We start from the raw sequence: 72,089 nt of genomic DNA on the forward strand, positions 1-72,089 counted from the left end.
TATGGCAGTCAAAAGAGCAAAAAAAAGAAAAAAAGAAAAAAAGGTTAAAATTTTTGTGATTTTGCATGTTCGTGCGAACATGGCGTTCGCGCGAACACGTTTACCATGTTCGCATGAACCTATGTTCGCGCGAACATGCAAATCATGTTTTCATGAACATATATATCACATATGTTCGCGCGAACATACGAAATATGTTCACGCGAACATGATTGGTAAACTCAATTTCTCATCTTGAAATTTTTTTCATTTTTGTTCGTCCCACTAAAGTGGAACCCATTATTGTGGGTTCACCCTCTTGGAAAGCATGTCATCAAAAATGTTCATCATGACCTTTTTTGCTTCTAAAATTTTTTGCATGGAGCCTTCACACACCTAGTGCTCACAAATTTCTACTTAAGAATGTATGTGAACCTGCAATGCACTGCTATGTGGTGAAATATGTAGAAAATCATATAATCCTTCATCACACAAGTTCTTTCACTTGGTGTGCTCATTCATTAATTTAAGCACCCAAGTTTACATTTCAAATCATGATTTATCTATTTCGGGCTTAAGAATTGTACAACAACCTAGAAAGAGTACCTAAGAAGAGATGGATCGCACATTCATTCATTAATACAATATAGAATTCATTCATTATTACATGAAGTAAAAAAAAATTATGGTCATCCATAAAATAATCTCATAATGTGCAAAGCTAACATCTAACATTAGTTCATCCTTTAACATTCATTAACAGTAGCACATAAATACATAACATTCAATAACATGTGAAATAAAGTATTTAAACATGCCTCAACCAATTATGATTTAATTTTGGATCACCTACCTGATTAGTTTGGAATTTTATTCTCACCAAAAATCATAAAATGTAAGAGCAAATGTGTCAAAAAGAGCATAAAAAGATGATTATCGTGCAACAATCATGTTTTTTAGGTCTTTTGGCACAATCGTTCTTACAATTTTTTTGGCTCAATCTCCAACAGGTCATTATGTGTTTTGAAAAATTATTGTTCGATTGTGAGTTAGGAAAATAAGAAATATCAAAATTAAAAAAGATGTACATAAATGCAATTAATTTTTAAACTTCAATTTTATAAACTTACAAAGAGAACCATAGAATTATAAGAAACTATTTTTGTATATATATAAATGCATACATGAAAACAACAATGCACTTTCTAAGAGTTTACAATTGTTCAACAAAATTAATGTTTTACAAGAAAATGCATCTGAAGGACTGTTAGCTCATAAGCAAGAACATGGTGTTGAAATAGTACAAAAAGTGTTTGACATGAGAGGTCTACAAGTAAGGGTGTTGACCGATCTTGAAAACTTGAATGCTAAAATGAAAGCTATCGATGATCAAACACCTATGTCAGAGTTACAACACACTATGAAGTTGATTTTAGATAAGGTAGAGGCAGATATTCAGAAGTTTGATAATCAAGATTTAAGGCACAAGAGCAAAGGAGAAGAAGCAACTTTAGAAAGAGAACAAGAAGGAGCGGCTTTACAAAGAGAATGCATGTGCATGGCAAAAATAATAGCTGCACAACATAGAGGATATTATGGGAGCCACTAGATAGAATCCAAGAAAGTGTTGAGGTAGTTACTATGACATTGGAATCTCTTGCAAGTGTCTTTGAGAATTTACAATCCAAATATCAAATGCTTATAAGAGTGTTTCAAGTATTGACACAGTCTCCCTGCAATGATCCCAAGTATCAAATGCTTATAAGAGTGTTTCAAGGTTGGGAACCACTTCAACATCCTTTGCATAGTTTAGAGGTAATGTAATTGTGGTAGAGGCTTCGACAAGGGAATCAGCCTCATGATTATGGCATTTACACAGAAGCAGAACTTGCTTCTTCAACTCCTTACACTCAAATCTTCACTGAAGTTATTCTTCAATTCCTTGCATATGCTATTTTATCACTTTGGAAAACTATATGTGATCCTGCTAGCTAGGAATAGTTAATTGTTCATTTTATTATACCTAATCTAATGATAGTTCTAAAGAAATTTGTAATCAACCTAGCTAATCAGCAAACTAGATCCATTTAACTGGTTATGCCTAATTTCTTTCTAAAAATATCTGCTATGATATGTTTTCATAGAATTTCTCGTGAACTCTAACCATTTTTCTTGGTCTACATTATTTTTGTGGAGGATCTTGAGGTAATTCACTTATCACATGTTGAGTGAGGTTTTTTTTTTTTTTAATTTAAATTCTGGAATATGTATGCAGCTAGATCAATTTTTTAGTTGTGTAGCTAAGATGTAATAAGCACCTTTAAAAAGATCTCTAAATATACATGTCCAAAAGGAGATATAAAGAGATACATGTTCAGAAGGAAAAGAAACCAACATTTACATACCCTTGAAGAAATTTGTAGATCTAGGGCATGGCAACGAAGTCACAGAGCAAGGACATAACATGGCAATGAAATCCCAAAGTAAGGGCACGGCATGGCAACAAAATCGCAAAGCAAGGGCACGACATCGAAATCACAGAGCAAGGACATGGCAACAAAACATAGAGATCACAAGGGCATGGAAACCAAATCACAGAGCAAGGGCACGCTAACAAAATGTAGAGATATATCACAGGAACGAAATGCACCAAGCACATATGCATAATCACGAGGCTCATTCCCGTACAAAAGCCATAACATAGTTAAATATATGTATATATCAACCCAGCTAATCAACAACTAGACCCATTTAACTGGTTATGGCTTGTTTCTTTCTAAAAATATCTGCTATGATACATTTTTGTAAAACTTCTTTCAAACTCGTCCCATTTTTTGTGGTCTGCATTATTTTTGTGTAGGATCTTGAGGTAAGTTACTTAGCACGGGTTAAGTGAGTTTCATTGTTTTATTATTTGGATTTTGGAATATGTAAGCAGCTAGATCATATATGTAATAAGCGCCTTGAATAAGATCTCTCTGAATATATAAAGAGATACATGTTTAGAAGGAAATATAAAGACATACGTATTTACAAGGAAAAGAAGAAGAAAAATTTACATATGTACCTCTTCTTGCCCTTGAATAAATCACAGAGCTAGGGCACATAGATCACAAGGGCATGGCACGACAATGAAATCGCAGAGCAAGGGCACATCATGACAATGAAATCGCAAAGTAAGGGCATGGCATGACAATGAAATCATAGAGCAAGGTCATGGAAATGAAATGCAGAGATCATGAGGGCACAGCAACCAAATACACCAATCACAAGGGCCATGACATCATTCACAGCTCTCCACCCTCATTTGTAGATCTCCACCTCTTTCAAGTGCATCTCTCCAAAATCAAAACAAATGGAAAATGATTGTCATGTTTTCTTTTTTTATTTTATACTCACGAGGGTGTCACAATTACAACTCTGATGTCAGTATTGCAATGGCATCGGGGACAATTGCAAAAAAAATATGAAAATAACCACAAATTACACCATTTTCGCAAATTGTTGTCCCAATATGACCCCAAATGTTGTAGTGATGTTATGGAAATAAATCTTGGTCATGCCTCCCGAGAGAAAGTATAAGAAGAATTTGATGACTCTACTCAAGCTTTGAAGGATAGACTGAAGCGGGTGGAAGAAGGGTACGAAAAAAATAAAAGAGAAATTAGAGTCTTCTATCAATACATCAATGGCTTGCCTCACCCAGTAAGAGAAAAAGGTCTAGAATTCATCCCTCTAAAGGTGTCTCCACTGAAGAGGTAGATGACATTGACAAGATCAAGTGGACTGCTCAAAGTGCAAAGGTTGGGTCAAAGGAATTCAAGAGCAAGCCTTTAAAAATGCAGAAGATTAGTGCAAGTACATAGTAGGGCATTAGTTGCACTCTTCAGTATCTAGTGCATGGAGGAATCATGGGAGGATGAGCATATTTACCAAGATGAAATTATTTTCAACATTTAGAATCTAATGGAGACCACAAAGCAAGCATTGATCGATGGTCAAGTTATTAGCGAGGGGGATATCTATGATTTTCTTCAATAGTATAGTGCAGTGATCATAGCTAAAGAAATGTTTGAGAGCTTCACCAAGGAGTCCACTTGATGGAAAAATTTGGTTGACAACATCAAACAAGGGGTATCCAATACAGTCGCATCCTTGTTGTCACAAAGATTGGTGGAAGATGAAATGACTATTGATAATTTGAAATTCAATTTAGAGGAATTCGTTCAACTAAATGTCTATGAAAGAGATTATTTTGAGAAATTTTTCATCTTCTTGAATACGATGCACACCACTCAAAACTTACTACCAAATTGGGAGGAAAGCTTGGGAAAAGCAAAAAGAGCAATTGTAGTTCTAGAATTCAAGCAAGAATTAGCACCAAGCATCAATATAAAGGAGTTGGAGATAGTGTTGGATCGATTCCATGCATTCAAGAGAGGGAATCAATGGTAGGTGCATTTAATGTATAGTGGGTATTCTTAAGTGGCCATTTATTGTACCCCACTTCCTTCCCAGATAAGCATGCATAGTGGGCATTTATTACCCACTATAGTAGTGGATTCATTATTGCATTAATGTAGATTCATTTTCTTTTCCCTAACCCTAATTAGGGTTGATATGGCACAATCTTGGCCATCGATTATTCTGATCATTTGGGCCACCCGTTGTCATCAAGGACCTATATAAAGGCCTCACTTCTCTATTAGAATATATAGTCCATTGGTATAATTGAGAGCGGGGGTGACTTAGTTATCCAACTATTATCACAATTATCAACCTTAAACAAACTTAACCATATGAGCAATATAAACTGAAACCATAACAAGATACTCATACACAATAACACCAGATATGTTGACTAGAGAAACCCTTGATTAGAGGGAAAACCCTGGTGGCTATGATACCCACAAGATGATGTACTATTATAAATATTCCTTGTTAGAGGATGGACCCTGTTAGGAGTCTATGAATACATTCAATACATGTGAGTCCCTATTAGGAGAATTTGAATCCCTGTTAAGAGATTCCAACCTTGTTAGGAGTTGTGGAAGATAGCTAGACCCACTTCCCAAACAACTTCAAGGGCAAGATCGATGAACCCACTGTCCAAATGATATTTGTATTATTCCATACAGAATAATAGAAATGAAATGTACTTCCTTCCTCTTCTTTTGTCTTGTCAACCAGACCTCTGCTCCTTCTGATCTTGTAACCAGATCACAACACTCGCATCTAATAGTCTCTTGGATCGCTTACATGCATTCAATAAGCACTTTGCTCCTTTTCGCACTTCGCACTTCAATTGATTTTCCACACACACACTTTACAAACAAGGGAAACATCTTTCCTTTTACCATATCTTCATAATAATTCCTTGAGTCGGCCTTGATTAATTCTAATAAGATAATTAATTAATTATAATTACAATATTTTCAATCCACAGTCTATACAAAACTTCACGTGTGATACTAGAGCTTGTGCACTTGCTGACATCATCAATAGACTGTCCTCTGTCACTTCCTGACTACGCATCTTCTTTTTGCATCTCAAATGTAATGTAGCTAGCAAACATCAGGAACTATTTTTTCAATATTTTGTTTCTGAACTGCTCTTTGTAAATTAGGTACAACTTATGTGCGTCTTCAACTTAAACTCTATGCACTTAACCACACATCAAGAAACTATGCCAAACATGTCCATAACTGCACATCACCAGACAACCAAACTATTGTTTGTATCATTAAGATCTATGTTTGCTACTCAGCCAGTCTTTATAGAAACCATGCTATGTTGACATCAATGACAAACATAGTCATGAATGCAACATGTCAATACTCTCCAATGCTTAGGATACTCCCCCAAAGTAGTATCATCATCATGCATGCTAACAATCTCTCCTTTTGGCATTGATGGAAACATAGATGAAAAAATTATCTAAGTTCTAAGAATACCAAATAGTGTTATGTTGTTGTTGTTGACCAGCATCAATTGTCCACCTGCTAAAAAGTCTCAACCACAATAGGTGCATACTCCTGCTTCTTAGACATCAATTGTTTACTTCACACTAAACAATTCACAATACATCAAGTGCATATTCCTGCTTCCTTTCATGAATCTTTCTAAATCTCTCTAAAGAGATATCTCTTCTTCATGCCTCGTGCATATTCTCTCCCCTATACTTAGGAGTTGTTCTCTTCCCCATACGTTAGGAGATTTTGTTCATGCATACTCTCCCCCATTGACATCAATGTCGAAGGCATCAATCTCAGTGTTACAGCATACTAATTTTTAAATACCAATTGCTAATATGTTGCTATGAATCTTCAACCAGCTCGAGTGTTCAAAGACACTATTCAAAACCAAATACCAAGACTCGTGAATAACTCTTCTCATCACAAATACTCCCTCATACAGCAAGCATCAGCATTCGGCCCAAGCAAACAATAGTGCTCTGTACCATTCGACCGATGCACTCTCTACATCATCTACTCAGAAGTAGGCAGGGCCATAACCCCAAGCATACCTCTCAAGTACTCAAATGTATCTTTAGGCAAAGGCTTCGTAAAGATATCTACAATCCAATCTTTAGTACTCGCATACTCCAATCTGATCTCCTTTTATGTTGCTTTCTCTCTCAGAACATGATACTTAATAGATATATGCTTAGTCTTAGAATGCAATACAGGATTCTTATACATACTCATTGTACTTCTGTTATCACAGTAAATGATAATAAGTTCTTCAAACTTAATTTTGATATCCTTCAACACCTGCTTCATCCACATAACTTGATTACATTTATTTGTTGCTGCAACATACTCTACCTCAGCTATACTCTGAGAAATGCAATTGTGCTTCTTGCTTAGCCAAGAAACCAATCTTCCTCCAAGAAAGAATGCTCCACCATTGGTGTTCTTTTTGTCATCCATACTGTCTACCCAATCCACATTAGTATATGCACATAGAGTGAAATCACTTGATTTATCATACCAAATTCCAAAGTTAGATGTCCCTTTCAAATATCTAAATATTCTCTTTACTATTGCAAAATGATTCTCCTTAGGATCAGCTTGAAATCTAGCTACAATCCCAATTGCATTTTTTATATTTGGGCTGGTGTAAGTCAGATACTGCAAACCTCCAATCATGGATATGTACTTTTTCTGCTCTATTGTAAGTGTCTCATCTTTGCTGGATAACTTGTAACTAGTTATCATAGGTGTACCAACAAGGGTACAACTTTCTAAACCAAACATTTTCAACAAGTCATTCAAGTATTTAGCTTCTGAAATGAAAATACCGTTATTGTTCTGTACAATCTACAATCCTAGGAAAAACTCAATTTCTCCTATCATGCTCATTTCAAACTCATGCTTCATCTCTTCGAAAAACTTATCACTTGTTTCATCATAACCTCCAAAAATGATGTCATCAACAAATATTACTATTATCAACAAGTCATTCTCAACTTCTTTCAAATACAAGTTACTATCTATCGTACCTTTAGCAAATCCAAGCTTTGCCAAATAACTATCCAACCTTGCGTACCAGGTTCTACGTGTTAGCTTTAGACCATATAAAGCTTTCTTTAGTCTAAATACCATGTCTTTGTCTTCTGATAAAGGAAAACCTTCAAGCTGCTCAATACATACCTCTTCTTCAAGTTCTCCATTTAGGAAGGTTGATTTGACATTCATCTAATAAACCTTGAACTTCTTATTTGTTGTGTAAGCCAAGAACATCCTTACTGCTTCCATTTTGGCTACAGGTGCATATGTCTCCTCATAGTCTAAGCCTTCTTACTATGAATATCCCTTGCATACAAGTCTAGCCTTGTTCCTCACAACTTCACCTTACTCATTCATCTTGTTTCTGAATACCCATTTTGTTCCTATCACATTCTTGTCTTTAGGTCTAGGAACTAACTCTCATGTATCATTCTTTACAATCTAATCTAATTCTTCCTTCATTGCTTGAATATAATGATCATCTTTGCATGCTTCATATGTGCTCTTAGGTTTAACTTGAGATATCAAACATATCTCTGCATTTACTATGTTTCTTGTCATCACACCTTTGTCTTTGCTTCCAATTATTTGCTCAGGAGGGTGATTCTTTGTCAAATTCATGTTAGAGGTAGGAGTTGACATCTCAACTCTTTTATCTTCTCTAGGTTTAGATCTTTGGTCTCCTCTTTTCTCAACAATTAGCACATCATTCTGCAAATCATTGTTAGTCTTAAAGAAACCTTCAATATTTTGTCTAACAATTCCAAAATCATCTTCTTCATCTAACTTGTAATCTACCATCTTTTCCTTAGTTCCAAACTTTTCATCAACCCTTACATTTGTGCATTTAACTATTGTCTTAGTTCTATAGTTAAAACATATGTATGCCTTATTTTTTAATGAATAATCAAGAAACATACATTCAACCCTTATTGCATCAAACTTACCAATGTCATCATCTCTCTTAATGCAACATTTGCTCCCAAATATTCTGAATTACTTAACTGATGGTGAATGGCGAAACCATAGTTCATAAGGTGTCTTGTTCATACCTTTTCTAATCTGTACTCTGTTTAGAGTGTACACTGCTATATTGATTGCTTCTCTCCAAAATGTCTTAGAAACATCATTCTCAAACAACATCGCTCATGTTGCTTCTGCTACTAACTTATTCCTTTTTTTAGTAATCTCATTCTGCTCAAGTGTTCTAGGTGAAGATAGTTGTCTTTTGATTCCATTCTCTTCACAAAATATGTTAAACTCTCTAGACATGAGTTCTCCTCTATCTAATCTCAAACACTTTATCTTAACACTAAATTCATTCTCAACTTTATTCTTAAATATCTTAAACTTCTCAAAAGCTTCATATTTCTCTTTAAGAAATGCTACCCACATCATTCTAGTGAAATCATCAACAAAAATCATAGAGTACCTTTCACCATAGAATTCTCTTCTTCTAGAAGGACCACTCACATCTATGTGAACAATCTCCAACATCTCTATGGTAGTGAACTTATTGCTAGGAAATGGTATTTTCTTTTGTTTAGCCAAAATATATTATTTACACACAACATTAGTAGGCTTTGCAATCTTGGGCAAGTCTTTAACTGCAAATGTGTTGCTAACCTTCACAATATTATCAAAGTTTATGTGACAGAATCTTCTATGCCACAACCAACGGTTGTCCACTTTAGCTACCAAACATGTCATTTCAGTAGGATTCAACTGAGATACATTACCTCTGGATCTTGTGCCTATTCCAATTAGCTTACCATCTCTGCCTTTAATAATGCAAGTCTTCTCAGTGAATTGCAACTGATAACCCTTGTCCACCAATTGTCCAACACTCAACAATTTATGCTTCAATCCATCAACAAAATAAACATCATCAGTGCTAGTTTTACCATCAAGAGTAATGGATCCAATTCTTGTTATATGATAGGTTACATTGGTACCAACTCTAACAACACCTCCATCATGATTCTTGAACTTAACAAACTTATTCATATCACCAGTCATATGATGTCAACAACCATTGTCAATTATCCAATTGGATTTCTTTTCCATTTGGAAAATTAGAGCTCTTTCTTCTCTAATCTCTCTATCAAGATCATCTTCCTTGATAGCCACAAATCCCAATTCATCATCACTTTCACTTTGACCTTTCTCATCAAATTATTCATCTTCATTTGCATACAAACAATTTCTATCTGTATCTCTTCTAGGCTTACACTTTCCTTTATATTTTTTCTCTCTTTTAGGACATTTAAATGCATAATGACCAAATTCATCACTAGTCCAACATTTAAATATTTTCTTAGCATCTTCTTCTCACAAGAAGGGCTATTCCTTCCTCAATCTTCTTGTCTTCATCAAATCTGATGCTACCAGCAAAATCTCCATGTGTGCTTGCACTCCTTGTTAGATTAGGTCCAATGTTCAGACCATTGAAAGTTGTTTCAACTCTAGCTAGATCTCCAGACTGTCTCAGATCTACTTCTACATATTATAATCTTCAAAGCAACATTTCCTTTGTGAAATCTTTAATGTAGGGCATTACTAGCTAAATCATCTAAGCTACTTGCTTGAAAGGTGGTGTCAAACTTTTCAAGATCTTCCATATTACTTCATCTTCTTCCTTGGTTCCACCATGAGACTATGACACTAAATTCGTGCAACAATTCTTGATATTCTACCAATATAACTTCTTACATATTCATCTTCCATCATCTTAGCATCTTGAAATGTACATAACCAATTTTGTAGTCTCATTCTCTTTGCATGTGTATCACCTTCAAAAGTAGATTCTAATGCTTTCCAAATTTCATAAGATGTTTCAAGTGACTTTACCTAACTGTATTCATTCTCTGGAAGAGCTTATAGTAGAGCTTCTCTAACTCTCATGTTACACATGAATAAATATCTCGTCTTCACTGCATCTTTCAAGTTTTTCTTCTTCAACGATTTTCGTCTTACACTTTGTCAAGATCCAATAACTTGGACCCATGCACAACAGATGAGTCTTCATCTTCTCCTTGCAATTGTCGTAGTTGGCCCTATCAAATCTAGGACTATCCTTTCTGAAAAGATTTTCCATTGATCTCCCAAAGTCGTTAAGCTTATCCTTCAAGGATTTGATGCTATGATACCAATTGTTAGAATATATAGTCCATTGGTATAACTGGGAGGGCGGGGGGTGAGGGGTGAATCAGTTATCCAACTATTATCACAATTATCAACCTTAAACAAACTTAACTATATGAGCAATATAAATTGAAACTGCAACAAGATAGTCATACATACACAATGACACCAAATATGTTAACTAGGGAAACCTTTGATCAGAGGGAAAACCTCGGTGAGGATGGTACCCACAAGATGATGTATTAATATAAATATTTCTTGTTAGAGGATGGACCCTATTAGGAGTCTGTGAATATATTCAATACATATGAATTCCCTATTAGGAGACTTTGAATCTTTGTTAAGAGATTTCAACCCTATTAGGAGTTGTGTCATCCCTGTTAGAAGTTGTGGAAGACAGTTGGACCTACTACCCAAATAGCTTCAAGGCCAAGACCAATGAACCCATTGTCCAAATGATCTCTGTATTATTCCTTGCAGAATAATAGAAATGAAATGTACTTCCTTCCTCTTCTTATGTCCTGTCAACCAAACCTCTGGTCCTTCTGATCTTGTAACCAGATCACAACACTCGCATCCAATAATCTCTTGAATCGCTTACACGCATTCAGTAAGCACTCTGCTCCTGTTCGCACTTCACACTTCGCACTTCAACTGATTTTTCACACACACACTTTACAAACAAGGAAAACATCTTTCCTTTATACCATATCTTCATAATAATTCCTTGAGTAGGAATTGAGGCTTTCGCAATTAATTATAATAAGATAATTAATTAATTACAATCACAATAGCACTGTCGGCTCATAGTCTATAAAAAACTTCACACATGAGATACTAAAGCTTGCACACTTGCTGACATCATCAACAAACTGTCCTATGTTACTGCCCAACTGCGCATCTTCTTACTACATGTCAGATGTAGTGTAGCGAACAAACATTAGGAATTGTTTTCCTAATACTCTGTCTCTGAACTACTCTCTGTAAATCAAGTACAACTTTTGTATGTCTTCGACTTAGACTCTGTGCACTAAACCACATCATCAGAACACTATGTCGAACATGTCCATAACTACGCATCACCAGACAATCAAACCATTATTTGTACCATTAAGATCTATGTCTGCTACTCAGCCAATCTTTACAGAAACCATGCTACATTGACATCAACGACGAACAAAGTCATGAATGCAACATGTCAATACTCTCCAATGCTTAGGATACTCCCCCAAAGTAGTATCATCAACATTCATGCTAACATTCTCATTTGTAAAAGAGGTTTTTTTTAGATTGTTGCTATGAGCTATTGAGATAATAGAGTTTTCATTGAAGTTTGGTGAATACTTGATGTGTCTTGATGCTTGTTTGTTCTCTTAAATTCCCTCATTTAGATTAAGTTTAGTTTAGTTAAAGTGTTGTGATTGCAATGGAGAATGTAATGGTGTATTGATGAATTCCTTTGGTTCATATTCTTGTCATTTTAGTGATTCTAAATCATTGTGCAAAGTTAGCCTAAACCCCTTCCATGTATATATTGCACTCCTATCTTTTATATATATATTGTTCTTTATGCAAAGGTATGTGGTAGAAAGAAAATCTTTTGCATAACCCTTGAAGATTGCACCAGTTCACACGTAGTTGTAATATAACTTGGCGAAGCGGAGCTTGGTGAATTGACGAATTTGTCCACCAAAGTACTATCTATTGTCATCACTTCCCTTAGGAATAAATTAGTAGAATCTCTAAACCCTATCCCATTTTATTTCCACATACTTTGTGAAAACCCAAAAAAGTACTTCATTGCAAAACCTTTAGATGGTTCCCAAGTCTAGTATGGTTTGAAATGAATCAAAGTAAACACATGTAAGGCCTTTTATAATCATTAGCAAATCAAATCAACCATCGAGCTTATCCACAGTCAATACCTAACATTGAAGGAACCTTGGAGCCATTGTATGATCCTTTACCAATCTTAGCATACATGAAACTTTGTTCAAGAGAGGATAAGGTATTTTGATATTTTGTTCTACTGTTTGGTGGGTCATAAAACACACATCAACCGAAAATGGTGCTAGAAGGAGGGCCTTAACTAAAGATTTTACAGAAGTTTCGCATACTGGAGCACATTAATTCATCCCCACCTAAGGTACATCGAAGATCCTTGGGATTCACTCCAGTAACACACGAGCTACAAGAGTTGAATTTTGATCCAAAGCCTAGGTGAGGAAATAAAAAAGTATCTACAAGTTAGAATTCACCAAGTGTAGCCGATCTCACAAAGATATTCCAAACTCCACTACGTCAATATCAAGCACAAGGATCAACCAAAGGAGGAGTTCCACAAGGAGCTACACATTCAACAATTATTTGTGCAAATACCTATACAAGTTGTTACACCCGCAACTGTCTAGCAACAAGTTCCAACAATGGCCTAGCAATAGCTTCCGCAGAATGCATCACCTCTTGCAACATTTGTTGCCTACAACAATATGCAAAAGAATCTTGAACACTTTTGTTCTAATATCTTTGTGAATGATGTCAATTGCACTGCTGATGAGCACATTACGTATTTTGAGGATGTCCTCCAAAATAGAAATGTGCAAGAAGAGGATGTTGCTTGCAAATTGTTCCCTTATTCATTGGGAGAGGAGGCATTCTACTGGTATATCAACCTACCTTTGAATTCAATACAAGACCTAACATCATATGACCTTTTAGCAATCTTAGCATACATGAGACTTTGTTCAAGAGAGGATAAGGTATTTTAGTATTTTGTTCTATTGTTTGGTGGGTCATAAAACATGCATCAACAGGTACCTTGTCCTTGCCTGCGTTGGGAAGTTACAATTATGATTGTTAAGGATTCATATCTTCATTTTGGCATCTCTAATTCAGAAGATGCATACCTACACTTGTTTGGAATGAGATGAGATACATTCCCATTTGATTTTTCTAGCATGTTGAAATTTAAGCAATAATTATTTTGCAAGGTATTGGAGCTCAAATTAACGAGACTGAGGAATGTGCATAGAATAGTGTTTTGAGTTGAGATGTTTACATGCTTGCATGTGATTTTGTAGGGTGGGGTTGTTGATTTTGCAAAGGAAAACATTGCAGAAGTTTTCCAAGCACTATACAAGAGTTGTTGCATATTATACTATGGAATGGGGTTGATTGTTGGGATTCATTTTATGTGGGCACATATCAGCAACTGTAGTATTGTGTCTTTGCATGGTTAATGAGTTTGTTGGTTGGAATGCTTTTTATGTAAGAAACTTTGACGTAAAGCTTTTCCTTTATGGATTGTAATTTTCAGAAGTTTGGCTTCAAAAATCAGAAATTGTATGGCTTTTTTCTTATACAAAATTCCACGAATGAATTCAATTACATGTTGTTCAAATTTAGATTGTGTGTGAAGCTGTAAATTCTTGCCATAGAGAGAAGGCAGGCTAACCTTTCATAGGGTATCCTCTCCTTGACTGCATATGCTAGACTTGCAACAGATTCAACTTCAAATTATAGATTTCATCTCATATTAGATTCAAAACCATCTTGTTAGTTCTACATGCCCCCATACATTCCAAATACGCACATAGCTAGCCAGATGTTTGAGCCTAGTTGATCTTAACTGTGATTTTTGTATGATATCTGTAGTGTACATGATATCGGTATCATGATACTGGCTATCGTACAGGAAGGATATGAAAATTATTTACATGCAAGCTGGCAAACAAAGAGGCATGGTTCAGCTACTTCCATCAAGGTATCAACCATGACTAGTAAAATTGTTTACTGCATTGCAACTGCTGATACGTACAATTACATAAAATCTTATTCAATACATCTAGTAGAAAATAAATGGTCACAAATTTGCATATAGCATTTGAAATTTGGAACAAGTACCATTCAATAATCAATTTCAGTCAAGAAACTTTATGAATTCCTTGACAATGAATATTAATTACATGTTAAAATCTACTAACTTGAGAAAACTCTTAGATCTCTTTTACTAACCTGCAAGATTTTGCACAAAAGAAAAAAAATGTGTAAAACATACAGGTAATATGATAACTACATTATATGTTGTAAATATTTTACGAAATCGTATCAAGTACCACCAAATCTACATGGTCTGATACAGCTTGCAGCCCAGATATTGGAATAATGACTTTTCATACTCCTGAGTCCTAATATGGGATTACGTGTGCACATAAAAATATAATTAATTTATTGCATAGCTCTAATGTTTTTTTAAGTGGGGGATAAGTAATTGAGTAGGGATGCAATAAATAATACATGGAGGGATCAGGAGTTCAAACTTTGTACTGGAAGAAAATAGAAACGCACACAAATTAGCTGCCAAGTTAGAATTGTGTAAATAATAGTTTTCCTATCACTACCCTTGGCTTATGCCAAAAATTAAAGAACTTCGGAGTGGTAAATTGTATGGAAGCATTTTACAGTAAACAAAATCAGAAAGCAAAACCCAAACAGAATTTTAGAATTTGTAAACAAGCACCGATTATATAAAATCCTGGGAGATCATCCTGCAGAGACTCAATGGATGCACTATCCATAAATGAAACTCTTACACAGCATGAACAGGCCAGGAAGAGACATAAGAGCAATCAATTATATCTGCCAAAAGTTTGATTGTCAGAAATCAAAACCACCACTCACTCACTAACAGCAACCATTTCACCCTCAGAAACAGGTTTTGCACTACCAAGGTATCAAACAAAAAGCACCCCGCATCAAGTTCAAGTACATTGTTAATGCATCAATCTGCTGTTCCCCTTATTTTTATTATTAACATTCAAAACCAAATCTTATTTGATACACTCAAAGAAATAGTTCCAACAATCTCTAAACAGGAACCAAACTGAATTCTTCAAATTCGCATGGACAACTGCTCAAAACAATTTTCAGTTAAGGAAAATAACCAGAGAACATATCCCTGACAAAGAAACTGATCTCAGTCCCAAACAAGAAATGCTTACTCAAGATACAAGAACTGGGACATTTCTGCAACTCTTTCAAGTTCATCCTTCTCCAACATATGCTAGCCGAATTCAATATTAAAGAATAATTAGCATCTTGTAGGCAAAACCCATAATCCATTAACTGTGACCAGAACACATCCATTTCACTATCAACTTAGAGCAAGCTAGCTTCACAAAAAATGTGACAAGTGAAGCAACAACTTGAAGGCAGAGAAACTAAGGTACAAGAAGCCATTCTGCCTTGAGAATAGGGCTTTGAAGTTTGGAGCCTTAAATTACAACTATAAACAAGAATGCACATGCTTGTCCAAAGATTACTTGTTTGACCACTGGAATTCAATTTCTAGACTTCGTGAACCTGACTTACTCTTATCTGGTAGAAGGGTATACTCGCCAGCAATCGCTCCTAACATGACAACACGATCAATCTGAATACTGACCTTCCCAAATGAGCCCTGAAATGATACCAAATACAATCAACTGATGTGATAAGCAACGATTCTTCACAATTCTAGTTGATAGGAAAAATCAGAAACTATTCATAAAGAACACGGTCTAGCCAACAAGAATGCATATCCTAGATAATCTGAGAATCAAAGACAAGAAAAAAAAGGATTTTTTAATGCAAATGAATGTGTCTAAACATTAATGGTTATACCGTATCCATACCTTTCCAAAGGAACTTTTGTTCTTGCAAGATATGTGAAGCTTTTGACCTTTTGGTGGACTATCAAAGGCCCAAGCAAAACCTTCATCCCATTCAGGCGATGAACCCGTTGAAACAACCTGAGATAGATAGCATAGACAAGTCAGGCCTCTCATTTATTCCCATGTCTGCACTTATTGTTATGACCTATGAGATTCTACCAACACTAGATTCATAATTAGTGCAGAAGAATGTACACTCTACAGCAGATTATGTGCATGGAAATTATTTAAACAAGTTAGCAAATGCTCAAAAATAAAAATAAAAAAGTGCATGCCAGAAAATCTCATATAGGCTACACCTATCAAGGAACAAGTTACAAAAGAGATGACATATGGTGCTGCCACTTATTTCACGATTTTGGTAGAAGAATTTAGGGGAGTTCCAAAATTCAACTGCAAGAAATTTAGATAGCTTTAGCATGCCAATTTGCTTCATGTAAGATAATTAGTTTTGGATAAAGCATAACCAATGAACAAATACCAACAATAAATGACAAGAGGACATACAAAATTATAAGGTTCTATAGAAATTAATATCTTTCACAGAGGCAAGAAATAAAGTGCCAAAACAAGGTTGTACAAAGGAAAACTTTGGAATTTTTTTTTAAATGACTTTTGGTCCAGCTTGTTCTGCTTTCAATCGAACATTAAGGTATCTCTGTCATTCTGTACCACATGCCAAGTGAACTAGGGACAACTAAGGTCTTATAAATCTAAAAATAATTGTGAAGTGAGAAAGAAGGCCCTCAATCGTTGCCATTAATATTACAAGGAAAGCAACTCAAAAATGTCAACACTGTCAGAAAAGAGGCGTAAAATTTGCCAAATTCAATTTGCAATACCACTAGAATTCTATGAAAGCAATTGAAACAATCTAGTAAATACTAAGGGAGACCTATAAAGGTCCAGACTCCATAATGGTTGCCAAAACACCAGGCATCTACAAGGATCTCCTATATGCTACACAGGCTATGGAAATGCAAAAAAGCCTGTAGAGAAAGTAGATCTTGGTGCAAGTATCAAAGAGTCTCACAATCAAGAAAGAATCTGGTCTTTACAAGATAATAGGTTTCCCAAAAACTTATCCATGATATTGTTCTTGCAAAAAGATGAACTGCAGACTAGATTCCCAAAATCCTTGAGAATAAAGAGATGGAGACCATCATGAAAAGTAGGACACCATCCAATTTTTTCCATAGAGACTGTCAATGTGTTTTACTATGCGGCTGGGACAATAACTGGGATAATTGAGCATGGAGCTTTATAATGTAGAGGACGTATATAAGCATTCATGATTGTTACATAGATTGTACAATACAGCATTCATGATGTCAAGATTTACTCTTTCAACAGATTATACACAAGAACTCTTTGCCGAAGTGAAATGCCATAGCATTCTTATAAAAACATTCCATGGGCCGTGTGGCCTCTTGCTTGCCCTCTCTCCCTACAATGCAAACGCAAATGCAGAAACAGATTCTCTTTGCAATTTTTTATAGACTGCATCATCCTGATAAAGGATGAGTGCATAAAAGGGATCAACTAGGAAAGAAGTTCACATTTTGAACACATTTAAGTGCTAACTAAGCTCAGGCTTCGCAATCAGATTCCCTGTGATCAAGATCGCTAAACTTGCAGTCTTAAGAAGAATTGCAAGAATTTTTCAGTATAATACTTTGAACCTACATGGAAATAGGGCTAAATTTTAACAGAATGATGATTCCTTTGATCAAAAAAACTAAAAAATAGAAGTTTCAATGAGACCAATTAACTGTAAATCTTGATAAACAAATGTGTCACCATTACACCTAAGTGGGATTCCAAACAAAAGGATTAAAACCGTTATGTACTCGTTGTTCTCTGCAAAAGGAAAAATACCATAAAATTGCAGTCTGTAGAATGTATCTCTTAAGGGAAAGCCGGGACTTTCTCATATTCAATGACTAACGAGTTCATAAAATGAATACTATTCATGACAACAAAATGTAACCCAAAATACATCTCACTCAGAGTCCAAATATAAGGATTTAAACATTTGTCGACGATTACCCTTCCTCTCTCTTCCACATTCATGAAAAACCAACATAATACTGAAGTTGGAAATTGTACCTACTACCTTATAGGGAAAACCTCATGCCTTCAAAGAGCTGGATTGTTTGTCTATATTCAGTATTTATGAAGGGAAAATTTGAGGGGCCCTAATTTATCTTGTTCACAAAATTAAATGATTTCAATTCGGCAATACCATTATACATTGCAGTGATAACCTTCTTTATTCTAATGTCATCACCAATTCCTCTTAAGAACTCAATTTCTTGCGATTCAAATATTTTTGGGCATCACTAATTTTTCATTGTTCTTAGTCTTGACCATAAATGGTATTTTTTAAACTTTATCAACCAGCGAATTCTGCAATTTATAGAGCCACATGAACAGACAACTTGTGGTAAATTTGAGATTAAACGGTGTCATCTCACAGAAAAGTCTGCACGTTTTAAAGATGCGTGAAAAAGAATTTTGTGGTAAATTTGAAATTTTTGAGTGTTGTCTCATTGATGGATCTGCATTGTGTCTTGAGAAAAAAATAGGGATGGGGTTTTCTTAGTCTAGATGCTTTCAAAATTCTTTGTTAGTGATATTAGAGCCTCATTATGAAGCAGCTCTCAGTCCTGTTAGTAATGTATATGTATCCTGACTAATCAAATTTTCAAAGTGGTTGAATTATTTTCAATGAGCACTATTTGCACTCTGACATCACATGATGTGAACTCCATTTTCCCGGGGAAAGTCTTCTGGTGACACATTAGCTAAATGATTGCAGAACTATTCCAGTTCTGACAAGAAACTGTAGCTCTGTGTTGGGAATTAGGTGAAAGCCTTTCTGTATCCCCAGTGGATGTTGTATACTGGATGGATACACTTACTCAAATGCTGAAACATTGATGTTGATGAAATTCCTGCCACATTTTCAATGTTGAACTGGATCCAAGCCACATCCCTAAGCATACCCACATCCATGCTGATATACATCTCTACAGAGGGTGGCATATCTGATTAGAGAACATAAGACACAAATCTTCTTAGTTGAAGAATGAAATCCTGAGAGTTCAAGGAATGGTAGTGCACATGTTACCCAAATGGGAACTAATAAGCATGGTTTTTATTTGTTAGTGGTGTAAACATGAATATGATTTCTAAGCAAGGAATGGTACCATGGCAAGTCATGCACCAGGATCTGGTTATAAAGGAAGATTGGGTAGACTACTAAACACAGTCTACGCCAAGTAAAGTAAGCTGTCAAGGACCAGTAGAATAAACATTCCACGAGTTCTCATACAACAGAAACAGCTTTAGTAAAATGAAATGTTGTTTGACAACAAAGGTTGTTTGAGACATTCCAGCTAGCATGGGAAATTATCAGAATCGCATTCCCTGTTTGCCAAAGCCCAACAATAAGAGAGCAATAAGTTCAGAGAAAATCTTTTATGTTACTAATCGGTGGAGATGATTTTCCTTAAGATAATACAGTATCAAAAAAATTAGGGTTATCACTTAGCCAATGGAGAGGTAGAGGTAGTGTACTTCAGAGAAATATTTTTAGTTTTTCTGACCTGTTTCAGTGTTATTATGAAGATTTGATCAAACTCTACTTATATTATTGTAAATGACTATAAAGATATGTATCACATTGTCAGGCAGTAAAGAAATGAAAATATAACCTGCAGACCTGAAAGTTTTTGTAATACACATTCTTGAAAGCACTGAATTGGCCCAAGCATAGTTGATGTGTCAAAACTTAGAACCAGAAGGTTGAGCTTGGTTTAAGAAAATTATATAAGTACTTACATATATAAAAAGGAAAATTGCCAGTGCAATCTTTCATGTAAGAGTTTGATGTATTATTGGTAGATTAGCAACAGTACTGCAATTGGAAATTTGAGAATCATACATATTAACTAATTGTTGCTTCCATCAAGATGGTACCTTACTGACAAAGATACTTTTATGAAAGATTCTATTTCAACATGAATAAGGAGATTCCAGCTTTAAAACTTCCATAAAAATGATAAATGAAAAATTTGCAAGATATTCACCTTAGTCTGCCTTGGAGGACCATTTCCAAGTGTTAGTTTGCAATATGCGCTTGGATTCCCTACGGACTGCTTAAGGTTGATACCTCGCTTGATAGTAACCAGTAGAGTTCCTGGCAAGCATTGCAAGAGGACCTCTGCCTTTTCTTGAAAACGAGGTGGTCCTTGCTGAATTAAAAACTGGAGAATTGGAATAGCTTCTGCTGCAGCAACAGATTGAGCTTTCCCAACTTCAGCTGGACATGCTGACCAAGCTTGCCTTAGTAGAAAAAGTGAATCCAAAGCTGCTTCTTGTGTTGCTTCTTGCCCAGATTTCAAGGCAGCAACTAAATGCTGGATGCAAAGGGTGGCTGCTTCTGTTGCTCTGAGCCTTGGAAAATTGCTGAACAAAGAATTTAATGCTTTCAAGTAGTCCTCACTTACGGTTGCAGTGGCCCACAAGTCCTTTTCTATGGCAACTACATCCAGAAAACAAAGAAATTGTAAGAGTTTATTAAAATCTTGTAAACCTACAAGAATAACTAATCATTCCTATCTTTAACCTCATTGATATTTGTATACAGGACCGTGCAAATTTTCTATCCAATCACTTCTAGCTTGGTAATAAACTGAACAAGGCAGAAAGCTTCTTAATTAATGTCTTCTTAAGGAATAAACCATTACAAGATCAGTTAAGTAGCAACATAAATTGCAGTTCCTATTAAGGAATTGTTTTTCTTCCATATTTAGCAAAAGAGAGATACCACTCAAGAACAATTGAGATCATGCAATTTTTCACAGAAATACAAATGCTTCTACAAAAGATTGATGAATTGATCATTAGGAGAATTCATGGATCGTAAAATTAAATCTTTCCAAGTGTTCTTGGTGCAGGGGAACCTAGTCAAAGCCTTCATTTTTGGTTTCTAGTTGGTTTGGATTTTGGGCATGTACTGACTCAAGCCAAGTCAGGGGTGTGAATGAGTTTGGACCTTGTATAGGTCATCTTTTTGGGTTGCAGAAGTTACTAGGTAGATGTTTTTGGTGTGTGTCTGTGAGTGTAGTTTGTGTTAGGGGGCATAGGTCTAGGACCATAGGAAGTATGAAGAAGGTGTGATTTTAACCCACCTTGTCCTCTATGATGTGGTTCAATCCTCTTGCATGGATTAGAACTCCTAACATGTCATTTGGGAAAGAGAAAGAGAGAAGATGTCAAAAGATGTCAATTGGATAACAATTGGGAAAAGTTGTCAAGAAAGCAAAAATCGCCTAAATCATGCGCATTGATGTCCTAGGGGTTAAATCATGCGTAGACATTATTTATGGAACAAACTAGACAGGTTTGGAAGTTCCCAAGTGAAGGAGAGAAAAGTTGCTCAAAGATGCCAAAAGTTGTCAAGATTGTGCAACTTTTTGAAAAGTTGCTTGACAACTTTTTGGTAGAAAAGTTGCAAAAATGCAAGGAGGAGTTTGGTAATTATTCCAACCACCTGCAACCTCTTTGGTAACTTATAAAACCATCAATTAAACACATCTCAAGGGTTGGGAATTGTACTTAGCAACCTTGTGAAATTTGATTCACGTTTCACAGTTCAGTTTTACAACAATTTTTAGAGTTCTGATTGCTTGTACAGACAAATGGATTAAATCATTCAATCTGGTGTTGGATTTGTGTTGCTTGTGTTAGTACAGTACTTTTCTATTCAAGTTGCAAGTTCGTAGGTGCTCATCTAAATAGGTTTTGAAATTAATTTCTAAGAATCCTGTGTGCTGTTCCAGTTTTGTCCCTCTGAGCAATAATGGCTCCCCCATGAGTTCCTACCTTGAGTTCTTCATGGCTTTAGGGGACATGGGAGTCGAACCAATGTACATACTGTATATAAGTTTTGGGGCCCTGGAAAGCATGGAAAGCTTTTTAAAAGTGATGCCCTAGGCAAGTCTGCTATACTTGGTTAGGCGATCACAGTATTGGGAAGATAATTTTTGGGGTTAAAGTGTTGCAGAATGAGGAGAGGTGAGTAGTGTCAACATCTACCAGAGGAAAAGGTATCATGATAAGTTTTGTAGATCATGCCCTAGATAGACGTGTCATCCTTATTGAGAAACCCTTAAATATAGGCTTAAAAGTTGCTTTTGGGTGTACAGGCATCTTAGAGACTTGAGACCCACAAAATCTTGGAGATTTTTCAAAAGGGTACTCGAATCTAAAGTTTGTCTGCCACCTTATTCAGGAAAATCAAGATTAAAGTCCAAAAACTCAAGTTGGAGGGCTAATCCTAGTAGCCCTGCTTTTGGCAGTTTTGGTGTAGGAGTAAGGAACTTGAGGGTAACTTGTAAAATTGATGTCCAGAAGTCTAGGAGAAGCCTTACAACACCTGTAGGAGCCTCTCCCTCTACAAGGGTGAGAGAAATGGTCAAGGAAGACTAAAGAAGTAGGTCAACAAGTTGGCAGTGAAGAGGTATGTGGAGAAGAAGGAACCAAAACCATTGGTGTAACTAGATAAAGAGTGGATAGAGGATGGTGTAGAGGTCCTCTAGGAATTAGGGCATCAAAAGGAACCCTAATAGGCTAAGAGAAAGCCTGAGCCAGTCCTTCGAAGGGTAAGGACTAAAAGAGCAAGATAACCTAGCATTTCATCAGTTCTTAAAAGTACATATTTAGGAAAGAAAAGAATCCCACCCATAAACGATTGGCATTGCGCATTTCTATTGAGAATGCTACAGCAACATATCTTCCCACATAACTGAACAGTGAAAATAGAGATGCTTCTACACAAGATTGAAAAATCAGCTATTAGACTCTTGCTGGCTTAGATGTTAAGCAAGAGCAAACTACATTGATGTGACACAATGCCTCCCATCAAATATTCAACTGCATTTAGCTTTATATTTTCTTCAGTATAGTAACAATCACTCAAAGTGGACAGGAAGTGAAGTTTAGCAATCTAAAAGCAAAAAGTGATCCATTTGAAAGATAATTACAAACAACTATTCCACTGAAAAACAGGCAATAATAGGCAGGCTTACAGTTGATAGCGATAGTCAAGTTTTAGCCATGGTTTTGTTGTTCAATTTTGCGTGTAGTCGACTGACCCATAGTTAAATTCCCCAGAAAGCCAATGCTATCACAAAGGGGAGACATTAAGTGAAAGTCCAGAAATCTAGAAAGTGACTCATTAGAAAATGTTTAAAATACAGAGGTTGTACTCAGCAATAGGCCAATGTCTGTAGTAGCAGTAAAATTTGATATGGATATAAACAAGTTACAAAACTGTAAATTCTTTGGGAGTGTCACTGTAAAATGTCCACGAATTTTCTTATAGTGTCAATGTTACACCTTTATAGGAACGCCCTCTTGTTTTCCTCTAAATATCATATTTCTACTAATGTTTAGTATAGCAATTGGACAAGTCCATATTTCAGCCAGCTTATTCAAAATATCAAATAAAGATGTTCAGACTTTTGTATGTATTTTATTTTGATGGTCTCCAACATTTTCCTGCAGCTCATGTACTAAAAACACAGACGCGAAACACATAAGCATGTGAAGAAAATGATATCAGTATAAAAGGAAAGGGAACTAACCAGCTAAAGCTCGTACAGTTTCACTAGAGGCATATTCCTGAACAGTATGACTTGAGAATAGGAGTTTTACAAAAATAGCTGCCTGGATTGCTGTATCAGATTCGCTAGAACCAATAAGATCTATGACAACCTGTATTCCACCAGCTTCTGCCACTGCCCTCTTGTTTGAACGGCTGTACATAACTAGGTTTTGCAAGGCACAAACAGCCACAACCTTCATCTCTTCTGTTGGTTGATCCTCAAGCAAATTCACCAGTGCACGGCAGGCAGACATTGCATCTGTTGTTCGTGCCAGTGTCTCATTCTGGAAAAGATCCCCCAATGCAAGAGCAGCTAACAGTCTTGCTTGTTGAATCTGAGTCTGAGGATCAAGCAAATACTGAGACAATGGAGAAATTGCTGACTTGGCAGCTTTTGAGTCTCTTATTTTCATATTGTTCAATAAAGCTTCTAGCAGTCTTGCTGATGACTCCTCACACTGATGACACCTAAGAAGTTCCAGAAGAGCTTCTATAGCACCACTTTCTGCCATGGCTTCAGCAGTGGATGCATCATCACTCTCTAGGACAAGAAGGGCATTCAGTGCACCTACAACAGTGGTCTCTGAACTAGAGCGGAGCATTCGTACCAAAACAGCAACAGGTACCTCCAAATAATACTGGGAACTGAATTGTAAAATAGTTGACAACACAGAGGCTGCAGATTCCCAAAGGGCGTGAGGTAGTGGTGGATCCGCTTGTAGAATAACCTTTGATAGCTCAACAACCCCACCTACTTCTGCAATTTCATTTGGCCAGGTTAGTGAAACACTTAAAAGAGCTCTGATCGCTGTTTGTTGTAAACTGGCAATACCAGAACCCAGAACCTGAACTAGAGGGCCTATTGCTCGTTGTGTTATTGTGTCCCTCTGTAAGTCTTCCTCAAGAAGTAAATGAGAAAGCAATTCAGCTGCAAGCTGCTGCACTGCTGGAGATGGTGAATCCAATAGAGGAATTAAGGGTTCCAATGCCTGAGTGGGAGTTAGCTTGTAAGTGGCACGGCACTGAGGATTCTCTAAGATATTCACTAAAACCTTCATTGCACTCTGCTGACCATCTGCACCAAGCTCAGGACGCATTAAAGCAAAGAAAAGAGGATCTACTAGTTTAGCAGCAGATGTGCCTTTTGCAATGCTGCTGTTGTTTGTCAGTATCCGAAGAAGTTCTGCCATCACAGCACAAAGGGAGTCTGGTGCCTCTGGGAGAATCTCTAGTATATTTTCAACTACCCCAGCTTGGATTATATCAAGCTTACAATTAGGTCTATCTTTGCCCAACCTTGTCAAGGCTTTTAGTACCACCTCATGAAGCTGATAATGCCTGCCAAACAGAAGTCCAACAAGTGGAACAACAGCACCATGTGCAGCAATGCGTTCTGCCAATTGTTCATCTTCTATTAGTTTATCAAGAGCACGAACTACTGCATGCTGGGCTGGAATAAAATCAGACACAAGAAGAGACACAAGAGGTTCAACACATCTGGAAGCAGCCAATGTAGATCTGATTCTTGTATTTCCAAAAAGAACACAGCACAATTCTGCAGCATCCTCTTTCAGTTCCATTGAGCAGTCTGATGAGAGAATACGGCACAGCACATCCACTGCATTGGTTTCAATGTCAACAACTGCGAGTGCTCTTGAAAGGTTTTCATTGTGAAATAGTAACCCAATCAATGCACCAATTGCAGCACGCTGTTCGTTTTCTGACCCAGTGCTAAGAATTTCAACAAGTGGCTGGACTGCATGCCTAGCTGCTTCTCCATTCTTAATGTTATCTGCCTCAAATAGGCTTTCCAAAGCTCTTGCAGCACTGTATCTTGAACCTCTAGTACCCAAGCGTAATACGGCAACTAACTGATTAACTGCTGCATTAGCATATTCATGCCGCCGCAGCTCAGGACTGCTGAAGAGAATCCTCAACAAATCTGCTGTTGCTTCTTCTATGGCATCCTGAGGGCCAAGAGAGAGATACTTTGTTAAAGCCTCTAAAGCACCGGCTTCTGCCATCACAAGCTTATTGGAATTATTATCGATCGCAAGTTGAGTCAAAAGCCCTAAGGCCAAAGAAGGAGCACCTGGTCGATCCGGAATTGGTTTCAGAAGTTCAACTAATGCAGGAATTGCTTTGCGAGAGGTTGCACCAACCCTTATATCATCAACTCTGAACAAACGCTCCAGAGCTACTTGATCTGGATTCCGTATGAGGGAAAATTCCTCAGACAGAGCTACAAGGTTATAGATATCAGTTTCGGCACAGCCAAGTAAGGTTATAAGGCCACCAGCAGCTCCAGAATTTGCCACAGCAAGCAAAGTACCTCTGCTTCCATTACATACTAGACTAGCTAGAGCTTGTGCAGCAAAGTATCTATTTGCAATCTCTTCGGATTTCAGTAGTGTTGCAAGTGCAGGTATTGCACGCATAGTTGCAGGTGCACGAATAATGTCCCTATCTTGAAATAGAATTGCCAGTAGAAGAGCACATAAACCTATGCTGCCAGCCTCTTCAGGATCAATCTGTTCAAATAACAGTCCAGTCCTTGTTAGACATATCCTGATTAAGAAGAACATATCTTGAGTAAGAGCAACACTATCAAATAGGGATTAGACGATAAGCTAAAAAAAATTAATTAAATTAAAAAATTGTACCATGATCTCGAAAGTCATAGATAAATGGATATGATTATATTTAAACCAAGTTCCGAAAATGATGAGCTGATTGTTTTCTTTGTTTTCTTAAACTTTTCCTTACATTACCTGAAAATTCAAAACAATTACCTGCACCATTTGGTTTGAAAATTGTGAAATTCGTTCTGTGAGAACTTCAATGGCACCAGCTTCCATTACAGAAAACTTACTTTTGCTGTCATGTGATGCCATAAAAGAAAGTAACCATATAGCCACTGTGCTGCCTAAAATAGCAGCTGTGGAAGGTTCAGTATTTGAATCTCTTTCATGTCTTTCTTTGGTTACTTTAATGGTATTTCCATCTCTATCCACTTCAATTTCAGGATTCTCAGTTTCCAGATTCAAATCTAATGGCCTCGATCCAAGCATTTTAACAAGGGACTGTATAAGCTCAGCACATAACTTAGCTTCATTAAGCACTTCCATTGATTTTTGTCGATGCTCTTTAGCAGCACAGATAAGAAGGGCAGTTCCTCCAACTTTGACCTCCACATTGACAGAGTTTATGACTCGTTCTGCAATTGCAGCAATGCATCCATTTGTGCCAGTAATCATGTCTCCCAAAATAACAGCTTGATCTCGGCAGAGCTTTGAAAGAATTTCTATAGCTTTTTCCTGTAAAGAATGTGATCCTTCGGCTAAGCATGAAATAAGAGGACCCACACTGTGTGGAGCTTCAGCAAGAACTGCCCATGGTGGTCGGATATATTCAATCCCTCCTTTAACCCTAGCTAGTGAAGTGAGGGCATCCAATGCTTCAGATGTAGCATCATCTTCTAAATTGGCAGCTGCTAGAAGAGAAACTAAGGCAAGTACAGTTCCAGCATGATGAATACATTCACATAGACTGTCATCAATAGTCCGAGACTGAAGAAGACGAGCAATTGCAGCAGCAGAATGTGTCTTTCCATCAATAGTTCCCTCTAGCAAAACCCTAGTTATTGGTGAAACAATATCCTTGACCTGTACTTCTTTAGCAATTTCAACATCTAAAAGAAGATTAGCTAGAGCTGTTGTCGCTTGCTCAGCCACCTCTATAACAGAGGATTTTGCAAGGCCAACTAATGGTGTAAGTGCATCTCTACCTAACTCTGCAATTTCTGAGTTCTGTTTTATAGAACAAAAAATAGAAGCAAGACAACGAGCTGCTTCAATCCAGAGCTCTTCAGATTGTGAATGCAGCAGATCAATGACAGGATTGATACTTTCAATGGCAATACTGCTTTCACGTAAATCCTTCCTGCACTTGAATAGCGCAGCAAGAACTGAAGCTGATTTAGCTCGAGTTTCATCACTTGAGGAGCTAAGGATCTTAATCATTGTTTCAAATGCATCATTTGCAGCACTTCCTTTGAGTAAAATTTCACCGAGGGGTGCAACAGAGAGTAGACACTTAAGTGCCTCCAGGACATGAACTTTTGATTCCGGCAAGTCACCAGTCAGCATAGCAGTGAGTTGGCTAATAGTGCTGGTATCTGATTTATGAATAAGATGGTTCAATGTCTTTGCAGCAATTTCCTTTCCTGTAGGACTTGCATTCTTCAACAACCACAATAATGCAGGCACAGCATCTGCACTTTCAACACATGCACGGATGTCTTCACTGTGACTACAGAGGTTCCCAAGTACAGTTGCAGAATCCTCTTTTGCTTTTGAAGATCCTGTCTCCAAAATCTGAACTAAAGGAGGTATGCCACCTGCAGCTGTAATAGCCCACTTGCTTTCATCATTTTCATTTGATAACATACAAAGCAATGCTACAGAACATTCCTGCTGTTGTTCTGATGAAACACCAAGAAGTGAAATTAATAGCTGAACTCCCTCTCTGCCTTTAAAAGCACACCACAGATTACTTGCACTGTCACAAAGGATCTGAAGAGACCTTATAAGATCATCTTGAACCTCATTCACTGCCATTGTTATTAGACCCACAAGCAAACGCTTTGCTTCTGCATTTTGTAGTTTGTTACATAGATAGCTGTTACCATACAAGCTAGCAAGCGCTTCAATTGTACGCTCTTGCACAAGAAAAGATGAGTGAGTCTTAAATTGCTTAATCAGTACTCGTTCAATAAGTACCGGATCTGCTGCTCTTGTGTTTTCTGCAATATCATCATAGACCATCAATGCCGAAGCTAAGGCTCCTATTGTGTCAGCAATCTGAGAGTCTGATTTGCAAGATTCAAGGCTTTCACCAAGACTTTTAATAACCAATGATAATCCTCCAGAAATGTTAGCGAGAGCACACATAGCATTTTCTTGCAATGCTTGTGCAAATTCTCCTTGCATAAACTCCTTTGAAGGAGCTATTGTAGCGTTTATCAGACTAGGAATCCCTTTAGCCTTTACAATATCATCCTTTGCCTCCTTCAGCTGGGAAGAAAGAGCCTTGAGAGCACCAGCAGCCTCTGCACGAACTGATACTTCATTTCCAGCCATCAAAAGTTTAAGTAGTTGTACAGTAGCTCCGCAGTCCAAAACCTTGGAGCAAACAGATGGTTTTGCCATCATCATACTGGCTAAAAGAAAACATGCATTTGCTTGAGCAGTAGAATGCCCACTTGTCAGTAACTTTACAAGGATATCCACACCACCTGCACCTATCGTTGCTGGCCAGAATCCCTCTGTACTGTTACAAAGATTTCTCAGTGCCCCTGTAAGAAGTCCATCCACAGATTTACCAATCCTAACACCTGGTTGCAGTTGTTCCCACAGCATGGGAACGACACCTTCAGTTGAGAATATTTTTGATCCAACATGATCCTTTGCACCACCTTGGGAGACTGAATGTATTGCTTTTGCTGCAGCAATTTGAGCTTCTGCTGACCCAGACTTGAGAAGGCCAAGCAAAGGTGGGATGCATCCACCAAGCAATACTTTGACTCGCAATTCCTCCTCCCTGCAGAGAGATCCCAAAACTATAGCTGCTTGAATTTTCACTTCAAGAGATCCTGATCTGAGTACAGAGACTAATACAGGGACAGCTTGAGAATGGACACCAACAGCACTGAAAGCATTATCACGTGAATCAATCAAATCCAATAACTGCTTCAATGAATTCTCCTTGTCTTGCATTGTTGATGTACCCTTTCGCAACTGTTCAATGCATAGGGCAACACTAGATAGGATCCCATCTGGATCTTCCATATTATTGCGATCTCTGCCACCAGATTGAAAATTTTGTTTAGTATTATAAATTGTAAAATCCAACATTAAATTTATTTTACAATGAAGCTGTAATAATTTGAAATGTATAAACTATAGCTACAGTCAAGAATGGCTATATCAAAGAAAATCATCTTGTTTCCCTCAGGCAACCTAGAAGTAGTGGTAATTTAAGAAGTTATATAAGCATTACGTTGAATTCGTTAGGTAGATATTTACATCACAACTGAGCTGCCAAGAAAGTCTCTGAACTTTCAAAAAAAAGTTGAATTTATTGTTACAAAAAAGATGATTATACACAATATAGAGCAGAAAAAATATCCTTTATCTATCAAATCACTCCTATAATCTTGAATTTGTTTGAATTTAGAATAAGCACTTAACAAGATAGCATTTCTAGAGAATGAGGATAGATCTATTAATGCTACCAACATGCTATCTTCCTGAAAGCCTTTATCAAAACTATCTATATGAGACTTAGTTATGAGTCTTACCTCCAGATAATGTGTTCCCTATATAGGACTCATAACATGAGCAAAACATACACATGCATGCTATATATATAAGCAAAGTGTGTTTTTTAAAATGATGTAATGAGGCTATTAATATAATATTCAGCCACAGCCCATGCGTTCACTATGTGTGACTCATCATGCAGTTGAAAAAAAAATCCTTTGAAACATAAGTATAAAAGTTACAGTGCAGTATTATATAATAATTTATATAATTACTTGAGATGTCTTTAATCAAATGGAAAACTTGAATGATAAAAATATGATATGCAAATCAAACCTCAGAAATATTCTCTAACAAACGATTTCCAGCTAATAGATAATAAGAGATGAGAAGAAACATACTTAATTTTTTCGAAAGCATATTCCTAAGATCATTTGAAAGTTCTGACAAGAAAAATAAGGAGATTTAGAAAACAATATCAGCTAAAGAGGCTAAGCCATATCCCTCTTGAAGAAGGATAAAGCTCCAGGCCATATTTTTCCCAGGTTCTTAGGAGAGTGTAGTAAACAATTCTCACATGAAAACTAACATGATGAAAAGTTAAAGACATGAAATGTAATTAGAACCTTAGATGTCTTCTCCGACAAAGATTTCCAGCTCACTGATAACAAGGAATGAGAAGAGATATTGTTAATTCTTCCAATGAATTCTAACTTTGGAAAAACTCCAAGATTTGGAAGCCCAACAACGTCTCAGCTGTCAGTCACATTCCATATAGATCATTTCAGATGAGCAACATAAGGTGTATTGCTGTTTAACAAATATCAGCTAAAAAGGCTAAAGCATCCCTATTGAAGCAAGATAGAGCTACAGGCCATGACACATTCCCCCAGATTTATTTCCAAGCTACTTGAGAGAGTTGAAAAGTAGTAAATGATATTTTCTCAGTCAAAGAGTTGAGATAATCCATAAATATCCTAGGTGATGTAGAGAGTAGTTTTCAGCACTCATCATGTAAACAAATACACAAAACTTTTAGAGATTGTCAGTCGATTCTTTTATTATTTACAGAGGTATTACAGAAAGTTCTAATGCAGGGAACAACCGGTATTATTTGTTTGTTCAACATGGTTGCAGTCATCTGATGAATTGAAAAGCTGCAAAAATAGAATCTTTTCCTGAACTTGTAGAGCAGCAGCTCCTTGAGAGAGATTGCATAGAAATGAGATGCTAAAATGTTGCTGCATCTGCTAGAGATTTCCATGGGTTCATTTCATGGTAAGAATATCCAAGATTCTCTAAGCAGTGCCCATTAATAAAATTGTATGGCAACACTAACAATACTCTCCTCTCCTGTATTATTTCTCCCAAACAAGGTGGCTTCATTGATGGTAAATAAATTCAGGACAAAGCTAAATTACAAGAAACCTAGAAACCTGAAACATGACACCAATGGCAATGTAGTGGTAGATAAAACTGGAAGACTTCATAGGAGAAACCCACAAATGCATTCATGTAGAAGAATAAAACACACTCAGTGCTCCAAATACATCAAAATAATCTAAATACAACATTAATGCTAAATTCAGCTTACAAAGGTTAATGAAAGTGTATGCAGCATAACTTGAAATCAATATATATGAAATTATTTCAAATTTGTATATACCATGCAGCTACACTTTGCTTATAGAGATTCATTGAAATTGTACACTGCATAACTTTTTTTATATTAAGGATAGTAAACAAAAGGTTCACATCACTGTATGAAATTGATACCCATCAGTATCATTAACTGCTGCAATCAAAAAAGAAGCTGACCAAACTACTAGGAACTATTAACTGACCCGAGCAGTTTATACAACCATTACAGAATATCAACTGTTCACGATCACTTATATACACATAACAAAATGGTAGAGACCGAGACTTTGAACTATCAAAAAAGATGCCACATAAGTTGAAAATGATATATATGAATATATAAATATAAATTAGCTATGTTCCATGGCATTCCCAGGATGTGTTTTGGGGACAGTAGTATAGAGAGAGAGAGAGAGAGAGAGAGAGAGAGAGAGAGAGAGCTACAAGTTAATGAACAGGAAATTGACAGCAGCAATATAGCATGACAATGTTAAAATGATCTTAGATGATGTCTGCAGAAGCCTGCATGCTAAACACATTCCAAAAATGAAATTGTGTGTACAAATCAGACAGAGTACCGCACTGTACCAGACCATGTCAAATGCACCTTTAATCTCTTCTGCAACAGAATATAACTGAATCTAATGCCGTGATTGACTACCTTGCCATCGTTTGAGGATGTTGACATGGCACAGTAACTTGTTGTTGTTTGAGGACATTGATATATTACACCATAGCCTTGTCATCTATGGATGTTCATATGACTCAGCCAAGCATCCTTGATGAGATAACTCAATGCCCATGCTTTGTGAGTTGTGTGATGACACTCCATCCAGAGCCTCCACACTAAACCTTTTTTAATACTAACTAGTACTTTTGGTGTACTGTGACTATTTGGCATTCTTGATTGTATTTGGATAGTGGATCTCATGTTGAGTGTTCTCCGTGTATGATTGCATTCTGTTCTTGTGTAGTATACTGGACCTTGTAATGTCCTATGAGTCTATGCAAGCCATTCCTTGCTAGCAGGTATGTCTTTTATCTATGGTCAGGTTACTATATCCACGAGCACAGCGGGCCTGTGGGTTCCATATGGTTGGGAGGCGTTGCTAACTATACCACTATTGGGGACCGATGAACATGGATGGACTTCCTCTAGCTACAGGATTTGGAACTTGTATGCTCACTCTCTTCATTGCATAGACATTTGATGGTATGCATATATATTTGATGTTGCAGGTATTGATGTTGATCTAGCCTTGTATGGTTATGCTTTACTTTTATGTTATTGTTTTGCAATTGAGTGGATGATGCCTCGACATTCAAGTATCCGGTACTCCTCCATGTGGACCTAGCTTTTATTTCATCTTGTACGTGGGTGTTGGCAAGCTTATCCAATTGTTGGACTGAGGTATTCATCTGTTCCATCTTTTGGCAACAATGATTGTCATTTAGGGCTATGCTTAATTCAAGTGGATGGTGCCTAGAATGTTCATGTCCTGAGATGATTTTAGGTCCATCATGTTGTAGAGATCGTCACGAGCTTTCTGACATTTTTTTAACAGAGTCAACTGGACACTGTATGCAAAAGCCTTCCAACACAGAGTCCTTGTGAAGCTCAATACAATGTCGTACGACCCAGGAAACTTTGTTGTACAGGACCTATTCTTGTGTTGTATGGGAAGCACTTTGTCATCCAAGACCCATTCCTATGTCCTATGGGAAGTACTTTTTCGTGTGAGACCCATTCGTGTGTCCTATGATACTTTGCTAGCTTGCTATACCATGCTTTGTCATATCACAAGTAGTGGGTGCTTTCGTCCATCTTCCAGTAAACCTAATTTTGTGGTTTGTAGCTTAAAAATTTCTAGAAGTGTTAGAAAGACTTCTATATGTGTAGGTGAACATGTAAGTTATGTCATGTTTCCTAAGTTCATATCTTGTCAGATGATCAATTTAATGCACTTGGTTACTCCATCATGGTGCGAGGTAGCTTATTATAAAATAAATAAAAATTCAGTGCATATTTTATCCTTGCTGTCCAAGAGTTCCCAGGTGGGGCTTTACAATAAAACTACGGACCATCCTGATAATACAGACATATCCCGTCTTTGATTTCTATAATCATAGAAATAATACAAGATTATGAAGAATTAACTAAGAAAAAGATTGTGAGGGACAATACTGATCCCAGTCCAAAATCTTCAGCTGCATGTTCACCAAAAAAGGTGATGTGATCATAGGAAATTCAGATTTCAACAGTAAAACAAGCAAGTCATTTACAAACAAATGGCTGCTGCAAATCAACATAAACAAGATGTATATGATATTAGTAGAATCAACCATAATAAGATCAAGGAAGAGAATACAAAAAAATAGGGACCAAGTCATATAATTTTTTTACATCATGATTCTTAAAATGTGCGAGTTACATCCAAGGGGTTTAGCTTAGTTGGTTGAAGCTATGAGTTCTCATTGTGAAGACCCTAGTTCAAATCCCAAGATGGACATCTTTGTGGAATTCTAAGTTGTCTCTTGGTCTTCTATTGGTTGTACTTGTCTCATTGTAAAAATTGGATTCTAAGTTGTGACTCTTGGTCTTCCAAATGTTGTTTCTAGTGTGTTTGCTTGAAAGGAGCTTGAATAAGTTTGTAATTCTCATGTTGTTGCTTGAATAAGCACAAGATTTGTAAACAATTTCAATATAAAATGTGTGAGTTACATGTAGAGTGCTCCCATGTTTATTTTAACCTTTTGAGAGAAAACTAAAAGTGTGAACCGTTACCTTAATCCTATCTTGCCAACTGAACGAGGAGTTGCAGGCTCTGACTCATTAGCCTTTGAAATTGGTAGTACCTGCTGCCTTTCCTGTAAAGGAAACAAAACATTATTAAAGGCTTTGTCAGGAACAAAATCCAGTTCCATGTCTTTAGTATTTTTCCAATGCTGTAACAGGTATAGAGAGCATTGCAGGCTTTTTGTTAAGCAGAAAATATGTATATCTCAAAAACTGCTGTTTAAACGAAGATACCATGCACCATGTGAGGAAACAGCATATATTCTAATTTCACAAGATCAAAAAGTGAAAAACAAAACGTTCATCAGGATCCTGGTAATTAAAAACCCCAATTTAAAAATTGTGGTCTCTCGTATAGTTGAAGATAGTGTATCGACATTGATCCACTCTATACTTTATTGACCATAAATTGAAAATCTGATATGAAGTGTATTATAAATGCTTTCGAATATATTTGTTTGAAAGATTTAAATTCTTTTTGACCTTTGTTTTTTTTTCAATTTTCTTTTGTTCTTATATAACTCACTTTTTTGGGCATTGCATTTACTTCAGCTTACCAAGCACATCTATCATGGATCAAGATGAAAACAATAAAGCATATTATCATTATAAGAAAACGTACATATAAATACAACAACAGAAAATAAATAGCCAATAAATAATAAATTCCCACATTTTCCCATCTGGGTGCAATTCTGTATAAATAAGCTAAATATATCCAGCAATGAAGGCTATAGTATGTTTTTGAGAATATGTGGACAGTTGGTAGGGTTCTATCTTTCCTTATGGACATTGCCAGGTAAATAGCTTTACAGCTAAAAATAAAAGTTTGAGATTATTAAACCACCAAGGTAATGTCTTGTTTTAGGAGCTAAAATAATCTGCAAACACTCTATCTGAAAATGCTTGATGGTTTACCAAGAGAATATAAAACTTTCAACGTCAGGAAAAATCTCAAAATATGAACTAATATCAGTTAGATTGCCATTCTAATCGTGTTCTCTTCTATAAAAGAAAAAATTAATTGATCCTTTGAGTTGTATGGAATGCTTAAAGAGGCATTTTTGCCACTCCAAAATGGTAAATAGATTAATAGAAACTGATATAGCTATATAACACCCATTAATATCAGACATATACAACAACTACTTACCATGTAGAAAAATCAAATGAAACTATTACTAACATAAATGGATGAATGAAAATGATTAATGAGATCATACAAAAGTCACTATAAAATGATTATGATGTTTTATCAGAATTTAACTGTGTGATGTTTTAGTCAAACTCATTGAACCATATTTCATGAGTAGTGGTTCAGACTAACCCCCATCTCTCATGAGCATGAAATGTTCATTTAGCACTCATTGCAACTAAGTGATAATCATTGGAATAAAATAGAAATTTTTTACTAGATTACAAATAAAAGTAGAAAAGGGGAAAAAGGGAATAATATGAAAAAGCCAGAGGAAAACAAAATCAGCAATCAGTGAGCAATAGTACCCTAAGGAACAACCTAAGCTGTCAATCCTCTGCTAGCAGCAACACGAACAGGACTCTTCCCATCATTCTAAGTCAAGGAAGAAAATTTACAATTACCACTGTATTCTATCTGATTGATGTTAATGTGATTTTCGTTACCAGAATGATCTCAAAGTAGTTATTTCCTAACAGATTCACTTGTGGACTGCACCTTAAGGGTTGAAATATGTAGCAATGACCCTCAACATCGTAAGTAGGATGTCAACAAGAAATGCTCCTCTGCTTCTGCAGTACAGTTTATCTAGTTTGCAAATGCAATGTTCTCTCAAAAGATTGCAGTGAAACATCTCCATAGGAAACTGATGAGGTTTAAAAGATGAAAAAAGGTAAGGATAATGTTATCTTTCTGCTTGAAAATAGTTCTATTGCTTCAGCAAGCAATGGGAGCACTTGAAGTTTGAACAAGCAATAGAAAAACTCCTCAACTTTCATCCGAAGAAAGATGTATAGATGAAGTAGTCCTTCAACTTTGGCTCCAATGTATTTAGCTCGAAATGCAATGTTCTCTCAAATTATGACAGCAATTTATCTCCATACAATGTTGATGAGAGAAAATCCAAAACAAGCCTAAAGGAATTCTCAAGTCCTATGGCATCTGTATCTGAATATTTCTAGTATTAACAAGGAGACCATTCCAAAAGTGGTGACAGAGGAGGGAGTATTTGCACGTTGCCATGGAACATTCCTTTGGTTCAAACCAAGCGACTCCCAAATAGGCTTCAGAAAACATTTCATAGATGCCTCTATTATACATGTCTTTCAGTGAGAACAAGGGGGAAATATTTTAACAATTAAATAAATTCCACTGGACCTTTACAAGTGATGATATAAAATGCAAAAGGATCTAAACCACTGGCTGGCACCCACCTCAAAGACTAAAAGAAAAAAAAGGGCATATGGTATGGCCTGAATGGGAATCGACCCAAGACCAAATTAATACATATATGGAGAGTATATAAAGACTAGCATTCATGCTTCAAACTCAACTTATATGATATATGATACTGTTATCTAGATCTTTCATATCTTGTATGTTATTTACTAGCTCTTTTCCAGATAAGTTGAAAAAAATTGTATTATCATACTTGTTTGGCAACCACTACATAACATTTACAGAAAGATGTATATACAAAATGCTGAATTAACCACAAAGCATGACTGCCATAAGGCTTCTTATAATAACACCGCATTGATGCTCTACATAGGTTTTGCATTATGAAAAGACAGATGTTCCTTTATATTTATTGTAGTACACATTCCCAAAGGCTCCCATGTCCATTTTACTTCAAAAAAATATATTGAGCATTCTGTAGATTTCAACAAGACAACAATTAACACAGTATTATTTCATATATGTTGAAACCCCAACACATAAGTTTCGGCATAGCCAAATGCCTAATCGTTGCTTTCTAGAAAGTGAATGTTTCTTGTATTAACAAGGAGACCATTCCAAATGTGGTGATGGAGGAGGGAGTATTTGCACGTTGCTATGGAACAATCCTTTGGTTCAAACCAAGCGACTCCCAAATAGGCTTCAGAAAACATTTCATAGATGCCTCTATTATACCTGTCTTTCAGTAAGAACAAGAGGAGCATATTTTAACAATTAAGTAAATTACACTGGACCTTTACAAGCGATGATATAAGATGCCAAAGTATCTAAACCACTAGCTGGCAATCCACCTCAAAGACTAAAAGACCAAAAAAGGGCATATGGTATGGCCTGAATGTGAATCAACCCGAGACCAAATTAATAAATATATGGAGCATATATAAAGACTAGCAGTCATGCTTCAAACTCAACCTATATGATATATGATAGTGTTATCTAGAGCTTTCATATCTTGTAGGTTATTTGCTAGCTCTCTTCCAGATAAGTTGAAAAAAATTATATTATCATACTCGTTTGGCAACCACTATATAACATTTACAGAAAGATGTATATACAAAATGCTGAATTAACCACAAAGCATGACTGCCATAAGGCTTGTTACAATAACACAGCATTGATGCTCTGCATAGGTTCTGCATTATGTAAAAACAGACATTCCTTTATATTTATTGTAATTCACATTCCCAAAGGCTCCCATGCCCATTTTACTTCAAAAAACAATATTGAGCATTCTGTAGATTTCAACAAGACAACAATTAACATAGTATTATTTCATATATGTTGAAACCTCAACACCATAGTTTCCACATAGCCAAATGCCTAATCATTGCTTTCTAGAAAGTGACTGTTTCCTCACCTTTGGGATGTTATAAAACTAGTATGTTTTACTGCTGAAAACTGTGTTTGACTCTTCATAACGAGTAAAAGCATTAAATTCTAAAATACTTTTCTGCTTATTTCATTACCAAGTATGAAAATTCTATGCTGCAACTCTCAAGCTTGTCGACACTTAATAAACTTCAACATGTTCAAGCATGCATAGTTACAGAAAAGCATTTTTATCTCAAGCCAACAGTTTGAAGTAGGTGCACTTTCTGATATGTTTCTTGACATCTCTGTTTTTCAGGCTTCTCAAAGATTCTCATCTTACTCCAGCGATCAATGCAGTGGGCCTTCTTAAAGTGATGCTTGCCCTCATGAATAACCATAAAGTGACTATGCGCTTAAGTTAAATCAAACAATGGATAGACATCCGTTTCTGAGAATGGGTCATGCATGGGTAAACTCCCAATCGACAAAGAATGATACAGCTTTGAGAAGCAGCATTGATAAAAGCTCACACTAATGGTCCCTTAAATTACAATATGATGAGGTCCAGGCAAAGAACTAAACAATGTTTTGGATCTTTATCAGACAATTGTGAAACATGAATGATGTTTTCTCTTCCTGAGTATTTCTACGGCAACCCCTTAACCAAATCATAATGATTGTAGCAATCAGATCTAAATGACTGATCTATATCACCAATTCTGATGAATCTGAATGGTAGGAGTTACTTTGTGACGGCTTAAAATGGAAAGTCGAATTAAGGGAGAATCTTCCCGTGATTTTCATAAAAATAAGCTGATTTGAGAATCTTCCCGTGATTTTCATAAAAATAAGCTGATTAATGTTGGACTGCAATTACAGTAGGAAGAAAAAGAGAAACCAGATAGAAATAGAATTGTTGACAATGCAATCCAATAGAGCAATACACAAGAAGAGCTCAATCAACTTCATACACATTGCAAGTAAGACAAGAAAAACAGTAGAGCCAGAAGCAAAAATTTAAAAGAGCCCATGTTTTTCTAGCACAGTTCAGCAGACTTTGAGAATAAGTAATGTTTTTAATAAAACATACCGCACCATTCGGCGCAGGCCCATTGCCATTGCCAGACCTCCACGCAACTGCAGCCGCCAGCTTTGATATCCCTTACTATACCCTTTCAATAGGTCGAAATTGTTGCCGTCTCCAACTGCAATGACTCCTGCAAAGCTTGATCCAATTATTTCAGTAGTAGATCAAGCACGATATGCTTCAATTTCCCCCCGATCTCTTCACAGCAAACTGCAAGTCTGAATCAAAATAAAGAACCGACAACAATGTATTCCATACACCTTCCCAACATTCTAGTTTTTTGGATCTGGAACCCTGTCTTAGTTCAATAAATTACGCATACACCTGTGACCTGTGTTGGCAGCAACTATATAGAATTGCTCAATTCAAAAAGAAAGAAAGCAATATCATCTGCCGCTTGCAAATGCGAGCAACTACTACCCCAGAAAAATGCTCCGTTGTTTCTCTTTTGGCAGATTGTCCAACTCCGACAATCAAATCTCAATATGCAGAGACCCTTATTAGATCTTTGGCAATATTATCTGCAAAACACACAAAGAGCCCCCGAATCAATAATACGCCTCAATGTATACTATAATGAATTAACCAGAAACTCAAACTCAGATCTCAATAATCACTGAACTCTCTATTAGCATTGTCTTAAATATGCAGCAAAAGCGTTCAAAAATCAAATCTTGCTCACACTCTAGTGATGGCATTAAAGTATGGCCTATATTTTATATTCTTCACATAGAAATTGACAATAAAACTCCCAAAATCCTGTTTTTAACCATTGCAAGGAATTAAAAAACTGAAAAAAAATACTAATTTTAAGCTGGTAAATATAAATCTCTGCAATAATCCAGCTACAAATAGAAAAATGTATGTGACTTGCATCTTCTGAAATAAAGTTAGCCACTTCAACACTGATTTCTCATCTGATTTACCAAATTCGTGATTTTTAAAGCTCTACACTGCGAAATCACTATTGGATCGCCGTCATTGCAAACTTGCCCTTACAAAAGAACGAAATTCGCAAAAATCACACAAATTAGATGCACAAAACCTGCAGAGAAAAGAAACTGAGCAATTGCAAACCTGCTCCGGCACGAAATGGGCCAAAATGGAGTTCAAAAGAGAGCAGAGAAAATTGCCCTCCTTCTCCGCCACCTTAAAATAAAAGATTAAACGGGAAAAATCTGAAATACAAGTTCAAGATGCAGCGATGCTACGCCATAAATGAACTCCGCCATAATTTCTTCTAGCGATGACTGCAACGTGTGTGACCGGGACAGCCAGTCGTTTCCAGGTCGACCCGGTTGCCAAGGGACTTCACTGAAATAAGTGCAGAAATGGACTGAATTTTTTTATTAGAAATAAAATAAAATAATGATAATCATTTTTTTTTAAGTTAGGATCCTTTTTGTCTAGATTTTAGATTTGATGCCACAACACAACCCATTCAAAGCTGTTACACTTCATAATGTTTTCCTAGTCCACGTGGCCCAAATAGTTAACTTTGACCAATTAAAATTATCATTTTTATGAGGTTTGCTCAGCTGTTGCTTTTTGTAGGAGGGATTTTTGTTAGGATTTGTAAGGTAAGGTGATTAGTCATTTTATGATTTGATTAGTAAGGCCATATACACAAATCATACAAAACCAGTTTATATTAAAATAATAATAATAATAATATATATTAATGTCTCATTGTGTTAGATTTGAATTTTTTAATTTGGGTATAATGTATATCACACTCTAATATTATAATTGGATCATACTTCATTAAACTTATATTGTTTTGGTTGGTTATCATCATTTTTGTATTAATTGAAAAAGTAACTAGAAACTCTCTCATTGTCATAATTGTCATATAATGTAACTAATCACCATATTATGATATGGTCTTGACATCATTAGATCTACCATGGGATTAGTTAGATGGGAAAATGTTTATTTGTTTGTTTATTATTGGGTCATGAAGGCTTTTGTGTTTGTAACTACCCATAATACATTATAATACTAAGGATGGAATGAATTCGGCATAACAAGAACAATGAGAGTCTTGCTTTGTAAGAAGAAAGAAGACCAAAGAAGTTGCTTTATGGTAGCCATGATAATTACCTTTCATCATGATAAGGAAATGTCTTTTGTTAGTGAAGTTCGGTGTACATTGTATGCTCAAGATTGTTCAAGAAGAAAAATGCATGGGGAACCTTAAATTTCATTAAAAGGGATTGTTTTTACTGGCAAAGCCATCAATGCTCTAGGCATGTACATATGACATGGAAAAATCAAGTGTTAAGAGTGAAGTTCTTAGATTTTATAGATCGGTTTGTTATTGTATTTGGGCCAATTAATTATTTTATTTTATTTATGAGGTAGAATCTTTTTAGCTAAGGGTAAGGATTAATCAAAGGTATATTGACATTTTTCCTTTTCTTTTCTTTTCCTTTTTTTCTTTTGGTATTACTCAATTGTAGTTTTAATTGAAATGCATATATTGTTATTTTGAACATAAGATATCTTATTTTATGTTATTTTTTATCATTTTTTACTAGGTCGGAAATAAATATGTTTCATTGATATTTCCAAAAATTTGTTGATGCTTGAATTCTACTTAAGTTTTAAAATTAGAAATAATTATTATTTTAATAATATCATTTTCTTAGTTTTTTCGTATTCTTATTTTTGGAAACACCCTTGTATTTCCTTCTTAAATCTTATATGAACAAGAATGGGCACGATTTTTTCATGTATCTTTATATTATGTGTTCCTTTTGTTTTCTCATACCAATTGGTCATAGAGTCATTTCATTACAGCCTTGGTTCTAGTCATCTAGAAGGTGTTACATGCTTTCATCAAGTTCTCATATTTGGTTGTCATAGTTCTAGCCTCCTATAATGTGGTGGAAACATAGTTCACTAGTGTAAACATGCAAACTAGGAATTAAACCCATTCATATCATCATATTAAAGAATAATCAATAGGCTCAAGTTTGATCCCCCAGGAGAGTTTGGTATTATGATTGTATTTGTCTTTGACTTATGATATGAATATATAAGGTAAACTAAGACATGATGTGAGAACTAGACACTTTAATAAGACACAACATAGACAATTATATATAGAATTGGAAATCATAATAGAAACTCATATTTGGGAATAGGATGTAGGAATAAACTATGTCTACAGTGTATGTTCCAAATGGTTGGATTCTAGTGTTAGGTGTTATAGTCTAAGGGGTGTCTTAATCAACTCAAGAATACGAAATCCAAATCAAGATGCTCTACATATCTTCCTTCTAAAATTTTAACCAAAAAATATTGGATTATATTGTAATTACCACATAATCTAGGAGTTTTTTTCTTGTTCTAAATCTAAAATTGTGTATCTTCTTTTGCACTTTCTAGATCTTCTACTATATATCTTCAAATCAATCAACTATGCATGCATGTGTGAGAGAGAGAGAGAGAGAGGTGTTATGTTGCATAGGGCCTTTCCTAAGTCAAACCTCGAGAAGGAATTGACTTCCCCTACAATAATGATGTATGCAAAAGAAAATTCTCCCTTGTAGGTCAAAGGATAAATCTAAATTAGGTGTTGAATTAGCAAGATTATACCTCAATCTTGCTAGTCTTGATGAATGTGTTATACCTCAATCTTGCTAGTCTTGATGAATGTGATACTCTTTGGATAAGATCCTCAACTGTTGATGCAATAACATGACATGATAAAAAAAAATCAAATATTTAAACACACTTGCATGAAGATTGGTGTAACTTGTTGCTCCATAATGCTCAACAATGAATAAATTTACTCATTATAGTTGTTGAAGAATAAATTCTTGATTATATGTATTGAAAGAGATATTAAATGAATTGGAAATTATATTCATATATAGGATTCTCAAGGTATTTCATAAACTAGGTTGACTTCTAATGGTCATAATAAAATTTTGAGACATGATCACAAAAGGTAGAAATCGACACACTGACATGTTTGAATTTGAGCCCATTTTAGAGGGACTATGACACAAGGTGTCATAGTCCACCTAAAATGATGTAGAATGAAGGTAGTTGTTATTCCTTGCATTTTTTTCTAAACAAATTTTGGCTCCCTCTTTTTTCTTTTTTCCCTTCTCTTATTTTTTCATTATTTTTTCTTTGTTTTACCTCTAGATTTTGTGCCTCTTAATCTCAATTTTTTAGTTAGGAACTTGGGTCCCAAGGTTTCATAATGTCTTTCTATGTTATGTTATTTACATCTCCAATCCTTGATTCGTAGAGTCATTTTTGTCAAATTTAGTATAAATCATTTGATGTCCCACCCCATTGACTTATAAAAGTCCCTTTCAAGACTCATTTTAATCACCAAGTGATTAAAAATTATTTGAGAGATCCTCTTCTATTGAATCTTTGATGTTGTGAATTTGCTTTTTAGTGTGAGGATTGGTCGTGTTCAAGGTGATTCCATAGAATCTCTTGTCAACTTTGTGTTATAAATAAGGAAGTACACATGACTAAGAGAGGGAGTGAATCATTTGTGTCCCAAAACTTAATATCTTAACCTATTCATCACCACCAAAACTTAGATATGAATGATAAATAGTAGAGTGCAAAATATATCAACACCACAACACATAACACCATTTTTTTTTGCTTGGAAACCCAATTAAGGGGAAAACCACTGTGGGGATCAAACTTATCAGATGATCTACTAGCACAAATACCCTATTATAGTCCACCTAAAATGAGGTAGAATAAAGGTAGTGTTATTCCCTACATTTTTCCCTAGATAAATGTTGGGTCCCCATTTTTTATTTTTCCCCTTCTCTTATTTTTCCGTTCATTTTTCTTATTTTTTCCCTTTGGATTCCATCCCTCCTAATCTCAAATTTTTTGTTAGGATCTTGGATCTTAAGGTTTCATAATGTCTTTTGGTGTTATGTTGTTTGCATCTCTGGTCCCCGATGCATGGAGTCTTTTCTATCAAATTTAGTACAATTCATTTAATCTCATGCCATGTTAACTTATAAAAGTCCATTTCAAGGCTCGTTTCTATCACCACATGACCAAGTAGTTAAAAATTATTTGAGAGCTCCTCTAGTATTGAGTCTTTGATGTTGTGAAGTTTCTTTTTGGTGTAAAGATTAGTTGTGTTCAAGGCAACTTCATAGAATCCCTTGTCAACTTTGTGCTAGAAATAAGTAAACACACACAACTAAGAGAGGGATTGAATCATTTGTGTCCCAAAAATTAATAAATTAACCAATTCATCACCATTATAACTTAGATCTGAATGATAAACAATATAGTGCAAAAGATATCAACACCACAACAACTAACACCATTATTGCTTGCTTGGAAACTTGGTTAAAGGAAAAACCACAGTGCAAATGAAACTTACTAGATAATCTAGTACCATAAATACCTTGTTAAAGGTACAAAGGGAATGCACATGCATTCAAACACACTGCCTAGAGATCACTGCTCAAAGATATAAAAGGGCAACAACCCTAGGATTACAAAAAGGGAAACAACCCAAGATGGACTACGATCCACTAATTTATGAACTAATTGATAACATCCCTAATATTCCAATACAACTCGAATGAACTACAAGTCTTTCTTTCAATAATAGATTCCATCCATACTTCTTGTAATACTCATCCCTTTTTGTTATCATTATGTATTCTATGTCAAGCTTTATTTGAACCTCATGTGAATGTGTTAGCTCTTAGTGATATTTGAATGCAAATACTTCAATATGTAAATGTAATTATTTTCTTGATGATACCATATGTTATGTATGTAAATGATGATTATTGTATCTTCATGATGATGAGTTGTTATAGTGAAATCTGATGTTATTTGTATTCATGATTTATTTATGGTACTTACCCCATACTTGCATGTGTATGGTGTGCGTGTTTGTTTTATACTTATATTTGACATGTCTGATGTGATTAGGGGAGGGAGTCATAGTCACCTACTAGTCAGGGTCTACATAATGTATCGCTTCCCACCATTGCTTGTTTAGCTTAGATATATATACACATGTACATGCTCATCATTTATGTAGGTTGCAAGTACCGAGCATCGACTTCCCTAAATTATTAGGATGATTGTGCCCTATCACAACACCTTAATGATGAGAATGAGAAGTTAATCATCAGATCCAATCCCAACCATAGCCTAAATACATTTACTACAAGGAGGACTCGTACATGATTTCTACCCTTTTTAAACCTGTAAGTCTTTCTGTGTGTATGTTGTTTAACTTTCACTTTGGTTGGTTTTCCTGATGCACTTCATGTGGTTTGACTCTATGATTTTTTTCATGCCTAAAAATTAGGGCAAAACCACACCAACATTTTTTTTATTTAAAGACGATAAACACCAAGTTGACTACATATTAACATTAAAAGAGTTGCAGTTAAGATAACAACATGACAAGTTGAGTTTCAGTCTCGAGGTTCATGATTAATTTACTAGTGTTTAGGGTTTTAGTTTCAAAATTACATCATCGATCAAGGTAATAGTAATTAGGTGCAGTTAAGGTACACATAGATGGCTTCATTCTCACTTCTAGGATTTGGACATACAAATGAATTTGATTAACATTCACTATGTTTCAAGATTGATAAGACGACATACTTTACTAAGTTGAAAAGACCATAAGGTTGATACTACAGGAACATTGGTACAGGATGATAAGGTTTGTTTGATTAAACTATTAGGTCGAAGATTACATGAATACTATTAAGACAAAAAATCACTAGATTATAATTTTTCTAAATGATAGTCGATCTATTGGGTTGTCATATGAAAGATAAAACACATTGTAACATATTAACCCTTTAGAACACTCATCGTCTAACTCCCTTATCAAGGCACTTATTCTGAACATACATGTAACTAAATCTTAGGGGTTATAATGTAACACCCCGCCAGGGAACCCAAAAGAAATTAACCTAAAGTTTCACTAAGCTTGTCAAAAAAAAAAAATTGAAAGATAATAACATCAAGAGATAATATAGTGGAAGCAATCATTCACATACATACAACCATCATAAACATATTACATCTCTTAAGGGTTTCATAACATTGAATCATGTTTATGTTTATTAATATTAAATCTAACACATAACCAAAATCCACATCATGGAATAATCACAAGTACAAATCCAATGAATAATATCCAATTAAAAATGGCATCTGGTGAAAAAGTTAATGCAGCCAAATCTGAAATATATTTTATTAACACCAAACTTGATATTGAAAAATAAATTTGTAACATTATGGGGCATAAAAGAGGCACATTTTCATGCAAATATTTAGGAATAGAATTAGAGAAAGGAAGTAAATATAAAAAGGAGTGGAACATGATTCTTGAAAAATTGGATGCAAGGATAAGAGGCTGGAAAGACAAATGGCTAACAAAAGCTAGGAAAGTCACTAAGATTAGAGCAGTTTTGTCCACACTTCCAACATATCCATTATCCTTTCTTCCTCTATCTAAACACACCAATAAGAAGTTCGAGGCAAAGCTTAGAAACTTTATCTAGAATGACTTTGATGATTCAAAAAAACTAGCTCTCATTAAATGGGATAATATATGTAAGCCAAAGGAGTTGGGAGGCCTAGGGATAAAAAATTTAAGCTGGCAAAACGAAGCATTAGGGGCTAAACTAACCTGGCACCTTTTTGAAGAAAGGGGTCATATATGGGCTAAAATCATGTATAACAAATACCTTAATGCTGATGATCCCTACTCAATCTTTAGAATGAGGTCCCTTCCAAAAGGATTTGAAAGCTGGAACTTTATAGCTAAAAGTTGAGCCCTTATTACTAAATTTCTCACATGGGATGTGGGCAAGGGCGATGAAGCTTTATTTTGGGAAGATTCGTGGGATGGTTATCCCTCAATAAATAGAATGGGATTCCCAAAGAGTAGTAAAGAGCAATTCATCAAACTTTGGGGGAGCAAGGTTAGTGATTATAAAACAAGAAAAACTATTAATGTAGTCTCTAATTGGGAATGGGAATCCATGGAAATTTGGATACGGATCCAACAGTAAAAAGGGCATTTGAAAAGATAATAAAAAAAAGAAAAGTAAAGCAAGTAGATAGAAAAGACAATCTCATTTGGGTAGCATTGAAGGATGCCATGTATATGTTGATATATGAATGAAAAGATCATTTGAGCAGAAAGATTGTTATTATTGAAAGAAGACTGTGTGTTTTCAATCATTGTTTTCTCACTAATGTCAAAGTTGCCCCATGTTGGTAGGGCAATTGCTTATATGTTTAAAGCACTATCACTTAGTTGATTGATGAAGATGATTTGATCAACAAGATGTAACAAAAGTACCTAGAGGAAAGGTTGAGTTATGATTATGTATTGAAGTGTAAGAATTAGTTAAGACAGTGATAACATAATGTATTGATGATCTACTTGAGGTTACAAAATAATTGGCTACACTTAGACAGTTTAGAAGAAAAAGGTTGGACAAAGTTCATTTGCTAAGCCTGATCAAGTTGATAGAAGATGCCAAGAAAAGTTAGTGCAAGCTGAGCAAAAAGTCAGTTGGAGTCGAGTAAAAGCAATTTCTATTGGATGTCGAGCAAGTTAGTAGGTGTCAAGCAAGGTAGTTGAAGCTGAGTGATTTTTAGTTGATGTCAAGCATCGGTAAAATCCAGTTGATGCCAAGTGATTTTACAATAGATGTCAAGTAACACAATGTGTGCCAAGCATTAGTAAATTGATAATGTCAAGCTGCTGCATTATGAAGAAGATCAAAGATTCGCCAAATAAAAGTTGACAAGTTTGTTTTCTTGGAACTTGTAAATTAGGAGGAAGATAAGATTGATGAGTTGGAGGCACAAAATCTTATGTAAACCATTTTGGAAGCGAATTCAAATGGATTCTAGGAGAAGTTTCTAGAGAAGACAAGATATGGGGTAGATACATTGTATCCTACCTAATCCATCAAAAACCCTAATTTTTGAGATGGATAATGAACATGAAAAAGAGTTCTAATTCCCTATATGTAGGGTTGTTTGGTCATGAAGCAGAGTTAGATGGAGATTAGAGATTTTTTGGATGCGAAAATCTAACAAAGTGAAAGAAGGGGGCTTGCTTCATCAAGCGATACAAGTGAAGAAGTCTGCAATGGCGAGCTAAGCAAGAAGGCTAGAAGAGAATGAATGCTTGAAGGGTGAACAAGTTCTCAGAACTGCAAAGATAAGAAGTGAAGTAGAGTTGAGGACTAAATAGTGATCTATAATCTACAAGTACAGTTGTAAGTTGTATTAAATCAAAACTCTATTGTTACTCTCTAACAATTGTATTAGATTAGGGTAAATCCTTTGGAGAAAGGTTGATCTAACTGTCATTTGAAAATCCTTTAATAGGGTGGCATTCCAAGTGAATGACCTAAAGTCCTCTAACAAGGCTCACTTTTAATAAGGTGATTGAAATCCCCTAATCGAGTCACATTTAACACTGCGTGTTGTAACCTTTAATAGGGCTGGCCTTTAATAGGGCATCACTTTAGAAGAGTGAAAAAGGAGTAGCATGTTATTGGTGGTTTTTCCCAAATTGGGTTTCCATGTTAAATCATTGTGTCAAGTGTATTGATGGATATGTTTATGCATAAACTTGCATTACAATAGAACATGTTGATCTAGCAGGAGCCCTAACTACTAAAGACTTGAAGAAAAAGAAAGAACACAATCAAGTGATGTTGGAGATTGCCTATGCCCTAAGCTATGTTGAGTTTGATGACATCAAAGAACTTAAAAGTGCAAAGCAAATTTGGGATGCCCTAGTCACTATCTATGGAGGAGACAAAAATGTTCAAAGAGCCAAGTCAGAGAGCTTAAGGGGTAAGTTTGATGACATAAGAATGGAAGAAGGTGAAAACATTGCTCAATAGAATAAAAGAAGTTGTTAGTGCAATAAAAGGTGCTACTGGTAAGATAGATGATGATACTATATTAAGTAAAGTTTTCAGAACATTGTTGCATGTAAATGCCATTAGGGTGTCTGCAATTCAAGAGTTAAGATGTATGCCAAGGAATGATCTATCCCTTAAAGGTTTGGTGGGTAGACTCATTGCATTTGAGTTATCCAATTTTGACAACTACAGATCAAAAAGTATTGAATAAACTTTCAAAGAAATTTTTTTACTGAACGATTATGAGAAGGTAAAGCCAAAGAAGAAGAAAAGAAAGATAAAGTATGCATCCAGTGATAGCAATACAGATGAGGAAGACATTGAACAATTGGAAGCATTGTTGGCCAGAAGATTTCTCAAAGGAAAAGGTAAATTCAAAGTTAAGTTGTCTATCATTTGTTTTAATTGCAATGAAGTTGGCCATATTGCAGCAAGATGTACATAGAAGAACTTCAGAGAAGGGAACAAGCACAAAAAGAGAAGAGAAGATGATGGAAGGGACTACAGAGACAAAGGCAAGAAGTCTTGCTACATTGCTGATGAAAATAACTCTGATGAAAATGATGATGAAGTGGTATATGTTGCAATGAAGGATGAATCAGATGAGGATGAAGCTACTGCACTTATGACTTGTGTGAGCAAGAATGACAAATGGATCATTAACAATGGATGCTCACATCACATGACTGGAGACAAAAGTAAGTTCATTACCTTGACTTGTTATGATGGAAATAGTGTAAGATTTGGTAATAATGCACCATGTTCAATAAAAGAAAAGGGGTTTATCAAGCTTACAGAGAAGATCTCATGTGACAATGCTCACCATGTTGAATGATTGAATTATAATTTGTTAAGTGTGTCACAATTGAATAATTTGGGATGCAAAGTTGAGTTTGAAAACAAATCAACCAAGATATATGATACAAATGGAAATCTGATTGGAAAAGGTGATCAAACTAGGATTAATCTATTCTATTTGGATATAGAAGATGTTACTTGTCGTATTGTAAAATTTGATGATGTATGGCTTTGGCACAAGAGATTATGTCATGTTAACTTTGATAATCTGATTAGTATCAATAACATGAAAAGAGTTAGAGGTTTGCCTAAATTGAAGAAACTAGAAAATATAATATGCAAACAATGTCAACTAGGCAAGATGACCAAGTCAAGCTTTAAAAGTAAAGCTTATACATGTAAGGAAATACTTGAAATTGTTCATACTAACTTGTGTGGACTTATTGATGTGCAAAGCTACAAAGGAGACAGGTATATAATGTTACTTGTTGATGATTACTCTAGAATGATGACATTCATGTTCCTAAAACAAAAATCAAATGCTTTTCAAATGTTTAAATGGTACTTGGCAAGAGTTGAGAAAGAAACATGTAAGAGCTTGAAATATTTGAGATCAGACAAAGGAGGTGAATTCACTTCACATGAATTTGAGATATTCTGCAATGACAGAGGAATGAAGAGACAAACATCAGCACCAAGGACCCCTCCACAAAATGGAATTGTTGAAAGAAGAAATAGATCTGTAATGGATTGTGCCAGAACACTAATGATGGAGAAAAATGTTGCTCTAAAATACTAGAGAGAAGCTATAAGTACTGTAGTATACACTTTGAACCATGTGCAAGTAAAGAAAGGTACTCACTCAACACCTTTTGAACTATGGTATGGTCATCCACCTAATGTGAAATATTTTAAGGTATTTGGAAGCAAATGCTACATTCTTAAAGATGTTAGGAGTGGAAAGTTTGATGCAAAGAGTGAAGAAGGTATATTCCTTGGTTACTCCATAAGAAACAAAACTTATAAGTGTTTAATTACTAACACTAACAAAATTGTGGAAAGTACAAATGTGAATTTTGATGAACTTACAAAAGCACATGTGGTTGAAACTACAAAAGAACCAGAAGACTACAAGACATTTGCATACTACTATGAAGGAATGCCTACTAAAGAAGATGTTACAAATCATGCAGCAAGTTTCAACAACTGCCGAGTCACATCCTGTGAATGCCGAGTTGCATTCAGATGTTGAGTTACAAAATGAGGAGAATGCACAATCTGACTCTGAGATTAGCATACATGAAAGAGATGCTAAGAGACCTAACAAAGATGCACATAGTGATACTTAAGTTGAGAGACAGAATGCAGCCACAAGAACTAAGCCAAGATTATCCAAATATGTTAAAAGACACCATCCTGTAGATCAAATCATTGGAGACAAAGATACAAGGCCAATGACAAGAAATAGGTTGAGAGGTGAAGCATGTTTGTTAAGCATGAAGAAACCCAAGACAATGAGAGATGCATTGGAAGATGATGATTGGTACAAGGCTATGGAAGAAGAAATTCAGTAGATAGAAAAGAACAAGACTTGGAGCCTAGTTCCTAGACCAAAGGACAAGAATGTGATTGGCACAAAATGGGTATTCAGAAACAAGCTAGATGAGAATGTTGAAGTGACAAGAAAAAAAGCAAGACTAGTTTGCAAAGGGTATGCTCAAGAAGAAGGAATTGACTATGGTGAAACATTTGCCCCTATTGCAAGAATGGAAGGAGTAAGAATTATGCTTGCTTATGCTGCATATAAAGGTTTTAAAGTTTATTAGATGGATGTTAAGTCTGCATTTTTTAATGGAATATTAGAAGAAGAGGTCTACATAGAACAGTTAGAAGGATGTGTTGATAAAAACAATAAGAACATGGTATGTAAATTGTGCAAAGCCCTATATGGATTAAGACAAGCACCAAGAGCATGGTATGAGAGACTTCACACTTATCTTATTAAGATTGGATTTGAAAGGATAGATGATAAAAAAAATTTGTACATGAAAATAGATGAAGAAAAAGGTATATTGTTATCTGAAATATTTGTTGATGACATTATATTTGGAGGAAAAGATGCTTTGAGTAAAGATTTTGCAAATTAGATGAAATAGGAATTTGAAATGTCAATGTTTGGTGAGATCAAATTCTTTGTGGGATTACAAGTGTATCAAATGAAGTATGGTGTATATATCACTCAGTCAAAATATATCAAGGAGATATTGAAGACATTTGGACTTGAGGATTCAAAATCAGTAAGTACACCTATGGTAACAACACTCAAGCTATTAAAGAATGATGAATCAGCTGAGGTCAATCAAACATTATATAGATCCATGATTGGCAAATTGCAATATGTAGTACACATCAGACCTGATATTGCATTAGCTATGGGGATAGTTGCTAGATTCTCTGCTAATCCTAGAGAATCACTTGATGGTAGTAAAAATAATAATGAGATACTTGAAAGGAACAGAAGAGTATGGCCTATAATATAAGAAGAATGAAAAGTTTGAATTGAAAGCTTACACTGATGTTGATTGGGCTAGAAATATTGATGATAGAAAGAACATTAGTGGAGGAGCATTTTTCTTAGGCAAAAGACTTGTTACATGGACAAGCAAGAAGTAGAGTTGTACTTCCCAACCTAATATTGAAGCAGAGTATGTTGTTGCTGCCATTAATTGCACAAATGTTGTATGGATCAAACAACTACTTAAGGGAATGAAGGAAGAGATCACTGAACTAGTGACAATTTATTGTGATAATAGAAGTGCTATAAATTTATCAAAGAATCTTGTAATGCATAAAAAGACAAAGCACATTGCAATAAAGTATCATTATGTAAGGGAGTTGGTTCAAAACAAAGACGTGAAGATGAAATATATTAACACAAAGGAGCAAATTGCTGATATCTTCACCAAAGCATTACCTAAGGATGATTATGAGTACCTAAGAGGTAAATTAGGGGAGATACCCCTATCAAAGGCTATGTAAAAGACAAAGGGAGTACCTTGCATCAAACAAGTTGGTATTCATTTCATATACATTAATGCGGTGGATCTTACTTTAGGAAGTTGCCTAAAGCAATTACAGAGCTGGAATTAGAAATTAGTCACAAGCAAGGTGACAGAGAGAGAAAATTGAAGAGCCTACAAAAGCCTATGTCTGCATATAAAAAGATGCCAAGTTTTGTGTACATGTCTTTGACATTGTTGTTAAAGAGGGAGAAAATATAAGAAATTGATCAAGTGCATATTGATCAAGAGGAAGATGGTCAAAGCAGAAAATTAAGTCATTGGGAGAAAGTATAATGAACTGATCAATGCACAAGAGGAACAATGAAGTAAAGGTACATCATCAGAATATTAGAAGACTAGAAGCAATAAAGAGGGAGAAAGCTAAAAGAAAAAGAGGGAGATATTCTGATATTTTGCTGATCCATGATAGAAAAGAATCAGATAAGAGTTATTTTGTAACCTAAGAAGGAGTTACTGATAGAGGGAGAAGTGTTATTCGTAGGATTTCTTTTTGGTATTGCCTTACTATTTTAACCTAGTTAGTTTGATAAGACAAGATGTTCATCATTTGTTTGACTGGTTGATCAGTTTGGTTTGTCATCAATGCCAAAGAGGGAGATTGTTGATATATGATTGAAAAGATCATTTTAGTAGAAAGATTGTTATTTTTGAAAGAAGATTATGTGTTTTTTATCATTATTTTGTCACTGATGTCAAACCTGCCCCATGTTGGTAATATAATTGCTTATATGTTTCAAGAACTGTCACTTAGTTGATTGATAAAGATGATTTGATCAACAAGATGTAACAAAAGTACCTAGAGGAAAGGTTGAGTTATGATTATGTATTGAAGTGTAAGAATCAGTTAAGACAGTGATAACATAATGTATTGATGATCTACTAGTTGAGGTTACAAAATGATTGGCTACACTTAGAAAGTTTAGAAGAAAAAGGATGGACAAAGTTCATTTGTTAAGCTTGATCAAGTTGATAGAAGGTGTCGAGAAAAGTTAGTGCAAGCCGAGCAAAAAGTCAGTTGGAGCTGAGTGAAAGAAATTTCTAGTGGATGCCGAGCAAGTTAGTAGGTGACAAGAAAGGTATTTGAAGCCGAGTGATTTTTAGTTGATGCCAAGCACCAGTAAAATCTAGTTGATGCCGAGTGATTTTACAATAGATGTCGAGTAACACAATATGTGCTGAGCATTAGTAAATTAATAATATTGAGCTGTTGCATTATGAAGAAGATCAAAGATTCGCCAAATAAAAGCTGACAAGTTTGTTTTTTGGAACTTGTAAATCAAGAGGAAGATAAGATTGATTAGCTAGAGGCATAGAATCTTATGTAAACCATTTTGGAGGTGAATTCAAATGGATTTTAGGAGAAGTTTCTAGAGAAGACAAGATAAGGGCTAGATATATTGTATCCTACCTAATCCATCAAAAATCCTAATTTTTGAGATGGATAATGAGTGGGAAAAAGAGTTCTAATTCCCTATATGTAGGGATGTCTGGTCATGAAGCAGAGTTAGTTGGAGGTCAGAGAGTTTTTGGATGCAAAAATCTAACAAGATGAAAGAAGGGGGCTTGCTTCATCAAGTGATCTAAGTGAAGAAGTCTGCAATGGCAAGCTAAGCAAGAAGGCTAGAAGAGAATGAATGCTTGAAGGGTGAAAATCCTATTAGAACTGCAAAGATAGGCAGCCAACCAGAGTTGAGGACTAAATAGTCATTTGGAATCTACAAGTACAATTGTAAGTTGTATCAGATCAAAACTCTACTATTACTCTCTAACAATTGTATCAAATTAGGGTAAATCCTTTGGAGAAAGGTTGCCTTAACAGTCATTTGAAAATCCTTTAATAGGGTGGCATTCCAAGTGAATGACCTAATGTCCTCTAACAAGGCCCACTTTTAATAGGGTGATTGAAATCCCTTAATCGGGTCACATTTAATAGTGTGTGGTGTAACCTTTAACAGGGCATCACTTGAAAAGAGTGAAAAAGGAGTAGCATGTTACTAGTTGTTTTTTTCCAAATTAGGTTTCCACCTTAAATCATTATGTCTGGTGTACTGATGGATGTGTTGTGTTCTATGCTTTACATTTCTACATATTGATCTGACAGTAACAAATTAGTTTTGGTTAACACGCAGTGAATGCATGAATGGTTATGAATGTTATATGGGTTCACTGAATTGTGAAAAGTTTTATTTTGTACATTTGGACCTTGAATAACTGATTCCCCTCCCCAAGTTATTTAAAAAGAATTCCAACATTATAATGTCAAAAAGGATATAAAGCTATCACTAATTTCCAAAGATGGGAAGAAGTGAATATTCCACTTAAACTCTATTGGGATTCATCCTGTCTGCCAAAGGTAGGATTCTTTTTATGGTTGGCATTTTAGAAAAGGATCCTAACTACCAACAAACTCTGAAAGCTAGGTATTGAGGGTCCTTTGACAAGATGTGTACTGTGTAAGCAAGATAGTGAAGATTCTGATCACATCTTATACAGTTGCACATATTCACAATATTATTGGGATTGGCTCAAACATATGATGGGCTAGACTACTCCCATGCCAAAATTGGATTTCCTTAAGGGATGGCCAACATAGTGTAGTAGTGGTATTTATAGTAAATTATGGAATATTTGCCCATCTATCCTTATGTGGGAAGTGTGGAAAGAAAGGAATAGAAGAATTTTTTGTGATCAAGATATGCAACCATAAGAGATTATTAAAAAAATTGAGGCTTATATAGTTGAGACTTTTAAATTCTCATCTTAGGAAATCCCAAATAGAGGAAGGATCATTTTCAAGCTAGGATGGATTAATGAAAAAGAAGTGGGTAAATCTAATTAATCCTCCACTTGTATATAAAAAGAAGAATAAAGAGGCTAGAGAAAATTGTAGATGAACCCCTCCATTGACTGGGTGGGCCAAGTTAGACTTTGATGAAGCCTCAAGAGGTAATCCTGGTTTTGTAGGAACTGAATGTATCATTAATAATGAGTTAGGTAAGTGGATTGCTAAAAGGGCTAAATCTATAGAACCCACTACTAATAATTTAGTAGTATTAGAAGCCCTATAAGAAGGTCTTCAAATATTCTTAGATATAGGTTTACCTAAGATTATTATTGAAGGAGATTCTCAGATTGTCCTAAATGTCATTAGGAAGAGAAAGACACCTAATTGGGTTATAAACTCGAAATTGGAAGAAGTGATTAATATTCTAGATTGTTTTATAGATTTTTAGATCCTCCACATTTTTAGGAAAGGCAACAAAAAGACAGATTAGTAAGAAAATAAGGGTGTGGATGGTGAAAATATTTTAATATGTAATGATCAAATATGTAGTCTTGCATAATGTAAGATAAATAATTAGAATCCAAGTTATTGTTCTAATTATGAGTAGATAAATCTTCCAAATGAGGCCTAAGGATAACTCAGGAAATCAGAATTAAATAATATAACATCTATATTATTAGTAAACCCACTTAACATTGTATTGGAATTTTGAAATAATTATTATTAGACTTTGGATGCCTTTTAGAATATATATGTATCATACTAATCATGTAGAGAAGATAGAAATAAACAATTAACAGGAATGTTGGATTCAAGCAATCCTATACCATTTGGTTAAACTTAGAATTTTATTATCTTTAGTCCAAAAATTTGAGGATTTTATTTATTAATTTTATCACTAACTAAACTAATGTGTTCGTTAAGTGTTATTTCTGATCAACAGGTTAATAAGAGGAAATCATTTCTTTAGAAGTGGATCCTACCTAAGATACTAGATCCAGTCAAAAATTTTAATTCTCATTTTGATCAAAAAAGTTTGATTGGTCAATTTTATATTATCTTCTTGTACTCCAAATAAAAGATTGAAATAGTCAATTGGGGTATGCTCCTTTTAATTATGTGATAATATAGGATTGTGGTCCTAGGCAAGACTGGAGGTTTTCTTCTCTGTTCTTTCCTACCAATGCCTGTTTGAACGGAGTTACTTTATTGTATTTTTATTATTATTAATATAATCAAGGCCTTGGATGTTTATTGTGTGTGTGTCTACACACACACACACACACACAATTACAAAGGATGTCACTTGGCATAACTAGAATGCCTAATCATCCATTGTACAAATCACAAGGTAAAAAAGCTCAAAGAATATATATCATAAATAAATGCATCATCTCATAAGATCTCTGATAAATCAAGTACAATACAATATAATATAACCATCCAACAGAAATACAAGATCAAAAAGAAAGGATCAACTACAAAAATACATCCAACAACGACATCCAATGGTCGGATCTCAATGGTATAAGAAAAATGCACTACCATTTGACCTTATGGAACCTAAATGTCTCACTCCCACTATGTTGAGGAGATAAACTCAAGTCCCATATAGAAATCAAAACACAAGTCATAACCAACATCTAGGTTAAGAAAACACTTGAAAGCAAACTATCTAAAAGGGTACCAAGGCACAAGTATCATCTAAACCCAAAGGCAACAATGACACATAGGAAATCTACTATGTAAGTGGGCAAGTGTCATCACATGAGCCAACTCTAAGGTTACCTTGGCTGCCTCCTTGGACTTCGACCCCTTAGTGTCTCTATGCAACACTAGTATCCTTTCGTACAAAGAAGGTATACTAATGAAGCAAGGTCGTAACCAAGCATCCGCTCTACTCCCATCCTAGCCTGTACTAGCACTTGAGGCATGGACAAGGAAAATACAAACTCTTTTTAATTCATTTTAAAACCCATTTAATGAAATTTTATCACTTATTAAAATAACTTACGATGGGTTACCCAAGTAGCCACTTTGGGCTCTGACGTCCATTGCAAGTCAATTCCCAACATACACATAGAATACCTACCCTAGGCTCATAAAAAGTACAACTCAAAGAATCAAAGTTTTTAATTCACCCCTTTACAAGTGACTAAAAAGCACCTATAGATAAAATATAGTATTCATTTTAGTCCTTTACAAGCAACTAGAAAGCACCTAAAGACGTATCTCAATATCACCTCAGTCCTATACAAGCAATTGGAAAGCACAAAAAGATACAACACAATAATCACCTCAGTCCTATACAAGCAACTAGAAAGAATCCAAAGATAGTTGATCGAAGACTTAAGGGTTACACCATAAAAGCCACACCATTCACCTCAGTTCTACACAAGAGAACTAGAAAGCAATAGCAAACAACATATCAAACTCATCATAGAAGACATGTGACTACATCACAATGGTCAAGTATATACAGAACATCATCACAGAACAAAACTCCCCAAGCCTCTGGTAAACATGTTGATTGGTTGACATACTAAGTCAAACCTGAACCCAACATGATAAACATCATACATCTCATCAAGGTTTTAACAATTATTTTCATTCTTCATTACGTTTTCAAAACACAATGATTCAATAACAAACAGGGTTACAGTTTTCCATTTTCATTTTCAAGCATGACATTTTTATAATGTTTTTGAATTTATAAAAGAAATAAAATTTCCCTGGTATTATAAATCATCTCCTTATAACTGAACACATTTCCCTTTTAAACCAACTGTACAACTTACAACTATCTTTATAAAACTAATGCTTTTATCAAATAATAATTATTACATTATAACCATTATAATATTATTAATAAAATTATACCAATTTATTAATAACTATAATTACTAATTAATAATATAATAAAAATTATTAATAATATTTAATTAATTAAATAATAATTCAAATAGTATTATTTAAATTAATTAACAACAATCTAAAATCATACAAAAGTATTTATTAAATTATATATATTTTTAATAAATTTAAAAATACTATTAAAAAATTAATTAAACAAAAATATAAAAAAATGAAAAGCATTTTTAAAGGCTCACTGACTTGCCCACAGGTTGCCGCAGTAGTCTGTTGCAGCCGTAGTAGAGTATTGTTACGTCAACAATACCTATTGTTGTTGCAGTAGTACTATTGCGCAAGGGCATTAATTGGCTGTCGAGGTTAAGAAGAGGACGGTGGGAGGAAAGGTGGGTGGGTGGCTGGGTCCCCACCCACCAACATAATTTTTTTAATTTTTATTTTTAAATAAACAAAAGCAACCCCCCCCCCCTCGAAATATCACTTTTAAATTCTCTTATATATATATATATAATTGATAATTTTCCACTCTAGATCTGATAGGGTAACGAAACTTAAGCAATTAAATTTAGTAATTTAAAACTAGTTTTCTTTTAAGAACCCCTATCCCAAATTCCAAGCAATCAAATTTTGAAACCCCAAATTCACTAAACCAAGTTTCCAATTCACATACAAATTTCTAAATCGAAGAACCATAGTTCGCATACAAGGGTTTCAATCTTCATTTGTTTATAGACATTTTAGAAATGAAACAATAGATTCACAACCCGAGTTTTAGATTAAATCACAAACAATACAATAATGGAAATCAATTTCTTCTCAAACAAAGGTTTCAATCCAAATGAATTTGAAACAAATTCATCAATCACTAAGAAGATAGTACAATTTCACAGAAGGAAGTACTGCACAAAACTCACAAGATCCTACCTAGATCTAATGCTAAACAATCAAATGCACAGAACACACAAGCAATTCCCTTTCTTTCAAAAACCCTCTTCCCAGAAATTGCTCCTCCAAACCTGTGTGTGAAGAAATGAGCTCTGATTTCCTATTAAAGAGCTTTTCCCCGCATTAGGGCTTCGATTGTGCAATCATGTGAAACCCCTTTTCCTTTATTATTTTATTATATTTTAATTTTCATGTCAGTTTAATTAAAATATCTTTATTAAATCAATTGCTTTGTCCCTCTTATTAAATCACGAGACACTTTTAATTAAATATTTATTAATTTAACTAATAATATTATTTAGAATTTATTATTAAAATGAAACTCCTAAATAAATTATTATTAAATTAAATAAATATAAATATGCCAAAATTATAACTTTAAATAAATATTTAAATTTAATTCTTTTATTTATTTAATTTCTCAATCAATTAAATATAATTAAATATTGAATTTCCTTTATAATTTTTTTATTAAATTCAATCATTAAATTATCTTTTAATTTGATTTAATTATTGTTGAAAATCACAACAGACCCATAACACTAAGTACAACAAATCAACTGAAAACAAAGAACATAATCAAACTCTAGAGTCAAAATCACAAATTCACGTCACTTTGAGACAAGTAAACAACTTAGATACTTGTCCTACTTTCTAGGACAATTGGTTTAGGTTTAGGATTTAGACTCAAGAATTATCTCCCCACTTATACCATTGTGATATTACGATAGGGTACACTCATCCTAGCAATTCAGGGGAGCTGATACTTGGTACATGTAATCTGCATAAAATCCACTCATGTACATACTCATATATTCTAAACTAAACAGACAATTGTGGGAAGTGGTGCATCGTGTAGATCCCAACTAGTAGGTGACTATGACTCCCTCCCTGAACCACATCAGAAATGTCAAATATATAGTAAAATGTACACGTACACCATACAAATGCAAGTATGGGGCAAGTAACCATAGAACTACATGCAAATCACACATCTAAGTATCATCATGAGATAAATGAAATTCACTGTATAAACATACATGCATCATTATCGAAATAATCTTGAACACATGAAATAACTGAGTAATTCAACATATAAATCAACTGAATATGAAATACATCTAAATCAAATCTAGTAACCAAGTACCAATAATCATAAAACATAACCATAAAAAAGGGCCTAAAAGAATCTAGCAATCCAACATGAAAAGTCAACTTGGGGTAGGCATTACATATAACCTCCTATAATTATTAGCCTAATGGCATTCACAACCTACATCTCACCTACGAGGTATAACTAACATCACTTATTATTTGTATAAGGTCTAACTCTTAGCATACATTCTTACATTCTAATTAAAGAAGAACTATAATTATTTAAGTCAAACCAATTAAGATTAAAATATAAATGTAATACGACTTGAACAATACTATTTAAATTTGGTATATAAACAAGAGACGCAATGCGTCATAGTTCCTGCCTAACGCATAATGGTTGTAGAGGTGTAGATAAGTGAGAATAAGGTTAAATAGTTCTAAATTAACATTGTGAATGCATTAATTTTTGCCTACAAATGCACTTGTGATCTAATAGGATGGCTCATATTTTGTTGTTAAATTCTTGTCCTAGAAATGCAGTTGTGATCTAAAAGGATGGCTCATATTTTTTTGTTAAGTTCTCATGTTATATTATTATATGTTTGGGCATTTAAGCCCAATAATAAGAGACCAAAGTCCCCAACTATGTATTATTCTCATCTTGATTATCAAATGGAAATCACGCTATTTTTAATCATTAGATAGAGATAAATAACAATATAGAACAATAACAACATAAACGTATACGTAGAGGAAAAAATATAGATAATAAATAGGAGGAAGAGGAAGAGAGATAAAATAATAAGATAGAGCAATACCAACATAAGTTGAGAGAGAGAGAGAATTAAATATAATTATTTTTCTTAATAAAACAAATAGTCAAAATAAAATCATGGTTATAATGAAAAATTAAAATATATTATATATATTTTAATTAATGAAACTTAAAATTTGATTTTTATATTAAAACTCACATTTGTATAAGAAAAAATGAAATGTATTGAAATATAAAAATATTTTATAAGTAAAACTAATTGTTTAATTTTACACAAAGGTTTACTATTTAATGTTTTGCATTTCCAATGTTTTCATTAAATTAAGTAATTTTTAATTATGAAATAATATCTATATAATTTAATATGTACATTCGTAAATAATAAATAGATGTAATAAGTATAAATTTGATGTTGATAAATAAATATGATGTAATAAATAAGAAATAGAATATAACTATTTAATTTTAATACATAGTTAATAATAATTTATATATCTTTTAGAATTGAATTATTTCTTTTTTGCAGTTATTTCTTTTAGTATTTTTTTAATGTAAAATATAATTATTAATTTAATATTAAAAAATATATTTAAGTTTCAAATATATTTAAACTAAATGATAAATTGTTTAAATATAAAATATTAATAATAATAAATGATATAATTTAAAAATTGTAATACTTTCAATTATACATGTTACAAACATTATTATAAAATATAATTAAAAAAAATATTGTTTAATTTATTTTTACAAAAGTAAAATAATAGTAATAATTTCACTACTTTTATTAAAAAATCAAAATTAAAAAAAAGAAAAGAAAATCAAATACAAGCTATTGAGAATTAATATTGATTAGACATGTTGTGTGAGGTGGAAGATAAAATGATTAAAAAAAAATAAAAAATCTTATCAACTTATCACAAAGATAAAGTTGTAATTAATGCAACATGAAGTTGTTAGAAAATCTTTCTATTTTTGTTGAAGAAAATTAATTTTCTCCCCCACCAAAAATAGTATGGACCAATAGAATGAGTGGAAAATGTGATTTACAAAATAATGAAAAATTAGAAAATAATATAAACATTTGAAGTTTCATATAATCTTTTAAATTCTTTGATTTGATTGGTCAGTATTAATGTGATATTAGGATGACATGAATGCATAAGTATTCCTGCCATGGGCAGGAACTAATAAATATTCTACAATATACCTTAAACATTCAACAACTAATATCTATCTTAACTAAGATAACATATCTCACTACTAAACAGTTACCCTAAACACATTACTAACTTGCAATTACCCATCTCTTACCCACTAAATCAGATTACTAAATACCCTCACATAAGAATTAACATAAAACTGAAATAAAATTACTAAGCATAGTAAATGATTATAATCCTAATCAACTGAAATAAAATTACTAACCATAGTAAATGATTAGAATCCTAATTAATCATCTTATGGCGATGCAAAAACTCTAACCAATACTTAATCCTACTTACCCTGTACTAACCTAGGCTATAAGCTAAACTACAAAAGTGATAATTAAAATACTTCCATGGATTAATTAACATGACTTCACACAAAAAAGTAACTTACAAAATTTAATTACTAACTAAATCCTACCTAAACAACATATTAAACAATTACTAAGTACTAACCTAAATATTATAACTAACTTATTATAACCTATTATCCATCAAAATCTGCAAATACAAATGACAAAACCATGGAGAGATCGCCTCCCAACCTAGGCCTTAAGGAGGCCACCCATCAAGCTAGGAGAAACAATAATCAACTGGGTCACAATCAAACTCAAGCTATAGACACATGACTAGTCCATGAAACACCCAACCAAGGCTTTTTCACAATGGGTTGCACTTATGAACCCATGACAAAGGGGTGAAGGTCGAACTGTAGGGCCCATTTGCCATTGCACCAAAAGCCATGACTGTTAGTGAACATGGAACACCACATAATTAACCACCTGTGGGCAGGGGAGCGCGTCGCATCACCCAACAATCTCCCCCTCGACGTGCATACCAGGTGCTTATGCGGGTCGGGAAGGCACCGGAGAGATTTGAACCCATGACCAGGCCAAAACCAGGCTCTGATACCAATTGTAGGGCCCATTTGCCGTTGCACCAAAAGCCATGACTGTTAGTGAACATGGAACACCACATAATTAACCACCTGTGGGCAGGGGAGCGCGTCGCATCACCCAACACGAACATCCATGAAGGAGATGCCAATGAAAACAAACAATAACATGTCTCTCCAGGGCTCAAAATCATTCACATCCTCCATAACCATACTCTCTTAATCTCCCCCAAACAAGATCAAATGCATTGGCAAACAAGGGCCTATAAACCTTGTATTTTCCTCCCATCCCCATGAGAAGAGACTCTACACTTTCATGGAGTCACAAATAATCCCTTCAACCACACATGGTCACTTCTTCCCTATCCAAGGGTGAGTAATGTCATCACTCCAATTAACAATCCCTCAAGAAAAATGTAAAACAACCAAGAACAAGATTGATAGGAAAACACCATCTTCTCGTCCCTCACAACACAATACAACCATACATGAAATGCAAGAATGAAATAAAATTCAAATGCATACTAATCTATTCTAAGCATGAAACAAATATCCATGGCAAGGAAGAACACCAAGCTTCACAATGTGCAATGGAAGAAAGTTGAGTAGAGCCCTATCCCTTCATTTTTTCCCATTCCAAAACCTAATGTCTCTAAAGATAGAGAGTGGGTGAACACCCACTAAAAAGGCCTCCAAATCCCACACACCAACCAAAAATAACTCCTAAATTGACTCTAAGTTGTTTGGCCATCAATGATCCATGTCCCCTACCATTAATGCAAATTTTGGGCAAGAGTGTAGGTTTTGAAAATGTCATAAGGTCACTCCATTTTCGTAATATATGGAAAATGGAAAGTTTAGAGGGTCCCTAAAGCTACTTGGGGCTTCTAGTGGTGCTAAAAAGGTCCCCAAATCATACACTTACCACTTAGGCACTTAAATTCCACTAAATTTGGCTCCTAGACCACTTTTTGGCCTCTAAAAGTGACTCAAATTTTTGAATTCAAAAATCCTTATTGGTGGGACTTTAAAAGTTATCTCTAACCAACGATGATTAACTTTGTTTATTGACGAAGATATAAATATGATAAACAAGATACAAAGAGGGGAGGTTGGGTGGGTGAATCAGAGTCTTAAACACTTTAAACTTTTCACCAATTCACTTACACCTATCAATAAACTTGTGCATGTAAAATGTGTAATATAAATCTGATCAATTACATGCATGAAAATAAAACACATGACATAATATATTTTACCCAAAAACCCTCCAAGGTTAAGGTAAAACTGAGGTGGGGATGACACACACAAATCTTCACTATTGTAGTAATAAAGTTAACCAATTAAGGTTGCAATGTTTGATCATAAGATATGATCTAATCTAGAAGGAGTCTTCCCTGTTAAGGGCTTAAAAGACTACTAGGTCTCACCTTGTTATAGGATTTATCACTTACAAAAAATTAAGGACTCTGTTAGGAGATTTACAAAAATCTATCAATACCACATTGTTAAGAGATCTGTCCTAATTCAAGTTGGTTAAAACCAATTTAGTACCTAACTCTTTGTATGCTCTATAAGCTAATTTTGAGTCTTCTTCTTGCTAACTGATCCTCTCCTCTGATATGATATTACTTGTCTTTCCCTTTCACTTCACTACTATGAATAGGTCACTTGCTTTGTTAGATGATAACAAAACCCTTCACTGACTTCTAATCTCAATCCTTCACTTTACTTTTGATTTGCATGTATACACTTCTTCATTGTTGTTGTCACTCTTGCTCTCACATGCACACACTTTATCTAGGTTAAGATCTTCTCCATTTAAAGAATTTTGTAAAGAGTTTTCTAGATCTTCCATAATAGCCTCTCCATTTGAATCGTTGATCGCACAACATAGGGATATGTGATCCATGTCATGTAAATGTTCTATAACAACCTGTACGCACATGAATTAAATGTTTTGTAATAAGCTCTAAAAAATTCAAATGTTGCTTCCAAGTCAGCTTGATAATCATTTTGCCTCAAACTCTTTTCCATTCTTGACTTTTATGTAATCTCTACATTGCTTGATCTTTACTATTTACTAATGCTCAATATTGTTGTTGCTCGACCTATATTACTCTTTTGATGCTTGACATGTATTGTGATTGATACACACTATGCAACTCGGCACATGTATTCTTGATACTTGGTTGCTATTGAGGTCGACTCTTATTAAAACACTTGGCGACCATACACTTACTCAACTCCTATAGAGTTTGGTAAATACTTGCTTATGTATATGACTCAACCTAAATAGAGTAGCTTGGTTGCAACGATGACTGTCTAACTCTGTCTTGTAAATGAATAAGTGGTTGACACTAATAGACAACAATGGTTAGAGATACCAACAATCTCCCCCTTTAACATTAGTGAAAAAACCACTTTGTCATATTCACATTGTTGCAATACAATCAGATAAATGAGCTCTCCCCCTAAGTTTTATGACTTATGCCAATGAATAATGAATAAACAATGCAAAAAAAAAAAAACAAATTCATTTCATCTTTATTCAATTTTGTATTTCTCCCTTTGACATCTCATTTTCCCTTTTCATCACATATCATTCCCCCTTGTTTTTTAACATTGATGTCATGGTTGTTGGGGTGGAATGGGTGGAAGTAGTCCATATTTTTCAATGAATTCCTTATGAACTCTGGTAATCATGAACAATGCATGATCCCATGTGGTTCTTACTGGCTCCAAAATAGTAATCTACAACTCTAATCTTGCAACCAAATCAATTAAACTATTAGCTACTGAAAGATTATGATCTTTTATGATAAGATCCTAGGTTGTTTTTAGTTCTTTCTGCATGACCTCCAAATGAGGTATCATCATTACTTAAATAGAGATAAATTTGGATCTCATATTGTTGTTAGTTACCTAAAGCTTGGTCAATGTGCCTTGAGTATTCAGTAGATTATTGAAATGATCAATGCTTGATTTTGCTGACTCTTTAATAATGTTGTTGGATCTCTTTATCTCAATCTGATATTGATTTATTTGTGCCTGAATGTTGTTAATGAATCTTGGCACATCTGACAAAATTGTGTACAAATGTTGTATCTTCTATATTAGCTCAATCATAATCCATACTCTCTCTTGTAATTGCAATTTCTTCTTGGAAATAGTTATGGAAACTTTGTCCACAACCTTAGTTTCAAATCTTCTGGAAAACTAATCCATTAGTTTCTCATTTGATTACATACTTCCAACATTCACTTGATCAACTATATTTACAATCTAGTTGATGATTGGTGCATCTTCTTCAAAATTCTGAATGTCAAAAGCATCAACAAAAATATGCTTTACATCATATAGTACCTTCTTTTTCTTAAGCTCTCTTCTTAATTTTTCTTATCTCTTCTTCTTCACCAAAAATTCTTGCAGTAAAATTATTTTCTCCAAGGTGAGATTTTCTAGGTCCAATTGTGGCATCTCAATTGTTTCATCCAGACTAACCTCAATATCTAGTGAAACATCTTTTATTACTTTCTTCTTTCTGTTAGGTGAAGGAGTGTTGTTGCTCGACACTGCCTTGAGAGTTGGTGAATGGGTTTCACCACTCAATCTTGCTTGTGCATGTGTGCTTGAGTCAATAATAGCTGCACTCAATTCAACTTCATTTGATTCTTTGCCTTCCTCAATGTGAGGTGTTGAAACAATCTTATTTTTTACACTTGTTTCTTTCTCTTCACCATCTACCTCTATATCTATGAGCCTTGACTGCTCGGCCTTTGGAGTGTCACGAGTGTTAGCATGTATAGGGGACATGTTGCCTTGTATACTTGGCACACTTGAACTTTCTCCACTATTGTAATCATCTTCGATGTTTACAATGTCTACCTTTCATGTCTTTGTTGTTAACCCAAAAATGCTTTTCCAAAGCAACTCGTCTTGTTGTTGTACAACTTCCTCTTTATTATGTATTAACAAAAACATTATGTACTTAGGAACAAATATGCTCCTATATTGTTCCAAAAATGTGTCTTGTTGCTCCTAGGACGGATCATGCATAACTTTGACTAATGTATCAGTTCTTATCTTTTTCTCCTCTACTTCCACCTACTGCCATCTCCTTTCTAGTCTATCAAATAAATCTTTGGGTATCCTTTTCTCAATTTCTCTAGGGGAAGCTTCTAATTAGCAATCATTTCTACCTCAACTTTATTTCTATCATCATTATCTAGTGTATCATACATTACAAATGTAAAATGAGATGATCTTATAGATCTTCTTAGATTTGCACATACCTCTTCTAGAGATTTAGATTGTCTTATGGGTAATCCTCTGACCAATCCCCTTCTTCTGGTTTTGGGGGCACTGGGCTCTATAGACTCTTCTACCTTGTGCTTTGCAGTCTGCTCGACACTAGCAATTGCCCTAGTCCTTGGCTTGTTTGGCGGTGGAGGAGAGAGGGGTGTCACTATTGGCTTCTTCTTTGTTCCTTGAGCCTTATTTCTTGGTGGCATGAAAAAAACTAGGGCTTTTCCTTTTTCATCATCTTCTTCTTCCTCTTCCTCATCACCACTATCTTTTTCTTCATCTTCGCCAAGACCTTGTGTCAATTGAAATGGTTCTTTTCTTCATCTTCAATCATTTTCTTTCTTTTCTTCTCTTTGGAAGCTATCTTGATATTCAAAATAATTCTTTCTTTGGCTTCTTCATATTTACCAAAAGATTCAGCCTCAACATCTATCTCTTCTTTCAATAGTGCATCAATGTTTGTACTCACTACATCACTATCGATCTCATAGTCAAAACTTTATAACAAGACCTTCCTTGGCTTCACTACTTGTACAAAAGTGTTGTTTGTATCTACAAGAAAATATATGTCATTGTAATATTTTGTGACCAACTCTTTAGGTATCCTCATCCTCCTTTTCATCCTTTGCCTGAATTCATCAAAAAAAGCATTCATTACATTCTCAAAATTTTCTCCTAACTGATTAATATATTCATTTATCTATCTTGTCACTGGTTTTTCTTGCTCCCATACAACATCACCAATACTAGGAAAATGCTCTTGTATATAAAAGAAAATACACATAATAAGGGAATTAAACTTATACATTGAATTCCTTGCTTTTGTTATAGATGTCAAATTCTTTATAAGTCATAGTCTCTATAGCTCGAAAAGATCATACTCATGATATTTCATTACTATCTTCCACACTTGATCCATAGCCATATAAGACACATTGTTCAATCTACTTGATTGATATAATTTGTGAGCTATGATTCTCACTACAAACTCAATTAGTGGACCAAAGTTGTTTGAAATGGACAAACCACATCCATTCCACTCAGCTCCTGTCTTTGCCTCTATTTCTTCATAGCTTAGACTTCGCATGGTTTTCTTCTTATCTAGGGTTGGATAACTTGTAACCCTATGAATTATTTTCATCATGATCTCCACTGTTCCATTCTGTAGCCAATACTTCATGTCATGCATTCTACTCAGAACAATTTTAATCCATTTGATCTTGAAATTCTTTGAGAAATCTAGGGCACAAGATAACCCTTTCCTCTCAATAATTTGAAATTTGTCCTTCAAGATTCCTTCATTGCATAACTTCTCATAAGCTTCTCTAATTTCATAATCTCTTATTTCTCCAATTTTACACATATAAAATCTTCTAACATCATGGATCATAATGACTTTAGGTGGTATTGATAATATCCTACACATTGAGTCTCCTTTCATAGCAATCTCTGGAATAACATGAAACTTTGGTGGAGGAAAATCATCATTGTTTACCAGTTGGATTCTACTAACCTCTTGAATCATTCTAGCAATTGATGAAGTTTCCATGTTTATAGTTAGGGTTTGAAGTTCTTTCTTCTTTAGATACTCAACATAGTTTAGATCTTCACTCATTCACACTTCTCAATCAAATTGCTCTTGAAATCTTTTCTAGTTGCTAAAATTGCCAAATTGCTTTGTGCTCTTAAAAATCTAAATGCAAGGTAAGTGATAATATCTTGGTAATTTTTTATATACCTTCTTTTGATCGATTTAGGGTCTCCATTAATGTTGTATATATAATTAGGTGAGTGGAAGTCAAATATCTCAGTCGATATTGATGCCTTTCAAATAGGTCTTTGTATCATAGCTCAGTTTCTTCCATATCACTTGATCTCTATCATTCCTCTTTTGAAGTGCTTAGTCTATGTTGCAATGCTCGATCAACATAGAAAATTTTACTGACACTTAGTAACCTTTCACAAATTTGTTCTTATACATCTTCACATATGTAGATATGAACTTTTGGCACATTTTCATGTAAGAAACTAATGTATGATATATCAATTAAGTATACATTTCCAAACATACCTTTCTTGCTTAGTTTGAGATGACATGATCACCTTCTCCATTGGATTGGGTGACCTTAGCTCCATTAGCTCCACCATTTCCATCTTATGTTTTCCTTTTCCATTTCTGGTTTATTTCATTCCTAATTTGCTCAATGTCCACTTTGCCTTTGTCTTTGTCTTTTGTCTGATTTGCTGAATGTACTCGAGTCTTGCAATTCTTGGTTTGATGTCCAAACTTGTGACATTTGGAACATGCATTTTTAGGTCCATAATTCTTCCTTTGATTTATCCAGTAAGTTTTTGTATGTCATCAACATTCATATCCTCTATTCCCATACTTCTAATAGTTATAGCACTATACTTTAAAATTAGGTATAGCAGTTGCATTCCTTAATCTTGACCTACATTCATGTATTCAATGTCCTTGTTTCTTGCAATAAAAATAGTAACCAGTAAACTTAGGTTTAGAATTTTGCATATCTTGTTTGCTTTGACATATATTTGTAGTATGACCAAGTTTTCTACAATGATAGCATGTTGGTTCATCCTTTGACTTTGCATTTCTTAGTTCTCCATTTCTGGATGATTCCCCTTTCTAAATGTATGAATTTCTTGACCCACCAAAACAACTTGATGACTTCACAAGTTCTTCAAAGTCTTTCATTGCCTCTTTAGGTATGTGGAATTTCTCCATGGATTCTTTCTTAGTTTTTAGTTCATGATTCAATATGTCCTTTTGTGATTTGAGATTTGCAATTTCCACATCCTTGTGATTCAATTTTTGATTTGCAAGCATTAGTTGATTCATCATGTCCAGTTATGTGTTTGTGAGCTTCTACACATCTGATATCCTTTCTTCAAGTCTGGTAGCCATTACCCTTTTGTCTTCTTCAACCATAGTCTTATCTTCTTCAACTTTCTTCTTTTGTTTAGTCACTTCACATAGTCTTATTGATTGGATTTTATGTTCTCTTTTAGTCCTCTTATTTCTTCATTTAGGAGTTTGTTCTTGTCAAGTAGATCTACAAATGTTTTGTCATTTGAATTGATTGATTCAAACAATCCTTCAATCTCAACTTCTTCATATGAAAATTGTTTTATCTGAATGGCAATTTCCTTTCTCATTTTGAAGGAATCCTTTAGATCTTGTCTTTTCTTCTCAAGTTTCTACAATATGAGTTGATGTCAAACCTAATTGTCAATAACCTTGTCTAGTTTGAAAGCCTCCATCTCCAAGATCTAATCTCCAAGCAATTAAGCTTCTCTTAGAGAACCAATGCTCTAATACCAATTGTTGATTGATGCAGGTATAAATAGGATAAATAAGATACTTGTTGTGGGGGGGGGGGGGGGGGGTGGTGAATCAAATCTTAAACACTTTCAATTCAATCACACCTATCAATAAACTTGTGCATGTAAAACTTGTAATGTATCATATAAATCTAATCAATCACATGCATGAAAATAAAACATATAACACAATATTTGACACCCATAAATCTTTACTACTGCAGTAATAAAGTTAACCAGTTAAGGTTACAATGTTTGATCATAAGATATGATCTACCATATGAGGACTCTGCCCTGTTAAAGGCTTAAGATACTACTAGGTCTCAGCTTGCTAGAGGATCTAACACTTATGAAAAATTAAGGACTATGTTAGAATATCTACAAAGATATGTTAAGACCGCCCTATTAAGAGATTTACCCTGAT

General features: G+C 34.7%; 1 protein-coding gene across 1 annotated transcript; it reads right to left on the reverse strand.

Moving 5' to 3' along the window:
- Positions 1-15,403: 15,403 nt before the first annotated feature.
- Positions 15,404-40,828, reverse strand: CSI1 (binding protein). Its single transcript, XM_089805633.1, has 8 exons — positions 40,691-40,828; positions 39,617-40,134; positions 34,770-34,852; positions 26,813-29,882; positions 24,001-26,551; positions 20,440-20,894; positions 16,307-16,423; positions 15,404-16,092 (listed from the first exon to the last, which is right to left on the reverse strand). The coding sequence occupies exons 4-8, from the start codon at positions 29,867-29,869 to the stop codon at positions 15,952-15,954; spliced, it is 6,321 nt and encodes a 2,106-aa protein (XP_089661759.1). The 5' UTR covers positions 29,870-29,882; positions 34,770-34,852; positions 39,617-40,134; positions 40,691-40,828; the 3' UTR covers positions 15,404-15,951.
- Between the last annotated feature and the right edge of the window lie 31,261 nt (positions 40,829-72,089).

This window comes from Cupressus sempervirens, chromosome 10, assembly GCF_028749045.1.
Source record: "Cupressus sempervirens isolate cs-2001-9-10 chromosome 10, ASM2874904v1, whole genome shotgun sequence".
In the NCBI taxonomy this organism is placed as follows: Eukaryota; Viridiplantae; Streptophyta; class Pinopsida; order Cupressales; family Cupressaceae; genus Cupressus; species Cupressus sempervirens.

Bases quoted from the DNA above. Each gene is read 5' to 3' on its own strand.
- CSI1 (XM_089805633.1), bottom strand. From the start codon at position 29,869: ATGGAAGATCCAGATGGGATCCTATCTAGTGTTGCCCTATGCATTGAA. The intron at 16,424-20,439 runs GTGAATATCTTG...TATCTATCTCAG, and splicing joins GTCCTCCAAGGCAGACTAAG to GTTGTTTCAACGGGTTCATC. The intron at 16,093-16,306 runs GTATGGATACGG...GTATCATTTCAG, and splicing joins ACAAAAGTTCCTTTGGAAAG to GGCTCATTTGGGAAGGTCAG.